We start from the raw sequence: 72,089 nt of genomic DNA, 5'->3' as shown, positions 1-72,089 counted from the left end.
TGGTTGGCCTCCTGCTGGCAGGTGGCACTTTCCAGACAGTATCAGCTATAGTTGCATAGAGAGGGACCAGCCCTAGAATTCCCAAGCTTATATGTCCTTTATCTTCTGCTACCAACCTGCGTAGGGAAGGATCATCAGGCGGGGGCAGGGCTAGGTGTGTCTAAGCTCAGACTGTCCTTGGGCAGGTCTTGCTGTGGCTGCTGTGAAGGATGGGGATGAGATTCCCAGGTCACTGGAGTTGTGTACCTAGGAGGATCATGGCTCCCTCTGCTGAGTCATGCAGGTTGTCAGGAATGTGGGGGAAAGCCGGCAGTCACAGGTCTTACCCAGCTCCCACACAAAGTGAAGGGCCAGCCTCACTCCCATCATGCCCCCTGCCCTGATATCTGGAAACAGCCCCGAGTCTGTTTCCAGGCGCAGGGCATGATGGGCTTGAAAACTTGCCCTGGGCTACCTGCCTCCCAGCTGCAAAAGAAAAAGCTTGGTTCTTCCCCCGCCTGTGGTGTCTACACACTAGTTTTGCACCCTCCCCCAAGTTCTGACCAGGCTTCTGGTCCTGTTCAAATTGTTACAAAGTTCAGCTCGGAGAGTTCCTTCTCCCTGTGGAGTTTTACCTGCTGCTCCTCTGGTCACCCTCCCAATGGATCTCTGTGATGCCAGGCAGGAATGGCCTGCTAAGGGATACAGTGAGCTCCCAGGGCCTTTCTGCTGCTTCCTCTACCCCTGTATTTCACTCAGTTCTCTAAATTGACTCAGCTGCAGGTAAAGTCAGAAACTTCTCCCACAAACAGACCTTCAGCTCCAGCGGGGGTGTGTTTGGGAGAGGAGGGTCTCCCTTTCCCACTTCCACAGTTAGAGCACTCACAGTATTTAGGGTGTCTCCTGACTCCTGCAGGAGCAGTCCACTTCCTTCAGAGGGTCTGTGGGTCCTCTCGGGATTGCTGGTTTTTTCTTGCAGTCGATCTGCAGCTAAAATTCATAGTGCAAGTTTCCGCAAGCTGCTCTGTCTGGAGCTGCAATCTAGTCCTGCTTCCTGTCCGCCATGATGATCCAATGCCAAGAATTACTCTAGACGCTCTGACTCCTAACACATAATCCAAAAACCGCCAAAACACCATTGGGCCAAATCCAAAATGCTTCTAATAGGGCTGAGTCACAGAGCACTGCATTTAACAGCAACATCACTGAACACTGTATGACAGCACATTTAAGGTCCTGAGGCATCGTCTCTACCCATACATTTTTTTTTTAAATATTTTTTCCAGATGCCCCATCTATTGTCCCAACCGTATGTACAGTTCAATAAACAGGGCAACAAAAAAAGGATTGACTTTGGAGACAAGGCTCAGGATCATACACTATTCCTAAACCTTTTTTGATCATTCCAGAACTTGCCATCTCCCCACTTCCATGGCTAAGTAAACAGTATACCTTCTGCTTCACATGATTATTTTAAATATCAACTTTTAAATTCACAGAATTGCAGAGTTCTAGCATTTCCAAAGTGGGACAGAGCCTGGGAATCAACTGGGAAATATTCTCTGTTACAACTGAAGAGACCAAAGCTCAGAGAGTTGAGTGACTTCACCAAAGCCACACAGCTAGAGACCAATCAATCAACCAGCCAAACTGAAACACAGAGACTAAGCATCCATATAAGCAAAATTTACTTTCCCTTTTCAGCTAATTTGTATGACAATAAATTATAAATAATTCCAACTTTCTTTTTAAAAATATCTGAACTCATACATTTAAAAATCTTTAAAAATATATCCCAATCATTTAATGGGGTAGTTAAATGGAGTGTTTTTATAACCACCTTTCAAAGCTAAGCATATGTTGAAACTCACTGGACCACCCAAGTCCAAAATCTAGTTATGCCATTTAATGTTTATTTAGTTTGTTTCTAAATGTGTATTTAAGTGGCAAAGTCATAAAGAGAAGAATTAATGATAATCAATACCAGATCTGCAACCATGGGACTCTTCTTGGGTTTGCAGTATTTAGTGAAGTCAACCAAGGGGAAAAAAAAATGCACTCTAAAAGGAGAAAACTCTGCATAGCACTTTAAAGCAAGTCCCCAGCCACATGCTGTATTCTGAAAGCAGAATTATCTAAAGACCAAAATATGATCCTCTGAAAGACACCCATGGAAAGGAAAACGTAGAGATCTTAGAAGTGCGGGGAGGTGGCAAATGAGATTTAATGCCAGGAAAGAATACACTTTGTGCCCTCTGATATCTTTAAAACTACATGTCACAACTCTAGACTCCAAAATGAAGTGCAGACAAACTTAAAAAGACCCAAAAACGAAGGATATGTTTACTTACCAAAACTTGCAGATGGTTCATATTCCTAAGGAGTGTTTGCAATTTATCTGGATCTCATAAGACAGCTTCACATAGAAACAATATCATAAACAGCAATTAGTTTTCCAGACCAGCCTATAGAAACATTTTTAGAGAGTCCCTATATACCTAAAGTAAAAAATCCCGTAAGATATAGAACCTCAGCAAGAAAGAGGAATTAAGGGCCTGCAGCAGAAAAGAGGAGGAAAGAGGCTTTGTAGGGGCAGAAAGGAAGCCTGTTTCCAGTTACCCTTCTCTGTGTTTAAATTAATGGGCGATCAGCACCCGTGCTCCCCTCTGCCTTCTCTCCCTCCTGTTCTCCCAGCCCTCATGGGAAGAAGGAAGAAACAAAGGCAGAGGTGTTGCAATGCCACCTGCCCAAGCCTCTCATAGGCAATAAAGTCAAATGAGCGACCAGTACCTGGGACCCAGGGAGCAGAGCAGGAAATGAGAAACTGCAGAGGTTGTGGCAGAAGGGCAAGCACAGAAAACCCTACAACACCAACACCTGAGGCTGCAACACCCCAGGCAGCCTCACTGAGTGAGCTGTTCCCAAGCAAAGGGCTTTAGGAAACCAGGCACACGTACAGAAGAACAACGAAAGTAAACTTCGGTTGGCCCCTTGAGAAGTTAGAAAATGCTTCTAGAAAACAGAACATTTCTTCTCTAAAAATGAGTCAGGGGGCCAGGTGCGGTAACTCACACCTGTAATCCCAGCACTTTGGGAAGCCAAGGTGGGCGGATCACTTGAGGACAGTAGTTCAAGACCAGCCTGGCCAACATGGTGAAACCCTGTCTCTACTAAAAATACAAAAATTAGCCGGGCATGGTGGCTGTGATCCCAGCTACTCGGGAGGCAGAGGCAGGAGAATTGCTGGAGCCCAGGAGGCAGAGGTTGCAGTGAGCCAAGATTGTGCCACTGCACTCTAGCCTGAGTGACAGAGCGAGACTCCGTCTCAAAAAAAATAAAAAAAGAGTCAGGGTACAGCCCTAGGAAGAGGTGCTAATCAGGCTAGCATGACACAGGTGATAGAGCCTAATGCGTGTCACACTAAAAGAAGTAATGTTCCATAATAGCACTGTGAACACCTAAATCAGTTAATTATCTTGATACATGTTGCATTATGTACTACAGTAAGAATATACAGAGGGTGACCCATCACAACTGAAAACTTGAAAATTTTGAGCACATAGATTGGGCAGGGCCTGGGATTTATTTGATTGGAGTCCCGGCCTAAAATAGTGAAAGTCCCCTTAAGTAATCACATTATCTAATTGCAAGATTTAAATTCAGTTCCTTACTGATAAAATCCATTGCACAAAACCTGTCAACCAATAAGGTAAGAGAGGTCATGAGTTTGAAGCATGAAGCCAATTCAAAAGAGAAGTTCTAGCTCAGAGAAGACATAAGGGAGTCCTCATCACCAGGTCCACAGTAACAAATACCCCTCCCTGCTCAGTCTCAGTGCACCTCAAACCAGCGTTGTAAAAACACAACTACGTTTGCCTTAAAACTATGCCCTGGACTGGGCACGGTGGCTCACGCTTGTAATCCGAGCACTTTGGGAGGCTGAGGCAGGAACATCACCTGAGGTCAGGCGTTCAAGACCAGCCTGGTCAACATGGTGAAACCCCAACTCTACTAAAATATAAAAATTAGCTAGGTGTGGTGGCATGTGCCTGTAATCCCAGCTACTCGGGGGGCTGAGGCAAGAGAATCGCTCACATCTCGGAGGCGGAAGTTGTAGTGAGCAGAGATCACGCCACTGCACTTCAGCCTGGGCGGCAGAGTGAGACTCTGTCTCAAAAAACAAACAAACAAACAAAAAACCTATGCCCTGAATTTTCAAAAATATAATGAGTCAAAATTAGTACTACTCAATGGGCTCAAATTAGGCTCAGCTTAGGGCTGCATGCCTTTGCACTTGCACAGCTGGGCTCCACCCCTTCTGTCCCTGCCTCAAAGAGGGAAAGACTTCAGACAAGTCAAGGCAGAGGAGATGTGTGCACCAGGCAGCAACAGAAAAAACTATCCCTGGTGATTATGATATCCTCCAGGCACCCAATTCTGAGACCACAAGGAGTGACGATTTACCACGTGTTGTGGGAACAGGCTCGGGACTGAGATTGACATGAGTTAATTCAGCTGTGGCACTCAAATCCACATATGCACAACCATTGTGCGGTCCTGTGGCTCCAGCAAATCTCAAGATAATGAGGGAAACAGTGCGACATACAGAGAAAGGCACTGGACTGAATCAGAAGACCTAGATTTTTCTTATTGACTCTGCTGGCTAATCTCAAGGGAAGAGGCAAATCACGCTCTCTCTGGGACTAAATTTCCTCATCTGTAAAATAAAGAGCAGATGCTCTTTTCTGGCACAGAATTCTCACTGACATAGAAACTGAAATTCAAAACCATTTATATGTCCCCCTACGTCTAGCACAGGGAGCCCCCAGGACTTTTTAGCCAGAGAATTCATGGGCTTCTAAGAAGACTTAATACAGTGGTATTAGCAATGGGCCTAGGTAGGAAGCACTATTCTTATGACCCTATCAAAATATCATCTAAAATTAAAAAGTGAAAAAAGAAAATTTTGTTTTAACCACTTCCCACTCAAGCACGTGCAGGGTGACGGCCATTAGCTCTCCTCCTCGGTGCCAAGAATCAAGTCTCTCTCAACATGTAGCAAAGCGAAGGCTTCCCAAAACCCTTACTATTGATGCAATGTGGTTGCATCAAATTTCAAATTTCTCATCAGACTGAACTCTCTGGCAGAGGACTCCCAGCAAGATAACTTCATTCCACCTGGTAAGCCACTTAATAGAATGACAGGAGCACCATTCTTGTGTGGTGTTGGGACCTGTGTGTGTTACGTGTCTTCCTAACTAGGCTCCCAATAGCTTTGGGGCAAGGAATAAGCCCATCTCTATATTAGGGATGGCATTTAACAAGGTGACTCAATACCTGTTAAGCAATAAAAACATTAGTCTGCACAGAGCCTGAGGTGCAGCCTACCGAGGTGGTTCAGTTCTTCCATGGCGTCCTGTAATCTACTGAGTGGGTGAAAACTGTCCTGGAATGACTTCCCTTAATAACTTTCCATCCCACTTCCACTCTTTCTCAATCTCTCCTTCCTTTATCTCATTCTGCCAATACCTAGATTTGAACCTCCCACTCAGGATGAAACACAGATGGGACAGTTGTTCTTTTCTCTCCCTCTCTACCCTCAAGCCTGATGTGTTTGCTTCTAGGTGTAATTTGAATTCTGAGTCATCCATCAAAGATGGGAACTCTCATAGTAGGAGGCAGAGAAAGAAAAAAGTTGGCTGGGCACAGTGGTTCACACCTATAATCCCAGCACTTTGGGAGGCCGAAGCAGGTGGATCACGAGGTCAAGAGATCGAGACCATCCTGGCCAACATGGTGAAACCCCATCTCTACTAAAAATACAAAAAAAAATTAGCCGAGCATAGTGGCACGCACCTGTAGTCCCAGCTATTCACAGGCTGAGGCAGGAGAATCACTTGAACCCAGGAGGCAGAGGTTGCAATGAGCTGAGATTGCACCATTGCAATCCAGCCTGGGCAAAGAGCGAGACTCCGTCTCAAAAAAAAAAAAAAAAAAAAAGTCACTCCAGATACCTTTTTTTTCCCCAAGTCCTAAATCTATACAATCAGATTTAAATTGAAATGTTCTCTCAGACCCAAAGGAAATGGGCAGTTGGCCAAGATGATAGCACAGCCCTAGCAATTGGGCACAAAGAGATAAGTCGCTCCGTAAGAGGGTACCTGGGCTTTATCACAACTCAGAAAATGCACTCAGGGGAAAATTGAGCTCGATCTGGAGAACCACTTGGTCCTGCAAAGAACTATTACAGTGAGAGTCTTCACAAGACTATCACCTCCTCACTCCTTTATTTTTCAAACCTGAAGCAACTTTTGCCTTCTTGTTCACCAACCTATTATCCTCTCTCAGCTTCAAAAGCTAACTGCCCAAAAGCTACATTTTCTCCATGAAGCCAATTCCGAATAGCATTCCCTAGGAGTGCTCTGCTTCCAAAACTTAAAAGGAGCCAAGAAATCTCAAGCCTCTGAGATTTAACAGCTTTGTGTGGTATGCCTGAATTGCCTACTCTCTTTAAGTCAAACCATAATCCCCCTTTAAAATCTTGACAGTGACAGAAAAAAGGATTATATAAATGATAAAACCTATGGTGCTGATACATGAAATCCTGGATCCACTTCTCAATTCATTCACTGACTCTCTGGAAAACATTAGGAACGATATTTCTCCCTTTGTAAAGTAGCTTTTTATTAAGCTGTGTTGACATGGTATCATAATGCTTACAGTCTTCTATTTAGAGTATGGCTCCTTCAACTCAGTAGTTTTGAGCATCTCTCAGTGTTACTTTGTCTATTATATATCTTTTAGGTGTCTCAGGAGCTGTCCCACACACCGTTGACAATGCAAACCCAATTCTTAAAATGAAGATATTTCCATTTGTGTACAGAGGCCATGCAATTATCACAAGTAATTCACTTAAGCAAACACCTACTGCCTTGAGTCATCTTTTCATCTTTACATATACTTCACACCATACATAATGTCAAGGGCTCCAGGCCTAATAACAATGCTCCTAGAAGCTAAGTACTTAATACCAACTCTTCTGGGATGAATTTGGATAGAGGATGAATATTTGATATCATAATGATGTGAAAAGGAGAATCTGAAACTGGGTTCATTTGAGTGTTATCCTCTCAGTGGGCAATTAACATGAAATGGTCTTACTTTAATCACATCAAGGCTACCAAACTTTTTCTTTTCTTGAGACAAAGTCTCACTGTGCCATCCAGGCTGGAATGCTGTGGTGTGATCTTGGCTCACTGCAACCCCCACCCCTCAGGCTCAAGCAATTCTCCTGCCTCAGCCTCCCAAGTAGCTGGGACTACAGGCATGCACCACCAAGTCCAGCTAAATTTTGTATTTTTTGTAGAGACAGGGTTTCTCTATATTGTGCAGGCTGATCTCTAACTCCTAGACTCCAGAGATCTCCCCATCTCAGCCTCCCAAAGTGCTGGGATAACAGGTGTGAGCCAGCAAGCCCCGCCCCCAAATTACTTTTTTTTTTTTTTTTTTTTTGCTCTTGTTGCACAGGCTGGAGTGCAATGGCACGATCTGCAACCTCCGTCTCTCCAGTTCAGGCGATTCTCCTGCCTCAGCCTCCCGAGTAATTGAGATTACAGGCACCTGCCCCCACACCCGGCTAATTTTTGTATTTTTAGTAGAGACAGGGTTTCACCATGTTGGCCAGGCTGGTCTCGAACTCCCAACTTCAGGTGATCCACCCACCTCGGCCTCCCAAAGTGCTGGGATTGCTGGCATGAGCCACTGTGCCTGGCCCCAAATTGCTATTTATAAACCTCTTTCTCATCTTTAATGACACCTTGGGCAGATCTCCTAATTTGGGGGTCATACTTTTGGTGATTATATTCTTGATCAGTTTACTTTTTTTTTTTTTTTTCAGATGGAGTTTCACTTTTGTCACCCAGGCTGGAGTGCAATGGCGCGATCTCAGCTCACTGCGACCTCCGCCTCCCAGGTTCAAGCGATTCTCTTGCCTCAGCCTCCTGAGTAGCTGGGATTACAGGCATCCACCACCACACCCAGCTAATTTTGTATTTTTAGTAGAGACAGGGTTTCTCCATGTTGGTCAGGCTGGTCTCAAATTCCCGAACTCAGGTGGTCCAACCACCTCAGCCTCCCAAAGTGCTGGGATTACAGGCGTGAGCCACCATGCCCAGCCTGATCAATTTACATTTCTATTCTCAAATTCAATTTTGGTTTTATGTAAGTTCCTGCCTTGGTCAGGCAAAGCTGTTACTTGGATTCTAAACAGGAAGGGCTGGGTTATAGCCTTTCACACATTTCTTTCTCGTTCCCCGGCCTCCAGCGCATCCTCCTCCCATGAGGAACTGGTAGAGAGAGAAAGGCAAATATCTCCCTGCATAAGTGGCCACGATCGTGTCTCTGGATAATGCCGGCTGGGATGTGAGTTCCTCTGAGGGTCTTATGGGAGCTCCTCACTGCACAGCTTCCCTGATATAGGTCTGGCTCAACCTTCTCCACCCACGCCTTGGCTCCCATTATCAACAGCCAGCCACTTAGGGAAAGTTCTAGCAAGATGGCTCAGGACCAACCACCATTCCCAGTGTCCATTTCACCCTTGGAGACCATGCATATCCTTGACAAACTGAAAGGGAGATATGTGGGCTGCTCCATTGGCAACCTTCTTCCTGCTGTTCTTCTCCATTCTCTCCTCCCAACCCAGATAGGCACAGGGGCAGGTTGGCAGGTCAGCCCGAGCAGTCACTCAACCAGAAAATCCAATGCTAATGCTGCCTTCCTGCAGGCATCCCAATCCTCATGGCAAGTGTCTCTGGGAATTGTCTCTCTCATGTCCTCTATAAAGCTGAAGAGACCTTCTCCTTCCCAACCCTTCCCCAAAGTTCTATGCAGACTAGAAAAGGCTGGGGGTGGGGGTAGGGGTGGTAACTGGTGGCAAAAGTTCAGTCTCATTAGACTTGAAGAAGTATTCAAAGCTTCTTGTTTTTATTTATTTATTTATTTATTTTTTGAGACAGTCTTGCTCTGTTGCCCAGGCTGGAGTGCAGTGGCGTGATCTTGGCTCACTGCAACCTCTGCCTCCCGGGTTCATGCGATTCTCTTGCCTCAGCCTCCCTAGTAGCGGGGATTACAGGTGCCCGCCACCACACCTGGCTAAATTTTGTATTTTTAGTAGAGACGGGGTTTCACCATGTTGGCCAGGCTGGTCTCTAACTCCTGACCTCAAGTGATCTGCTCATCTCGGGCTCCCAAAGTGCTGGGATTACAGGCATGAGCCACCACAGCCGGCTGTTCAAAGCCTCTTGTTTTAGCTGGAGCCCTACACGTCTATTCTAAGAAATAGAAGAGTAGAAGAGTAGAACTCAACTATTTTAAACTTAATGGTAAAGAGTCACCAATTTATCCAGACATTTAAAAATAATGGAAACAAAGATATGATGAACTCTTGGAAATATGTCTTGTGCATTTGAAAGGTTCCATTCTCAGTGGCATGCAAAATACAATGTATCTCTTAATTCTACTTATTAATTACATTGATCAAATCCTTAGCATTCTTATTTGGTATCTGTTTGATTTGTGATACACTGGCATGTCTGAGTACTCCTTAAAATTGCGTGGTTTTGGCCAGGCACGGTTGCTCACGCCTGTAATCCCAGCACCTTGGGAGGCCAAGGCAGGTGGATCACAAGGTCAGGAATTTGAGACCAGCCTGGCCAATATGGTGAAACCCTGTCTCTACTAAAAATACAAAAATTCACCGGGCATAGTGGTGTGCACCTGTAGTCCCAGCTACTAGGGAGGCTGAGTCAATAGAATCGCTTGAACCCAGGAGGTGGAGGTTGCAGTGAGCTGAGATCGCGCCACTGCCCTCCAGCCTGGGCGACGGAAGGAAACTTTGTCTCAAAAAAAAAAAAAAAAAAAAAAAAAAAAAAAAAAATTGCGTGTCTTTGTTAATGTCTCTGTTTCTGTTATTTAGAAAGATTATTTCAACTATATTTTATATTAACATTATTTTGAACTGTGAAAGTCAAGGCTACTTTAATGAAACAAACCTTTAAATTGAAATAATTTTAAATAATGAAAGAACCTAATTCATTTTAGTTTTTTAGTAATTTTAAGCCTGTCCTAAACAAAGCACTTTTGGACAAAAGCTTTATATTTGTTTCAAAATATATTGAAAAGATGGCAGTAAAACATGTTAACTTTCAGGTTTCCAAAATCTATCCTTAATTTATCTCAATTTATCTTTACGGCCATCCCACCTAGTAAGACAAATTTTTTTACCTCCCTTTTAAAAATATAAACATTAAAATACCAAAGGTTTTAAAAGTTATACCACAGTGAGCGAATTAGGTTTGCCAAATATGAGATAGAAAACTTTTCCTGTATCTCAAGATCCTGAAAAAAAAAAAAAAGATAAAATAATGCACTTAATTAATCAAGTGAACTTTATTTTATGTGGAAGATAAAGAAACTTGGCCAGGCTCCTTACATTCATGTCTAGATTTCAAAAGAGGTTGCAACGTGGATCACAAGAAATACTCCTTCATTTCCCAGGATTCTAACAGTATGGTACTTTTAAATATATCCAAAAATTAGTCTCTGTATCACTACACTAAATAATTTTGGAGAGTAACAATGAAACAGCTAACATTTGTACAACACATGGTAATTTTTGATATCTAGCAATAGCATTACATTTTACCTCACGTTATTGTCCCTATTTTAGAAATGATGAAAATAAACTTCGAAGTGATTAAGTAATTTACCAAAGTCACATAGCTAGGAAATGCCATGTTTGGGATTCAAACCAGTCTTCCCACTTTTAATCCTGCACTGTTTTCTTTTTTTTTTTAACTTTTTTTTTTTTTTTTGAGAGGTTGTTTCTCTCTTATTGCCCATGCTGGAGTGAAATGGTGCTACCTCTACTCACTGCAACCTCCAACTCCTGAGTTCAAGCAATTCCCCCACCTCAATCTCCCAAATAACTAAAATTATAGGCAGGATTACAGGCATGCACCACCCCGCCCGGCTAATTTTGTATTTTTAGTAGAGACGGGGTTTCACCATGTTGGCCAGGCTGGTCTCGAACTCCTGACCTCAAGTGATCCCCCGGCTTGGCCACCCAAAGTGCTGGGATTACAGGCGTGAGCCACCGCGCCCAGCTTCCTGCACTGTTCTCACTATTGTCCTACGGTGTTTAGCATATTGCCTGAAACAGGTTACTCACTCTTTCTAGAACTTGCAAAGCTTTTTCTTGTTTTCATTTATCTATAAATTTTTTGTTTGTTTGTTTGTTTGAGACAGGGTCTTGCTAACACCCAGGCTGGAGCGCAGTGGTGCAATCACAGCTCACTGCAGCCTCAACCTCCTGCGCTCAAGCGATCCCCCCGCCTTCACCCCCTCAAGTAGCTAGGACTACAAGCGTGCACTACCAGGCCCAGCTAATTTTTGTATTTTGTGTAGAGACGGAGTTTTGCCATGTTGTCCAGGCTGGTCTCAAACTCCTGAGGTCAGGCAATCCACCTGCCTTGGCTTCCCAAATTGTTGGGATTACAGGCTTGAGCTACCATGCCCAGCCAATTTGCAAAGTTTGTAGGTATACCTTATCCCAGTTGATTTTTTTAGTGGCCCTATAGATAAGATCAATACGATGTCTATTTTTAAAATGAGGAAATTGAAGCTCAAAAAAGGTTAACTCACTTGTCAAAGGTTTTCCAACTAGAAAATAGCAGAGAGGGCACTTGAGGCCAGGCTTCTGACTTCTACTCTAGTGGAAATTTACCCCTACTGTCCCACAGACCTTCCACATTTTACGATTTGTGTTCTTAAATTTTGATGCAAGAAAACAAGGAATTTTTTTTTTTTTTTTGAGACAGAGTCTTGCTCTGTTGCCCAGGATGGAGTGCAGTAGGACAATCTCGGCTCACTACAAAATCAAAATCAAAATCAAAATCACAATTATATGGTAGAGGGAAAGCAAGTTCTCTGCCCAAATCATTACCCTTTCTATATCCTACTGTAAATTAACTTCACTTGAAAACATCAAACAGAAATGAGAGGAGGTGGTGCCTAAACCCATGGTGCCCAACCACCATCTATGGAGTTGTGGCATTACATGGCTAAGCTGGTGAGAGTGAATTACCAGAAACTCTGCACAGAATTAAATACCAAAGCATTCTAAGATCAAACCACTTTTGCTAACCTGTGCTGCCCTCAATTTCATAAAACATAGATATGAAGAGTAAGGAAATTAAGGGAAGATATAAGTGTTCAATAACATTGCTGAATGACTGAAGTTTAATTTGTACAGTGCTTAACCACTTGCAAAGTTATCGCCCAATTAAAAGTCCAAAGGATTTTGTACAAGCGCAGAGCACTGGGCGGTTTCACTAGAACAGAATGAAAGTAATGGTTAATGCTTTTCACAGCATACATTCACTAAGACAGAATTCTCAAAAATGTGGGCAGACTCTGAAAGCCTGAGGTTTTAAACCCTGAACCAATGTCAGAAAATATGTCATTTGTATGGATGGAGAAGAATGGGCAAGGAAGTGAAAAGAGACTACTATTTCCAGAATGTCACACTGCTTTTGCACACTCTCAAATAGGCATCTGCTTGTGTGGGAGCTGTGATTCCCTCTACCCTCCCCACTGTCCTCTAGTATTGTTTAAAAATGACGGAAGAAACAATAGCTAGCTCCACAGAAGTCATCCTCACAAGCCAGATGTCAAGTGAGGGCTGGCAACATTGGGGCAAAATTAAAAGTGATGGAGGGGGAAACAGTGGTGTGCCCCTTGGGTGGATAGAAGGTTTCATTAATGTCTGTGATGGAATCATGAACCACAACAGTGAGGCATTTCCGCCTCTGGCCTTTTTTTGGTTTTTGTTTTTTTTAGAATCAGGATCTCACTCTGTCGCCCAGGCTGGAGTGCTGAGGCACAATCATAGTTCACCGCACCTCGAACTCCTAGCTTCAAGCGATCCTCCCACCTCAGCCTCCCAAAGTGTTGAAATTACAGGTGTGAGCCACTAAGTCCACCTGCCTTTTTAAGATGTGTTTGAAAATATCCAGGAGAGCAACTCAGAAGTTATAGTTTTAAAACATACCCATTCAGGCAGCTTTGTTTTCCATGCAGAAAGCCCAGGTTGGCTGATATTCCTGGAGGCTTCACGCATCCTGGGAGGCGGCTGAGGTATTCCTTTTCTCCCTTTTAAACAACTGACAGACACTTTCCAGCATCTTCCTGGTGGCTGAGTTGATGAGGGATATTTTTCCCCTCGTACAGTCCTATTTATGAAAATCAGCAGCTAGTTGGTAGCAGGTTAAGAAGCTCCAGGTGTTGGGGGAAAGCAAGCTCTCCATAATTAGCATTTTCCCATTGAAATATCATTATATCCCTGAAATATTATAACTTGAGTGTCCTTAATTTTCTACAGATTTTTATTTTGCAGTGTGAACAAGATCCTTAAGCTCAGAGAAGAATCATTTCCTAGGAAAAAGACTAGCAACACAGATGCTCCATGCAACCACTTCTTGTAAAACACCAGTACTTAGACACACAGACAGATTTTTAAACATAATTCTAAGTTCAACAGACCAGACTCAACGCACAGTGATGCACAGGAATGGGCTATGTGCCCACCCCCAAAACACTGTGGAAGCACACTAAGAATGAGTTCTGATGAGCAGGTGTTCCAGACAGAGAAATGCTTCTAGTCAGAACCACCCTGAGTTTCAAAAACAGATTTTTAAAGATCAATTTCTAGGTGCATGTTTTTTGTTTTTGAGATGCAGTTTCGCTCTTGTTGTCCAGGCTGGAATGCAGTGGCACGATCTCGGCTCGCTGCAACCTCTGCCTCCTGGGTTCAAGCAATTCTCCTGCCTCAGCCTCCCAAGTAGCTGTGATTACAGGCGCACGCCACGGCACCAGGCTAATTTTTTGTATTTTTTTTTTAGTAGAGATGGGGTTTCACCATGTTGGCCAGGCTGGTCTTGAATTCCTGACCTCAGGTAATCTGCCTGCCTCAGCCTCCCAAAGTGCTAGGATTATAGGCATGAGCCACCACGCCGGCATTTTAGTAATTTTAACGGAGACGGGGTTTCACCATGTTGGCCAGGCTGGGGTCACAAACTCCTGACCTCAAGTGATCCACCTGCCTCAGCCCCAAGTAATATATTTTGCTGTAGCTTTTTGATGCAAATATCAGATTATTGTACTGAGACAGGAATATTTTGGACTGATCCTTAAAAACCCATAAAATTTTAAGCTGCTTTTAAAAAAACTACCCAAAAATGACATCCATCAGACAACAACCCTTATCCTATACCCAGTGGGTCAGGGCTAGGCTAAATCACAGAAAGTTCTGGAAATGAGTACATCGCTTGCTAAATAAAACCAGGGGTTACATTGTGATGAGATGCATCTGGTCAACCCCTTCATTTTATAGGTGAGATACAGAGGAGTGGCCTCCCCTGGCTAGGAAGTAAGAGAGCCAAGACTTGCTCATATTTCTTCTCTCTAAATCTATGCCCTTTCCACGGTTTGATACTTCCTATGTATTGATGACATTTTAAATTCCTATTATGTGTAAGGTAGCTAGACTTTCTTTGCCCAGCTGGCTAAGCAGCATTAGCTTGGTTTTTCACAGGCAAGCCTTCTACAGTCTTCTTTGAATGTACTTGTAGACTCTTTTTCAAATGCATTTGCACACTAATATGTATATTAGTTTTTTATTGGTGCATAACAAATTACCACAAACTTAGTGGCTTAGGCAACAGGCATCTACTAGCTCACAGTTTCCTAAGTCAGAAGCCCAGCCCATCATGACTGGGTTCTCTGCTCAGTGTGTCACAAGGCTGAAATCTAGGTGTTGGACTGAGTTCTCATCTAAAGCCTCTAGAGGAAAAAGCCCCTTAAAAGCTCATTCTTGTCATTAATAGAATCCAGTTCCTTGCAGTTGTAGGACTGACATCCCCACTTCCTTGCTGGCTGTCAGCTCCTTGGGGCTGCCGGCATTCCTTGCCACACAGCCCCCTCCATCTTCAAGCTCACAAAGGTGCATTTGAATCTTCCTCATGCTAAGAATCTCCAGCTTCTCTTTCCTCAAGCAGCAAGACCAAACTCTCTGCTTTTAAAGGGCTGGTGTGATTAAGTCAGACTCACCTGGATATTCTCCTGATCTTAAGGTCAATTATACCATAGAACATAACTAGTCAAGGGAGTAAATTCATCACAGACATAGTTCCAGGGATTACTCAGGGTGTGTATGCAACACGGGTCTGGGAGTGAATCATGGGGGCCATGTTAGAATTCTTCTTCCACACAATGCTAATAAGGGCATGTTTATATTTCCCCTAACTCTGCCAAATTAGAAAGCAATTATTCTGTCTGAAGTAAGAATGATGTAGTGGAATGGACACAATTTAGAAAGACCCTTCACAGAAACAAGCATGTTCTATGGCTTAAAACTTTCCACTTCAACCGGGATAGCAAAGGGGTGGAAATCATAAAAACAGATAAAGGAGAACAATCTGGGGATGAGACTGAAATTGCCGAGTGAGACAGTGGGGGTGGGGTCTAAGGAAGCAGCTTTCACAACTGTGACATACAACAGACTGTAAGAACATGCTCCGTCAAGATTGTGTCATCTGTGTGCCCCACCCTCCTTTTTTGGGTTAAAGCATATAGCACTAGTTTCATTATAGCAGGGACCACATCTACCAACCACCAAGGATAAGCACAATGCCCAGCACATACTTAGCGCTCAATCAACATTGATTCAAATAAACTTGAGGTCAGAGGGGAATGCTGATACATGCTGCTGATTCTGCTAAATTAGTCAGTGTTCTCCCCTCCCCCAACAATGAGCACTTAGCCAGAAAAAAAGTGAAAACAGAATTGGGAACTTCCTTTTAAAAATGAGTGCCACCTCAGTTCCCTTCATTTCGCCCTATCAAAATACTCCACTAAAATAAAACTAAAGGAGTTTCTCAGAATGCAGAAATCTACAAGGACAAGAAGACTGAGATGACAGCAGCAACAATATCACGAAAGCCAGAAAACTGATTCATGGTAAGTAACCAGCGTGATTTAGCGTGGATCCTAAATTAGCAGTGATGAAAGCAGAACCATCCAAAGCCTTCCCAGGACCTCCGAAGTAGGGATTCAGGTGAAGCTTGTGAGCAAGGCAGACTCTCAGGCCCCACGCCAGACCCACTAAATCAGAACATTCAGGTAAACAAATTTCAGACATGCATACTCACTTTATTTACTTATATTTTTCTTTTTTTAGAGACAAGGTCTCACTCTGTCACCTAGACTAGAGTGCAGTGAAGAAATCATAGCTCACTGCAGCCTCAAACTCCTGGGCTCAAGCAATCCTCCCACCTCAACCTACTTAAGTAGCGGGAACTACAGGCTCATGCCACCACCCTGGCTAATTTTTATTTTTTTGGTAGAGATGGGATCTTGCTATGTTGCCCAGGCCGGTCTGGAACTCCTGGCCTCAAGCAATCCTCCAGCCTCAGCCTCCCAAAGCACTGGAATTATTGGTGTGAGCCACTGTGCTGCCCCCATATTAAGTAGCACTCAGTTTGTTCTCCTCTTTTTCTTTTAGGACATGTATCAAATTTTCCTGTGTTCCAGGAATTCCAAATTCAAAGAAACAAGAGAACAATAATAGTAATTTTATCTACCAAGTGTCAGGAATCCAAATGAGAAAATGTCTGTACAGGAGACACACAAATACCACAAATTAGCAAATCTAATTGGGTTTTTTTTGGGGGATATTTTTCTGACATTACATGCAATAGTTTTATTTGTCATAAACATTGTGTACATCTTTGATTTCTTTTAGATGTTGTGGTAGTGACATACATATTTGCAATTTATATTGCATGTGTCAGCATATTGAAAATCAGCTCAAATGTCCAATTTGTATTATATAACTTGTAAGTTCTAAAAACTTAGTATTAGTAGTACTCCCTTTCCCTGAAGATTTCTTTAAAATTTTAATTGTGTGCCGGGCGCAGTGGCTCACGCCTGTAATCCCAGCACTTTGGGAGGCCAAGGCGGGCAGATCATGAGGTCAGGAGTTCGAGACCAGCCTGACCAACATGGTGAAACCCCGTCTCTACTAAAAATACAAAAATTAGCCAGGCGTGGTGGTGGGCGCCTGTAGTCCCAGCTACTCAGGAGGCTGAGGCAGGAGAATCGCTTGAACCCGGGAGGTGGAGGTTGCAGTGAGCTGAGATCATGCCACTGCACTCCAGCCTGGTGACAGAGTGAGACTCCATCTCAAAAAAAAAAAAAAAAATTTAATTGTGGGTGTATATATATATATATATATATATATATATATATACACAACATAAAATTTACCATTTCAGCCTTTTTTTTTTTTTTTTTTTTGAGACACAGTCTCCCACTGTAGTGCGGTGGCACAATCTCGGCTCACTGCAACCTCCACCTCCCAGGTTCAAGCGATTCTCCTGCCTCAGCCTCCCTAGTAGATGGGATTACAGGCACATGCCACTACGCCATATTTTAGCCATTTTTAAGTATACAATTCAGTGGCATTAAGCACATTTGTTCACATTGTTTTTCTATCACCAGCAGCCTGCCACAGAACTCTTGAATTTGCAAAACAAACTCTGTACCCATTAAACAGTAACTCCATTCCTCCACCCCTGCTCCAGGTAAGCTCTAAGCTACTTTCCGTTTCTATGAATTTGCATATTCGAAATATTTCATATTTTTGAGATCATACCATATCTGTCCCTCTGTGTCTGGCTTATCTGAGTTAGCACAGTGCCCTCAGATCCATCCATGTTGTAGCATGTGTCATAATTTCCATCTTTTAAAGCTGAATAATCTTCCATTGTGTGTATATACAACATTTTGTTTATCCATTCATCTATGGATGGACTTCTGGGTTGGTTCTACCTTTTGGCTATTAGGTGGATTTGTTTTTAAACTTTTTTTTCCACATTTTAAAAAGCTGCCTTATTGAGATGATAGAAACTTTTATTTTGGTTTCAGGAAAAAAATATACATCCTTTCTGGAAATACGGGCCTAGGAGTTAACTGCAGGAACTAAGAGGTAGGGAATTATCATGCTTTTGAAATTACAGATCCTTTAAGACCAAAGCAATAAAAATAGCCACATTCACCTGCCAAGATAACCCATATCTTCTGTTTCCCAACATAGCTGGACTACCCTCATATTCTCAGAGGAATGAGAAAAAAAAAAAATCCTCTCATTATCTACCAGGAAAAAGAATGGAGAGAAAGCCCATCTGAATTAGTGAAAGCAATGAATTACAGATTTTTAGAGCAAGGCAATTTTATTACTTGCAACCTATGGGAAGCTAACAAATTGTCAGAGAAGCCCTAGGCTCCTATTTTAATGAACACAGGAGAATCATATATAATTACCATATCAAGTGCTACTATAAAAATGGAGACTTCTGAAGTACTTGAAGACACTTGAAAACAGTTTATACTCCAGGATTTTTAACCCACCACCAACACCATCACTAGGACAGCATTACTTAGCTCCTAATTTGCAGCACTGAGAAAGGTTTACGAAGCAAAGATAAGCCTTAGCCCAATATTCAGGATGAATGGGTTTTATACAATTTAGAATTTAAAATTCTTTACTATGAACACATTTAAATAGAAAACTGAAAATACTTGAAGGAAAAATAAAAGCAGACTTCCAACTGACTGGTATATTTAAACTAAGTCTAGATAAATACTTAGTTTATTTATTTGCAATCAACAAAATTACTGAGAAAAGAAAAAAGAGAAAGAATTCCCATGACATAAGACAAGCTCTGGGGAAAGAGAAAAGCAAGAACATGACCAAATTCTTGTCATAGGAATAAGTTGATCAAAGACAAAGGGAAACTAGAAAACAATGAAATATCAAAAACCCCAATAAAATCCCTCAAGCTTGATCATGTTTCATGTTGGAAGGCTGTCTATTATTCAGTTCCAATCCTTAACTTCAAAAGTATAGTAAGAAAGAAATGTCTGCAGCTTTGAATTAGTGAATGATAGCATACAAACAAATTCATCCTTTCTCTTGCATTTGTTTTCCCTGAACACTCTCAAATTGACAAGTGCTAGAATTCACCAAGATCATTACTTCCCACCTGGATTTGGTATCCCTAAAGGAGAAAGAAAAAAAATTCTTTTCTGATTTATGAATATTCTGCAAAGATGCAAATAAACCAGCCATAAAAACAAGCACAAAGAAAGTCCTCAGCCACAGCACTTCGAGTCTACAGATATGGACAATTCTACATCTTAGAGAGATTGTGAGGGGTCTCATGTGTTAGTTAAAGAGGAAGTGGGCAGAGATCACAGATGCTTAAAATCGAATTTCCATATCCGCGTGGCTCCATCTTGAGAGCTGTGTTCTAAACCCACTTAGGTCCGCAAGCTGTGCTAACTTTGATGTTATCAGCAGAGGACTCGGTCAAGGGAGAAAGTGAGCTATGTGAGCTATGGAAAAAAAATGAAAGAGAATCATCAAGGGAGAAAAAAAAATGAAGTGAGAGCTAACAGCCTGCCCCTAATTATTTCTTATCCCTCTAATTTTTGTTTTTATTAAAAGGAGAAAAATAAAGCACATAAGCATCTCAGAGATACTGATTATTCTGCTTAATGAGGCATATATTAAACATCTTTTAATTAACCAAAGAATGGTATTAGCGCCTACCGCATGCTGCAGAGATGAGAATAATCTTTGGAAGTTAAGTTGCCCGCCCTCAGAGGGCTTGTATTCTGTTTAGAGACAAAACCCAATGTGCCTCTCCCTGTACACAGCTCCTTTAAGCCTGAGGGCAACCCCCCCAGTTTCTTTTACACTCCAGAGTGGTAAGGCTAACATCCTAAAAGCATCTCATCTTGTCCTTCTGGGGGGAACAGGGTTGATTATACAATTGACCCTTAAACAATGTGGGGGTAGGCCAGGCACGGTGACTCACACCTATAATCCCAGCACTTCGGGAGGCGGAGGCAGGTGGATCGCCTGAGGTCAGGAGTTCCAGACCAGCCTGGCCAACATGGCAAAACTTTATCTCTACTAAAAATACAAAAATTAGCCAGGCGTGGTGGTGGGCGCCTGTAATCCCAGCTACTCAGGAGGCTGAGGCAAGAGAATCGTTTGAACCTGGGAGGCAGAGGTTGCAGTGAACCGAGACTGCGCCATTGCACTCCAGCCTGGGTGACAAGAGCTAAACTCTGTCTCAAAAACAAACAAACAAAAAACAATGTGGGGGTGAGAGGCACTGACCACCTTGCACAGTCAAAAACCCACATATAACTGTGACTCCCCAAAAACTTAACTACTGTTGACCAGAAGCCTTGCCAATAAAATAGTCGATGCACTCATATTTTGTATCTCATATGTATTATAGACTGTATTCTTAAAATAAAGCTAGAGAAAAGAAAATCATAAGGAAGAAAAAGTATATTTACTACTAAGTGAAAGGGCATCATTATAAAGGTCTTCATCCTTGGAGACTGAAACTTAGAAATCTTCACATTGAGTAGGCAGAGAAGGTGGAAGAGGAAGAAGTGGTCTTGCTTTCTCAGGGGTGGCAGGGGAGGAAGAAAATCTGCCTATAAGTGGGCCTTTGCCATTCAACCGCATGTTGTTCAAGGTCAACCATACTATGAACTCCAGATACCTTAGTCTTCCAAACGAAGGCATTGGCCACAGGCTCAGCTCTCACCTCCAATCATCCTTTGCCTTCTTCACCATTCTGCAAACACACCTTTTTCTTTCTTCCTTCCTTGTCTTTGCCCTTTTTTTTTTTTTTATCTTCCTAATCTCCCCTCTGGCCTTCGTACTCCTAGAAAAACCCTACCCACCCTTCAGAACACCAGTTTAAAGATCACCTCAAAGGCTTCTACGAACTTGTTATTCCTCCCTCCTCTACGTTCCTCTACTAATGATACTCAGAGGGCCACAATACACTGAACAAGTGGAGCTGTCATTCTGCTCAAGATAAATCTGTCTGTGGGCCTGTCAGCAGAAGTGAGTTTTGTTTTGTATACTTCCATCACAAAATGTGATACAATGTGTTATGCTCAAAAAAATGTTTGCGGAATCCATTTAAAAACAAACCCCCAAAATGGTATCTTTCCTTTGCTCTGTGCTGGCAAAGCCTGGCCACCTCCTTGGTTCATGCCCTCGACCTCCACATCCCCTTCTCATCCCCGGCATTTCTGATCTGTGGACAAAGGCTGGGCATTAAGAGATTTTGGAGTCTAGGTCAGGAAATTGATGTTGTGTTTGTTTTTATTTTTGTCTTTTGGGGTTTTTCGGTTGTTTATTTGGTTTTTAGAGTCAAGGTCTCGTTCACTGCAGCCTCAAATTTCTGGGCTCAAGTGATCCTCCCACCTCAGCCTCCCGAATAGCTAGGATTACAGGTGCACATCACCACATTTAGCTAACTTGTTTTTTAATTTTTTTGCAGAGAGGGGGTCATGCTATGTTGCCCAGGCTGGTCTTGAACGCCTGGCCTCAAGCATCCTCCTATCTTGACCTCCAGAAGTGCTGGGATTACAAGCATAAGCCACTGCACCAGCTTTTTTTTTTTTTTTTTTTTTTTTTTTGAGACAGGGTCTCGCTGTGTCACCCAGGCTGGAGTGCAGTGGCTCAATCAAAGCTCACCACAGCCTCTACATCCCTGAGCTCAAGCAATCCTCCCACCTCAGCCTCCCAAGTAGCTGGGACTACAGGTGCACACCACCATGCCTAACTAATTTTTGTATTTCACGTTGGGACAGGGTTTTGCCATGTTGCCCAGGCTGGTCTTGAACTTCTCAGCTCAAGCAATCCGCCCACCTCAGCCTCCCAGAATGCTGGGATTACAAGCATGAGCCACTGCACCCAGCCTATTTTTGTTTTTAAGAGCTCACAAGCTGACTCTGATGATCAGCCAAATTTAGAAACCACTGGACTTTCCATACTTTCCATTTTCATTAGTTCTAGGAGTCCACCCCATCGGTTCCTGCTTCCAGATCTCTGCCCATTTCATGATGGGTATTTACTTCTAGGATAAGCCTACAGCTTCCTGACTCACCATGTTACTTTCTGATTAAGTAATGAGAGATGTGAATTCTTCCTTCATTTATTTTATTTGTTCAACAACAAGTATTTATGTAGCTTCTTTCAACAGCTAGTGATACTTGGCTTCATATAAGATTACCCACTAACAATTTGATCTTGAACTCTTTCCTCAAAGGAAGATTTTTTAAAGCATAGAGCAATTATGTATGATTCCAATTCAGGACAAAGTAGGCGGTAACTTACATTTTTAGCTCTTAAGTGGGTGCTCACGGCCATATGTAGCTCCTGAGTGTGGAGATTACATCCCAAATATAGAACAAGGCTCATCTATACAGTATAATTGTGGAATTCTAAGTCTCAGTCTCCAAGCCGCAGAAACGAGGGAGCTGTTCAGAGAAGTGGATTCCTTTAAGCAAATATTCTATACTTTCCCCCAATCACCATTTTTTTTTTCAATAAATCAGGTTGCAACTGAGAAGACGCCAGGCTCATATATTCTCCCTTCAAATTTATATATTTGATACTTTCTATTCGTTTTTTTTGGAGGTTTCCTCAACCCAGAAAGGGTGGCTGCTGATCATCTCTTCCTGAACTATTGTTACACTTTCCCAAGTACCCAAGCCCTTGCGTGTGACACGCTTGTGCACCTGGAATCTCAATTAGTTCCAAGCAATATAAATAGAAAAAGTGGCCACTGGTAATGGATATAAAATGAAGTGGCAGAATGGCAGTTTTCAAGGCAGTGAAAATACAGCTTTGACAATGGATACAGGGAGTCGTAACACCCGGCAGGCTCTCATTTGGTCTGCACAGAGGAAAGCGTGGTGTGTAAACTCCAGACGTATCTAATGCAGAGCACTTGTTCAGAAGCCCTAGTGCAACATCCGGCTTTTGTTCATGTCCATAGGCGTCTCTTAGAAAAAAAGAACCCAAAGCACATAGAGAGGAAGCTGTTAAAACACTGACTTCTAATTAGATCACTAACATCACTGGAGGAAAAGGAAAATGGATCTGTCTACTGTTTCCTTAAAATCCGCTACCGCTTTATCTAAAAGCTATAAATGACAAACATCCTAAATAGTGTACTGTACTTGGGTTCAAAAGTTCAGCAGTATCTGGAGAAGTGGTAGCACCCTCCCCGAGGAAGGACCAACCTGGGGGCTACAGAAGGGTTATTGAACCTGGCTCCTCCCACTCAGACCATCTGCAAAAGCTTAGGTCTTTGCAGCCATTCTGACCTTCAGGCCTAGAGTCGTTACTCAAACTGCACCTGCCCGGGATTAGGTTTCCTGCTAGTGAATGATTGTTTCTTTCCTTTAGTCTGCAAACAGCTGTCACGTGATCAAGTGGCAGGCAGAATGGAGGGAGCTGGCCCCTTGCAAAAGGGCTGAGTGAGACACCAACTTGGGTGATTCATCTCCTTCAAAAACCTGTTCCTGAAATGCTTTTGCATGTTTATATTGCTTCTTGTTTCAGCTCATAGATAATTAAAGCCTGTCAGAGATGGGGCTCTAACCTGGAAAATATACTATCTCTATACTCATTAGGGCTCATAAGGATGAATGGGGCTCATTGTCTTTCCCTTTTCCCTTTGACCCCAATGATTCCTAAATCTATGGTTTATAACCTTGCAAAAAAATGAGGAAAACCTTGAAAAGGAATGCACCCTCACCCTGTAACAAGAGATTACAGTTGCAAGGCAGAATCAGTTACACCTGCTTGCTGGACATTTTGCTAATCCAGATAATATGTCCACAGCATGCGTAAAATAACCTTGGACATTTTGACAGTAATGGAATAAAGTCTTAGAGGCATTTTCACTCAATAAACATCTTGTGGGGGAGGGGGGATTTACATAACATTTGTACATGTTATTAGGAGATTCTACCCAAGAGTACACTGGCATGCAAGGAAGTGAATTGTTATAGTTACGCACAAGCAAAGTTAAATATTACAACAAAAGGGAAGGTTATTCTAGCCAAACTTTCTGACAATAAAGAATCACGGCTTTCCCTCAAAAGGACAGTTCTATATTTAATTTAAAGAAAACACACAGAGCTGTATCTATCCGAAATGCTTCCCAATGATTAATCGAAACAGTATTCCTTCTTGGATCAGAGTGAAGCAGTAGGAATGGAGAACTGTCAAATCTTCCAGACCTCTAGGCATCCAAAATCAATGCAGAGGTTAGAGTGTTGCTTGGCAGTGGCTTTCCTCCCGAGAATTTCACTCCTGCATATCAAGAATGCTATTGGATTTTTCACACACACACACACACACACACACACACACCTTGGACATGCCACAAGTGTATTCCTCCTGCTGAAACACAATTATAAGGCTAACAGATCAGATGAGCATGCATTAAGTGGAAATGCAGGCAGCTTTAAATTGGACTGCAGAGTTATCACAGGTAGAGAAACAAAATTAGTTTATAAGAAAATAAAAAAGAAAGCACTCCTTATTACTCACCCACATCCCTCCCCTTCCCCTGTGCCAGCGTTGGCCCTGGGCTTACTAGGATGTTTAAAGGCCGACAAGAAGAAACCCTCATCTACAGCCTTAGCACTTAATGTGGGTAAATGTCAACTGTTGGTACTCAGGTGTTGAATAGCATCTGCCTTTACTTTTAAGCAATAAGACGAGATAGGCTGAATACTTGTGGGTGACTATTGCTTTGCTCAAGTGAACACCAAAATGACTCTGAACACATGAGAAACATAATAATTCTTTCGAAATGTCCTGACTGAAGCACCTCATTTTAGATTACAAAATGGATTTCATACATTTCAGCTAGAAAGAAAGAAAGAAAGAAAGAGAGAAAGAAAGAAGGAAAACAGGCGGATCAGTTTATTTTCTGAGCACAGTATTAATGACATGATGACATCACCAACAGCCAATCAGAAAGCTCTCTGGTGTCTGGTGTTCTAACACCATTTCATATTTATGGATAAGCACCAGAAGGGTGTCAACCCTAAGCAGCATTTCCCTCCCTACTCACTTCTAAATAAAGGGCTTGCTTTCATTCAGCAGCCAAACTAACAACAACAAAAAAAAGCCCTCACAGTAGCTCTTCCTCCTCATCCCAGCCTGTTTTCTGACAATTCTGAAACAATAAGTGGAAGGAGGGGGAGACTGGCTGGAACTTTGTGTCACCGCTTCCTGCAAAGCCGCTAAAGGCATTCTGGAGCTTCTGAAAAGTCCTCATTGACAAGCCAAAGCCAAGGCTTCATCTGCAAAATCCCTAAGAGCAGACAAAAGGGAGATTATTTGCAAAAGGCAGGTTAGGGGTGTCTGTACTCAGGAAATGGATGCAATTGTTTTTCCCCTCCCAACCATTTTTTAAAATTATTATTTACTCCTAGTACTTCCTCACCCTCTAAAGCACTTTTGAAGAAGAGAGTGAGAAAGTTAACCTTGCCCAGGTTAATATGAGGCCAGCGCAGCCCGAACAGTTCATAAGTTCAGTTTCCCACTCCTAGACCAGTGGAGGTCAAGGGTCACCCATGCACCCAGGAACAGGACAATAGGGACGAAACTGTCACATCGATGATGGCACTCTGTTCTCAAGGTTGGTGCTAATTGCTGGGCTGCTGAGAGATGTAATGGCCAGAGCAGGAGTAGGGCCCACATTTATTTTTGGTTTGATATCAACGATCTGTATTGAACAGAAATTAATAATGCATTTCAAATTCGAGGCGGCACAAAGGAGGTGTCTGTAGCATCCATGAAAAGTCCCTGCCCTAGACAACCACTCCACATTTCTGGCTCTTACAATTCTCCCCAAACCTCATCTACAGATGAATATAGCCCTCTTCTTTTTCCACATCCCAAACCATCTGATGCTGTAGCAGGATCACTGGATCAAGCTCAAAAACCAGAATTATAACATGTAATAAAGATGCTTGGCCATGCTGCAAAGATGACAGAATTTGGCATGCTGGCCCGGAGCCAGAGCGACAGATCTTGAGCTGATGTTCCTTTTCTACAGATTTAACAACGTACAAGGAGAAGAAAATTAATAATCTGTTCAGAGCAAGTTCAATGTCTACGAGCTTCCTTTGATTTCCCTCTGATGAGCTCCCCACCCCACACTTTCCTGGATGCCAAAAACAGCCAAATGAAATGACTATAGCCTGTCCCTTTTCCTAATTAACTTGGTTCAAAGGTAAACTATTAAATAGATTCAAAGAGGGAAGGAGAAGAATTGGGATCCTCACTATTTGGGGGCTATATAATTAGAATCACCTAATTTCTTTCATATGCGCCATCTGAGCCAAAGCATAAAGATGCCCCCGCCGCATGTGAAAGCATACATATTTTACACACAACCCACACACACACATTCTTCTACCTGCCGAGTCCCTATACAAATCAGAAAGATCACAATATAAAGAGAAGAGACAGTTGTGTGTGAAGCAAAGAAGAAAGAAATCTGACCTCAGACCTCTAAATCCTTAGGTCATCTGGGGCTTAGGAGAGGGAGGGAAAAAATTGTGTCTTTGTTAGATGCCTTATTTTAAAAAGGCACAAGAGGGGAGGGAAAAAAAAAAGAGTTTCTTTTGTCCCTTATGCTAAGCAATGGGTGTTGTCATTTTGAAAGTTATACAAATTCACAAGACAAAATAAAAAGCCAGACATAAAAATCTGAGCACTCAACAAAAAGGAACAAATTAAAATGCAGTATGCTGGTATCATAAATCCAAAAATAAATATGTGGGCAAATGTTTCTAAAGGGCACTCTTCCCAATGCTCTTTCCTAATGCAAATGAAATCCGTTCCAAAACCTACCTATTAGAAGGCCTTCTTATTACTCTCTAATCTTGGTGCTCCATGTGAGCTGGCAGAAGGGAGAACTAATTTGGATCATCCAAAAATCATTTACATTTGGTTTTGGTTGCATTATATGAGGGTGGTAAGTTGGCTACAAATTTCCCTCCCTAATTAAGTTTACTTTAGAATAATTTTAAGTTTTATATTCCCTCCACACAAGCCAAGTAACAACTGCAGACAGTGGCTGGCTGGCAACAGCAAAAAGCCAATCATGGATTTTTTTTTTAATTGTCATAGATAAGTTATCTGCACACAGCTAATCATGGTGACAGAATTAGCTTCAGCTCAGGGTGCCAGTGTTGGGAAGCATCCAGAGACCTAGATTTGCCAATGATGTCAGGTATGTGCAAACAAAGGTGTGATGAGGTATGGCCAGGTGTGAGACCCACTGGGTGGAATACCATTCATCAAAGAGATGTCTTTTCACTCATTATAATCACACCCCTTACTCCATGTTCCATCCTCATAACCCTGAGCCTTCCTCCAGTTCTTCAAAGACAGGGCTGTTGTTTACATTTCTTAGGATCTTCAACTCCCATCCAACCTACATATTTACAACACACCCACACTCAGAAAAGTCAGAAATGGCATGGAGAATCTAGGCTCCAATTTTGATTCCACTTAGACTATATCATAAATCACAAGGCTATTTGGAGACTAACTGCCTAGTGATTGGACCCAGTAGACGTGAATCAGGGCTAAGATTCTATTATTTAGAAAAAGTACAGAAATCCCTCATTGTCTCTGTTTAGGTATCATAGGATCTGCTTCCTTTGCCATCTTTATTATGGATTCTCTTTTTCTTCAACACAGGTTGAGTATCCCTTATCTGAAATGCTTGGGACTAGAAGTGTTTCAGATTTTGGATTTTTTCAGATTTGGGGATATTTGCATTATATATTTACTAGATGAGGATCCCAAGACAGAAAATTTGAAATCCAAAATGCTCCCACGAGGCAGGGTGCAGTGGCCTCCCACCACTTTGGGAGGCCGAGGCGGGTGGATCACCTGAGGTCCGGAGTTCGAGACCAGCCTGGCCAACATGGCGAAACCCCATCTCTACTAAAAAAAACAAAAAAATTTAGCCAGGCATGGTGGCGGGCACCTGTAATCTCAGCTACTCGGGAGGCTGAGGCAGGAGAATCACTTGAACCCAGGAGACAGAGGTTGCAGTGAGCCAAGATCATGCCATTGCAACCCAGCCTGGGCGATAAGAGTAAAATTCCATCTCAAAAAAACAAACAAACAAACAAACAAAAAAAACAACGCTCCCATGAGCATTTCCTTTGAGCATCACGTTAGGGCTCAAAAAGTTTTGGATTTTGGAAGCATTTTACATTTTAGATTTTCCACTTTGGGATGCTGAACCTGTAATACCAAGGAGTTGGTATGTAAGCTATCTTGCATAGTGTCTTTTTTACTCTTTTTCATCTCACTCAGGCTTTTGTTTTTTCATTCAGATCAATCCAATGTTATGTTTTCTTTTCATGTAATCTCTTGTGAAGAATGCAGAAGCATCCTGTATACCTCTGAAATTCATGAAGGAAAATTTAGGAAAGAAAAGTATGGCCAGGCGTGGTGGCTCACACTTGTAATCTCAGCACTTTGAGAGGTTGACGCGGGCTGATCACTTGAGGTTAAGAGTTCGAGACCAACCTGGCCAAAATGGTGAAACCCCATCTCTACTAAAAATACAAAAATTAGCTGGGCATGGTGGTGCACACCTGTAATCCCAGCTACTCAGGAGGCTGAGGCAGGAGAAAAACTTGAACCTAAGAGTCGGAGATTGCAGTGAGCCGAGATTACACCACTGCATTCCAGTCTGGGCAACAGAGCAAGGTTCCATCTCAAAAAAAAAAAAAGAAAAGAAAAGAAAAGAAAAAAATAAAAGTATGCATATGGAAATATGCATATTAGAACAATATCATAAAAAACAACTGTCTTTCTTTACCTGCCCCTAGCCCAAGTAAAATTTCCTATAATCCTCACCATCAAGAAAAGAGTATGATTTGTGACAAATCAATAGTCAAATCAAATACAAGTATTAGTTTCATTGTTCAATTGAAATGTACAATGGAAACGAATAAAGCTTTGAGACTTTAGGAAAGAAAATTTGTCTTGTTTTGTTTTGTTTGAGATGGAGTCTCTCTCTTTCACCAGGCTAGAGTGCAGTGGCTCACTGAAACCTCTGCCTCCCAGGTTCAAGTGATTCTCCTGCCTCAGCCTCCTGAGTAGCTGGAACTACAGGCATGTGCCACCACGCTTGGCTACTTTTTGTATTTTTAGTGGAGACGGGGTTTCACCACGTTGGCCAGGCTGGTCTCAAACTCCTGACCTCAAGCGATCCACCCGCCTCGGCTTCCCAAAGTAATGGGATCACAGGCATAAGCCACCACACCCGGCCTGAAAAGTTTTAAATCTCATTTAAAAGACTCATTTTTGCATGCCTCCAAAATTTTGTTAGGAAGGGAATAGGGGAGATGCATAGTTACTGTGAATCATTCATCTTCTTATAGACAACATATGATCAACTGCTACTCGTCATTATAGAAAGAAGACATAGAGAAGACAAACCAAAAGGGAAAATTATAGAAACAGAGTAAAGCCAAGGCCACAGAATAAAAAGAATATATGGATTAAAACATCCCTAAAGCATGGCCTTCTGTTCTAAGAAGTTTCCTCTAGTTTGACAAGAGGGAACTTTATTCCTGTTCCTTGAATAAACAAGGGAAATTTGACCCATTTGCAAAGCTAGAAGAGTAGACATGTCTGGGCCTTACCATTTATCCAACATCCTGTCCCCCAAAACAGGAAGTGAATCACAGAGCTGAGGAACTACTTTATCATTTTCAAAGGAAAAAGACACAGAACTCGAGAGTTAACTTCTTATTCTGAAACAATATGCTTCGAGATAATCAAGTTATTCATTCTGTTTATAATGACCTAAATTGGTTCTTATAAACATTTCATCTAAGCAGTTTGCATCTCACTCAATATGATTTGGTTTCCATGTAAAAATAAGGTCTCATAATGGCAGCAGCAGATTCATATTCTCTCTCTTGTAGTCCCAGTTACCCGTATGTGTCAGCGGAGAACGTCTACAACATCAATTATGGTTGAGATTAAAGGAGGACATGGCTATGTCAGCATCATGGATTATGTTTTTGGCACACAGGAGGAAGACAGAAATAAATGAGTATGAATGGAATATTATTCAACCCTGGAAAAGAAGGATAGCCTTCCATTTGCAACAACATGGATGGACCTAGAAGACATTAAGCTGAGTGAAACGAGCCAGACACAGAAGCACAAATATTGCATGATCCCACTTTTATAAGGAATCTGAAATATTCAAAGTGGTAGAACCAAAGAGTGGAAAGGTGGTTTCCAGAATAGTTGCTGGAGAAGGGAGAAATGGGGAGGAGTGATTCAAAAGGTACAAAGTGTTTATATGCAAGATGAATAAATTCTGGACAAAAGAGGGCCTCTAGTTAACAATAATGTTTTATTATACCTAACATTTTGCTAAGAAAATAGAACTTATGTTAAATGTTCTTACCACAAAAGTAAAAAAAATTTTAGAAATTTAAAAATAATTGTAGTGAGCCAAGATCATGCCATTGCACTCCAGCCTGCGTGACACAGCAAGACTCCATCTCAAAAAGAAAAAGAAATTTAAAACTAAATCAATAAAAGCAGCAGAGGAAACTTCTGAAAGTGTTAAGTTTATAGCCTTGATTGTCAAGGCTATACACTTCTCCCCAAATTCATCAAGTTCTACATGAAATACATAAAACATTTTTTTCTCAATAAAATGGTTAAAAAAAAAAAAAGTGAGTCCTTTGACCAGCATGGTGAAGGCAGGTTAAAAAGCCCACTGATTTCCTAACATGCATACAGTGGTCCATAAATTTAATGTCCTAAAGCCAGCCTGGTTTCCCTGTTATCTGGGCTCTTTGGTTCTCACATTTTCTCTAATTATAGTTAAGCCACTAAATTTGGAGAAAAGACTAGGATATGAATTTCTTTCTTTTTTTTTTTGGAGATAGAGTTTCACTCTTGTCACCCAGGCTGGAGTGCAATGGTATGATCTTGCTCACTGCAACCTCCGCCTCCCGGGTTCAAGCGATTCTCCTCTCTCAGCCTCCCAAGTAGCTGGGATTACAAGTGCATGCCACCACACCTGGCTAATTTTTGTGTTTTTAGTAGAGAAGGGGTTTCAGCATGTTGGCCAGGCTGGTCTCAAACTCCTAACCTCAGGTGATCCACTCACCTCGGCCTCCCAAAGTGCTGGGATTACAAGCCTGAGCCACAGCACCCAGCCTAGGATGTGAATTTCATAAAAACATAAAATAATTACTAAAATACTTATTTATCCACGCATATAATCCCAACTAACAACCATCAAACTGTAGGAATCTAAAAGACCTAGTCATGGCATTCATACAACTTAATTGTTCAGTACCAAAAAGATATCTGTGTTTGAAAGTTATCTTCCGAATTACTGAGGGGGAGAAAAATAATCCTAGGTCACACTCAGAGGCCTGGCTAATGTTTGCCCACAAATCATCACACTGTAATACGAACAGCCAGTTGTCTGCACAAACAATTCCTCTAACCATTTGCCTCTTCTAATAGTCTAAAAATTCAAATATTAATACATTCTCAAATATAAAGTGAAAGAAGCTAGGTGCTTTGGTTTATGCCTGTAATTCCAGCACTTTGGGAGGCCAAGGTAGGAGGATCGCTTAAGGCCAAGAGCTCCAGATCCGCCTGGGCAACATAGCAAGACCCTGTCTCTATAAAAAACTAAAAATAAATAAATAAATAATTAGCTAGGCATGGTGATGCACACCTGTAGTCCCATCTACTCAGGAGGCTGAGGCAGGAGGAACACTTGAGCCCAGGAGTTGGAGGTTGCAGTGAGCTATGATGGCACCACTACATTCCAGCCTGGACAACAGAGACCTTGTCTCAAAAATAAAGTAAATTAAGATAAAATAAAAGAAGCTTACATTATATTAACAATACTTCATTATCCATTAAGTATTTGTGACGGTTTTGAATAACAAAAGAAAAACTGATACATTGAAAGAAATATTAATGCCAATCAATGACATTCTCAGGGCTGCTCATAAGGCTGTACAAGATGTCCCCTACACAATCATGCCCAACTTAGGGCGGGAGTAGGGACACACAGCCAGCCCTCACCTGCTTGCCAAACCACACACCCTGAGGCCAAAAGGAACACCTTTTTCTAACTCATTACAGTTTTTTGCAACTCTGTAACCTAAACAGCATAACTGTTTGTTACTGAGTTGCTGAGGGTGTCTGCAGTCAGATTATAAATGTATATACATACAGGCATATATATTATGTATGTCTATGTATGCACACACATATGTATATACAAATTATATATTACTTCATTATCTATCAATCCGCACCCATCCGCTCAAATGTTGTAGTGCATGTATGTGAAAGCTGAGCTTTTCACTTAGTACCTAGCAGACTCTCTACAAACAGTTCCTCAGTCTGGACTATTTGGAGTAAGGAAGAAGAGAAAGAAGAAAATACACCCAGAAGGCTAGGCGTGGTGGCACACACCTGTAATCCCAGCACTTTGGGAGGCCGAGGTGGGCAGATCACTTGAGCTCAGGAGTTCAAGACCAGTGTGGGCAACATGGTAAAACCCTCTCTACCAAAATACAAAAAATTAGCCGGCAGTGGTGGCGCTCACCTGTGGTGGTCTCAGCTAGTCGGGACGCTGAAGTGGGAGGATTACTTGAGTCCTGGAGGCGTAGGCTGCCGTGAACTGATATCACACCACTGCACTCCAGCCTGGGTGACAGAGTGAGACCCCATCTCAAAAAAAAGAAAAAAAAAAAAAGAAAGAAAAAGAAAATACACCCAGAAGAGGTGATGAAAATGGAGAGAATATGGCGAAAAGAGCCAATATGAGGTAAAAAGAGGAAGAACAATAGAATGAATATCTCTGAACACTGTAAAGGGAAGACAAGGCTGGCCGACTTGACCCTCACAAGGTTATCTTTAGCTTTCATTCCATTAACCTGCGGGCTAAGTCATTTGGGTGATTTAAGTATGGAGCACTAAAGAGGCCAGAGCTATGGGTTCATCCATATGTGAATCATGCTGTTTCTGTTGCAAGGCCATAGATTTTGTGCTTAACTCAAATTAGCATCTTGCATATGCTTCCTGCCAGTCACAAGGGAGGTCGGAGCCAGAGAATGGGGAGGTATCTGCAGAAATCAATCATCATTACCGCAAGGAAAAAAAAATTCTCTAGGTATCTGCTCTCCCTACAGTGGTCCTTAAGGATCAACATTTCATGGGAATGAAAGAACATTTTTAAATGAAGATTGTAGCAGCTCGATGGCCAGTCCCATGCTGTACTGCACCCTCATCGATATGCCTATCATTTCTCTTGCTCTGAGGTTGGAGGAAAGGGACCTGCTTGAGGTTTTAAGCATTTGCATATTTATATTGAGTTCATTATCATGGGCCCCAAACATTTTTGCTTCCCCACAGGACATTTAGATAAACAAGGCTACAAAATTATCCTAAAATTGAGAAGAAAATGTTTTCTAATGTTCAGACACCCTCCGAAATTAAATATCACTCACATTCATACTCTGTTTTTTCTGCAGACTCCTGGAGTGATTGCCTTACATTACAGTCTAATGTCCCTGAAGTATTAAGTAAACCAAGCAGTTTGGGTAGTGTAACAACAATAATCACTAGCTTTGCTTCTTTATTAGTGGCTTTATAGACAAACTACATTTTTTTTAAAATGAAAAAGTTTGCTTCAGGCTCAATTCTTGCATACCAAGCTTCATTTTGTGGTGAAATTTAACAGTCTCGTTATAAACCCTCGAATGTTGGGAATTACGATGATGGAAATGCTGACACAACATTAGCCACAGCTGGCACTGCAAAAATGCTTTTAAATACGTAGACTCTCCCCTATGAAGTCAGTCCCCAGAGCCTAGAACTTTGTGATTTTAAACCATTAAAGTGAAATCGCCAAGAGTGAAAACCATAGGGAAGACTGGAATCATAGACTTCTAACTAAAGGCATTCAGTATTGACGACGGAAAGTTCTAAAAAGCACTTGCCAAACTTGTTTCTAAATTATCAGAGGAAGGAGAGAAATAGGAAGCGTTCATGTAAGGAAAAACTTGATAGTGCCACTTGTCATAATGAAAGAAAGAGAAAGACAAAAACAGAAAGAACCTGTGATATTTGACACTCAGAGGTCAATGGCTAAACAAAGACATCAGTCTATTTGTGTTAAATTTTACATGTTTTTGTCAATTTAAATGTGAATGCATGGAAAGGAAGGAACTGCATGGAAAATGACTATCAGACAACGAAGCTAGAATCTCCTTAGAGAAGATACCCCAACCCAAATAAATTATACACTTCAAAGACTAGGGTATGTGTATTCTTTAAGGAAAAAAATGCAGAGGCAAGTAAAAACCAATTGGTTTGGGGTCTTAATAATTAATAGATCTCTAAGATGCAAGTTCTATAAACCACACTAATTTTGTAGACTGGCAGCTGTTTTCACTATAACCTTTTTTTTTTTTTTACCGTATCATAAACTATATCATTAGTCTTTTCCAGGCACATCCTTTGTCCCAAGGCTGGACTAAACAACAAGAGGGATGTTGGCCAGGCGCCATGGCTCACAACTGTAATTCCAGCACCTTGAGAGGTCAAGGTGGGCAGATCACCTGAGGTCAGGAGTTCAAGACCAGCCTGGCCAACATGGTGAAACCCCGTCTCTACTAAAAAAATACAAAAATTAGCCGGGTGGTGGTGGACGCCTGTAATCCCAGCTACTCAGGAGGCTGAGACAGGGAGAATAGCTTGAACCCTGGAGGTGGAGGCTGCAGTGAGCCAAGATCACGCCACTGCACTCCAGCCTGAGCGACTGAGCAAGACTCTGTCTCCAAACAAAAAAAAACAAGCGGCATGCTATATGTCTGAAAGTGTATGGGTTTCCCACACCACATCCCAATTAAGCTTATTCAGCAAAGATATGGAGCTACAACGGAACTACATTATCTTCAATAATTAAAACTATCATATCTAAAAGGAGTCCTGAATATTATGGGAGTAAAATTCACTTAGAAACAAGGAGAAGAAGCCCACATATATATCATCCTGTATGTGGACATTCTGTGTACTCCCTGGGCAAAATCTCTACCATTTGAATGGCTTCAACTACCATCCATATGTGAATGATTCCCTAATGCTTATCTCTAGGAGATGGTTCTCCTAAACTAAATCATATCTGTATATACCCAATCTCCACTGACAGGTATGACAGGAAACTAAATGTCAGCATGCCCAAACCAGAAACCACAGACTAGCCACCCACCCCAATGAAATCCCCAACTTGATAAATGATAACACCGTTTACCTAGCAAAAACCATCCTTTGTTATCTTTAATCTAGCTTTATTCTCTTTTATTCTGCCAATGCTATCACTACATTGTATCATTTTACTTCATAATAACTTCTCTCACCCATGTCTACCACATACCATGCTGTATTTCATCAAAATTTTTCAACTAGAACATTACAATAGAAACTTCACCAGTTCTCAGCTGTGAGTCTGAAGCTCCTTCCATCTGCCATTGAAGTCCTATTAGAGTTTTGTTTTTGGGGGTTTGTTTGTTTTTTTGATACAGGGTCTCACTATGTCACCTAGGCTGGAGTGCAGTGGAGCGATCTGGGCTCACTGCAATTTCTGCCTCCCAGGTTCCAGCAATTCTCCTGCCTCAGCCTCCCAAGTAGCTGGGATTATGGACGCGCACCACCACACCCGGCTAATCTTTGTATTTTTAGTAGAGACGGGGTTTCACTATGTTGGCCAGGCTGGTCTTGAACTCCTGACTTCAGGTGATCTACCTGTCCTGGCCTCCCAAAGTGCTGGGATTACAAGTGTAAGTCACCACGCCCAACCCAGAGTATTATTTTTAACCTTAAAACCTGTTTATATCCCTCCATTTCTCTAAATTCTCAAATTTAGAGAAATTCTATAGCAGTGCATTCTCAAGTGTTAGAGGGATAAGAGTCCTGTGTAGGTTGGGGGCCAGGCATGGTGGCTCACACCTGTAATCCCAGCACTTTGGGAGGCCGAGGCGGGCAGATCACCTGAGGTCATGAGTTTGAGACCTGCCTAGCCAACATGGCGAAACCCCCTCTCTACTAAAAATACAAAAAATTAGCTGGGCGTAGTGGCGGGCACCTGTAATCCCAGCTACTTGGGAGGCTGAGGCAGGAGAACTGCTTGACCCGGGAGGCAGAGGCTGTAGTGAGCCGAGATCATGCAACTGCACTCCAGTCTGGGCAACAGAGCAAGACTCCGTCTCAAAAAAAAAAAAAAAAGAAAGAAAGAAAGAAAAAAAAAAAGTCACGTGTAGGTTGGGGAGAGGGTGACATAAGATAGATTCAAGTCTCCCACAAGGAATTCAGTAGTTCTAAAATGGGCCCAGGACCCTGAAGTTTGAAAATGCTCTCCAGGTGACTCTTATGTAGATAGTTTGAAGGGTATACTTCAAGGACTATAAAATACATAGCTCCTTTTAATAGTATACAAGGTACTTCGAGATCTAGGTGGGGTTTTCAAGCCTATCAATCCCAAGTCCCTTTTTATAACACACTTTTCTGTCTTGAAATAAAAATCGTAAGTAGTATATAACCTACCTGCGTAATCATTTTTAAAAGTAAATCAGTATAATATCTTAAGTATAGAAGAAAAAGGGGGGAATGGAATTGATAATAACATAACTTTCGTTTTTACATATTGGCACAAAACTGCCAACAGAAGACACCATGAAGTAGCTGTGTGCATGGAATCACCGTGAATACAGCTCCAAACACAGATCTACACAGTATGTTTTATCGATCATTCAAATTTCCAAAGTGGTGCGGCCATGGCTGACACAATTTCTCTAAATTGGGAACAGTATTTAGTAAAGGTCCACATAAAACGATGTGCAATCTCTCCCCAACTGACAAAGTAGTTTTATTCCTGGAAAATTCAGTGTGCATTAAGCCTGGCAACAAATACTTTGTACCTATATGTAAAACAAAGTTAGGTTCTAGCTCAAACTCTTATAGACAGGTTCTGTAATTAACTTTACATAAATATCTGTTGAGACGCTTGAGAATAATCGTGTTAAACACAGGACAATTCTTCATGTGCAGAACTATCTTGTACATTGCATCGTACCTGCTGCCTGGGCTTTGCTCATTCAATGCCGGAAGCGCCTTCCAATCACTGTGACCAAAGAAAGTATTGCATGAGTTTCCAAAACACCCCCAGAGCGTATAACTTCATCTCCCAAACAATCTAGCATCCAGCCCAATCATATGAACAATTTTAGTTTTTTTTTTTTTTTTTTTTTTTTTTTAAGACAGAGTCTCGCTCTGTCGCCCAGGCAGTGGTGCAATCTTGGCTCACTGCAACCTCCACCTCCTGGGTCCAAGTGATTCTCCTGCCTCAGCCTACTGAGTAGCTGGGATTACAGATGCGTGCCACCACGTCCGGCTAATTTTTGTATTTTTAGTAGAGACAGGGTTTCACTATGTTGGCCAGGCTGGTCTCGAACTCCTGACCTCAGGTGATCCGCCTGCCTCGGCCTCAAAAATTGCTGGGACTACAAGCGTGAGCCACCATGCCTGGCCACCATTTTCACTTTAAAATCTTGCAAATGTGTATTGACTCTATAGTTCTTAGCCAAAATGGCATTCCCTGAATCCAGTTTCCCTTGACCCTCCCAGGCCACACACTGGGCTCCTTCCTCTTGCTCTCATGGTCTTGTATACACAGCACCATAGCAATACCATCACTGCCATCCCATGACTTGGCATGATGACATTCTTTCCTCCTTTGGGTCTTAGCATACGGCAAACAGTAGATAGGTTTAACAAGTATTTTTGAATAATTTATTTAATAAATTCCATCCCCATACATCTTATCCTACCTCTTCTATCCTAGCAGGGGAGGGCAAGGCAAAAGACAATTAAGAGAAAGAGTAATGATCAATCCTGGTGTGTTCTTGTGGCTCCATGGACCCAGACAACACTGTCTTTTCCCATTCTTCTATGAGTAACGATGGCTGTGTTCCTTCCACTCCCAAAATATGGTGAAATCTGTTGGGGGAGGCCAGGGGGCAAGAGGGAGAGTCGTGTACACAAGTTAGCCACTTCCTGTGAGATGGCAGCCAAAGACTTCCAGGTAATGATTGACACTGAAGACGAAGGTTTTCCTGACTGTGGGAAAACTTGTTAGCAAAAGGCTACATACACAAAGCTATTCAACCACAAGGCTGGAAGAGAATCAAAACAAGCCAAGCTTAATTAGAGCTGAAGATTTCCCAGCTGGGATCCATGTTAGGGGTTGAGCTCCAAAAGCCATCACTGAGGAGGCAATTCCTTCTCAAGCAGGACAGGCTCCGAGGCCACCAGAGACAGAGCAGGGGATTTTTTTAAATCTTTCATATAATCCAGCATTCTCAGCTTTTGTACTTTTTTGGTTTCTTTTTTGACTTAAACTCTAGGCACTGGTGAAACCGCATGCTTCCCGCTCCCTGCTCCTGAACTCCCCTCCCCTTCCATAAATTAAATTAATGAGGAGTTTTCTAAAAGAGTATATTCTCTTAAAGCCTCTGTTATTCTGAAGTTAATGGCTCTGACATGTAGCCAGGCCAAATAGTCACAGGCAGCAATAACTCTTGCAACAGCTCCCAAACTTACCCTCAAATGTCACCGAGTCCTACCCTGATCTTTCTTCCCCTTTGATTATCACTGGTTGCCTTTCTTCCTCCCCTCACATTTTATAGCAAACTCGAATACATCAAAGAAACTAGTTAAGGATGCGAAGATTGAGAAACACATTCAATCTTAATGTTATGATCTTGTCTTTTCCTTCCCACAACTTGTCTTTAAAAGAAAAGGACAAGTATAAATTTGATGCCACACAGAACAACAAAATACATTTAAAGGAACAAGGGGGAGGAACCTTTCTGAATGCCAGCATGCTAATCTCTTACTTAGCATGCACTTATGGCAAGGATTGTGTCGTTATATATGATAGGTAAATAATTTTTACATGATAAGTACGTGGATGTGTCTGCAAGGAAGATCATCAAGTAAACTCAACAGAAGCAATTGCTTCAAATCACCGTCCTAAACTAACTCGCAGTGTGGTGATGATCAAAAAGGTGTAAAAATGAAAATAAAACTGCAGGAGGACCTGATTCCAACAAACATAATGGGTGCAAGGTCAGAATAAGCATAGTGATATTTATTCAACTTCTTAAGCTTCAAAGGCCAAAAAAAAAAAAAAAAAATAGGTTAGATACATGTTTATAAACCAGCTCATCTATCTTGAAAATAAGATGTAAAATATCATTTTTTGGATAAAATGGATCCAAATTCTTGTACCCACAATTTGATCTCAAAATCTGGGCTGATATGCAAAATTTTAGTATATATGCTCAAAAAAGTGGGGGAAGAGGAAAACAGAAAAAAACATAAAAGAAAAAAGGGAGTGGGCACAGTGGCTCATACCTATAATCCCACCACTTTGAGAGGCCAAGGCAGGAGGACTGCTTAAGCCCAGGAGTTTGAGACCAGTCTGAGCAACACGGCAAGATCCTGTCTCTACAAATAATTTTAAAAAATTAGTTGGGCATGGTGGTATGCACCTGTGGGCCCAGCTACTCAGGAGGCTGAGGTGGGATGATCACTTGAGCCTGGGAGGTCAAGGCTGCAGTGAGCAGAGATCACATCCCTGCACTACAGCCTGGGTAACAGAGCAAGACCCTGTCTCAATAAAAAAGAAGGAAGAGGAGAGGGAAAGGAGAGAGAAAGGAGAGGGGAAGGAGAGGGAAGGAAAGAGAAAGGAGAGGGGAGGGGAAGGGAGGGGAAGGGAGGAGAGGGGAGTTCTATTTGCTTCTACTAACTGACCCAGTCTTATTTGAGCCCACAATAATTTTCCTTTTCTTTTCTTTTTCTTTTGGAGACAGAGTCTTGCTCTGTTGTCCAGGTTGGAGTGCAGTGGCACGATCTTGGATCACCACAACCTCCACTTTCTGGGCTCAAGCAATTCTCCTGGCTCAGCCCCACAAGTAGCTGGGATTACAGGCGCCCGCCACCACACCCAGCTAATTTTTGTATTTTTAGTAGAGATGGGGTTTCACCACATTGTCCAGGCTGGTCTCAAACTCCTGACCTCAAGTGATCCACCCGCCTCAGCCTCCCAAAGTGCTGGGATGACAGGCGTGAGCCACCATGCTCAGCCGATAATTTTCAAACAGTTCTTCAGTATGCTCCATAAAACAGTGTCTGTCACCTAATGTCCTAAGGTTCCAAAATAATAGAAGCAGTGATAAGATGAGTAAAGGAAGACTGATATGAGGGGTGCATGCCTGGAAGAGGAAACATTCCTTTGCAAGTACCTATTTGGGGGGTAAGTGGTTAGACTTTGAAAAGGCAGCAGATATGTTCTTCACTTACTCTAGACTGCCCTTTCATTCTCTGTGCATAACAGAATTCTATTTATAAAGAACTTCCGAGTGTCAAAGGCATTTCCACATACATTTATCTCATTTGATCCCATAGCAATTTACCAAGTAGGCATATCCCCTTTACAGATGAGAAAAACTGAGGTTCAGGAAATTTAAATGACTTACCCAGAGGACACAAAGAGCAAGTGAGTAGAAAGGCACAATACATAACTTTTGATTTCTTAGTAATAGGCCATATTTTTATATCATCTCCAAATTTATAGAAATAAAGAGATTAGAAGGAAGTAACAATAATATGAAAACCTGGTAAATTTCCAACTATTCCCCAAGTCAGGAATATCACATGCAAAAAACTACACACAGATAAGGAGGTAGTGAGTTTGCTTCAAGACTGATATAAGTTCATTTTCACTTACTAATTATCTTATGAGTCCATCTGCATACTCTACTCCATTTCCTAACATCACAAATACTTGTCTAGTCTGTGATAGTTTATTCTGACCCTGAATTTGTGATGTTACTAGCTGTTACTGAAAACATACTTAGCAGAGTACAGACTGTTCCTTACCAATCCATCTTTCCACGAGGTGAAAATGCCCTGGCCCTCGACAAAAAGAATAATCTGGTAACATTGAATATAAACACAGACATTTCTCTTCCAGTGTAATTCATTGAGCACACATCATTAAGGATCAAAACGCAAGCGAACCAATCAAAGAATGGAAAAGGAATTCTAAAACGTCAGAGTTAATTATATCTGGTTGTCCCAATAGCTGTTACTCGTTCAATTAAGATGCTGCTTTGGCTAATCTTAGTCAAGCTGTGCCTCTCTAAAAGTCTGAAACCCCAGCAATAAGATCTAAAGTCAAAACATCTAAAGCTAAAGCATTTTCCCCCTAAGGAGAGCTCTGTATTTACTAGAGCGTCCACAGCTCCTATCAACATGCAACCAACCGTCTGTTCACTCTTCCCACCAACAGGCTGTGCAGCGTTAGCTCTCCAACACCCAGCATCCAGGGAGATCCTCACACAGGTGTTCCAGGAAACCTCTATAACCTGTTTCTTTACCCATCCTAGAAACAAAAACCAAAAAACAACAGAGCAAAGGGGTGAAAACACCATGGGCCTGTTCTCTTAAAATGTCTCAGCTTATAAGATGACTTTTTGTTTCTTGGTTTACAAGGAATAAAAAGATTCTTGTCACATGTTGATCCTGTGTGTTGTTACACTGTCATGGGAACAACAGGTAAAGGTTCTATTCCTTAGTGACAACAGGCTGCTTCATTATCTCTCCTTTTTATGTTCTAAGGGCAAAAATATTCAGGGTCTGCAGGGTAAAAACTATGGAAGCATAAACAAGGAAAACCTGACTCTCCCTCACAACTGCATGTCCTACTAAAAGGTAAAGGACACTTTGGGGTTGTCTCAGGTGAAAACTGCTGGAAGGAAAAAGCCTGAGAAAGCCGCTGACAGCACCAGTGCTTTGCATCTCTGGACAAATTCCTTTCCCTCTATCAATACGTTTTATTTTTTCACGGAGGGGAGGGGACTCATTTTGCCAAGAATTTATTGCGCATCGGTAAGTGGATGGGAACTTTATAAATATTGTCTGGTTTAATCCTTCCCACAAGCCTACAAAATAGGTAGAGAATACAAATTTTGAACGGGAATGCGAAGAGGTGTATATTCCAAAAGCAGCTATAGGAATTTAAGTCAGGATTGGGCCCAAGAAAAACTGTGAATCTCTTCTAAAATTGTGAGACGTCCCCGCATCCACATGTCGTGGGTGGGTTCTGAGATGAGGACTGAGCACAGCCCCCAGCTCCTACAAGCATAATGTATAAGCACAGCTGTGTCTGCCCTGCTAGTCTGCAAACAGCTGAGCCATGCTCTGGGTTTGCTACTGTTTTAAGTTCAATGTGTTCATATGTCTTCTCACATCAGTGATAAAAGCATACCTTGTAAGTCACTGGGTCTCTTCAAATCCCCCCCCCCTTTTTTTTTTTTTAGACTATTTGATCTAATGTAGCAGCTTAGTAAAGTATGTCAACAAATTTTCATGACCCGTCCATCTGTCTATATCAAAATAAATTAATTCTCCATAAAACGCATCAACTTCTTAATCTCCCACAAACCGGCAATGGTTAACGGGAAGAACACAGAGAAAGTTCAGTATCTTAGTCACTCTCTCCATCACTTCATACAGGGAAACTGACTTGCAAAGTTCCCACACAAACTCTCTTTTTGAATGATGCAATGGAAGCTGTGCACAGCAGCCTTCTCTGCTGACTTAAGTAAACCAATGAAACTGCCTTTTCCCCTCTCATCACAGGTGCTCAATGTACAACAAAACTCAATTTTTCCATGACTAGTTGAAAGCTCCAGAATTCCTAACTGTTTGAAAGGGTTTGAAAGCATCCTCCCTGAGCCCACCCCTGAAAAACTCAGGCAGACTATACCCTTACATTAGTAGAGCTGCATTTCACACATCAGGAAACTCCAACCCTTACAGTCTTCAGAAACAAGTATCACAGAGGTTTGACCACATATGTTCCATTTTGAACCTTTAGCACACTATTTTTACCCAACTCTCTCGTAAGACCCACCATATACTGTGTGGGAGAAGATTCCACATCAGTCAATCACATTAACAAGTCCTCAATGACACTCAGTACTGAAATGTTAGCCCCAACCCACCCTGCATATTAAACGCATCTGGCTTGGTCAGCCAGATAACATCCTCACCCAGCGGTGACGCGCATCAGTGGTGTGCTCTTGCTAAGCTCACAGATTTTCTCAATGGTCTGTCGAAGTGTTCCTTGCTTATGTAAATCAGTATGTTAAAATCTAGTAGATATAGGATATCCCGCTAAGGAGCAGGCACATTGAAGAAATGAGTGTATAGGCTCTCTGTTCCTCCTATGAACTTTATTAAGGAACTGGAGCTGGAGGAGAACAAAGATCTTTCTCCATATTTCAGTTTTCTCCCCTCCACTCATAGCATGGCACAATCCAGAAAAAGATATAAAATCAAGTGCCAGCTGGGTGCAGCGGCTCACACCTGTAATCCCAGCATTTTGGGAGGCCAAGGCAGGCAGATCACCTGAGGTCAGTAGTTTGAGACAAGCTTGGCCAATATGGCGAAACCCTGTCTCTCTAAATATACAAAAATTAGCCAGGCATGGTGGCGCATGCCTGTAGTTCGAGCTACTCAAGGAGCTGAGGCAGGAGAATCGCCTCAGGATGCAGTGAGCCGAGATTGCACCACTGCACTCCAGCCTTGGAGACAGAGTATGACTCGGTCTCAAATAAATAAATAAATAAATAAATAAATAAATAAATAAATAAATAAAAGTTAAAAAATAAAAGTAAAATAAAGTGCCACCTTAAGAGATGTGACAGTACTAATCTGGGAATATATCACAGGCTCTCCAATTTTAATGTGCCTAAGAATCACCTGATAGGTGCTTGTTAAAAATGAACATTTCAAGACTCTTCCCCAACAGTTTCTGATTCAGCAGGTCTACAGTCGAAACCAGGAATTAGCAGCTTTAACAAGTGCCACAAGTGATCGGATACCGGTGGTCCCAGGACCACACCTCGAGAAAGCCCCGCAGAGAGATGAGTGCATGGAAAGAGCCAACTGAGAGGTGGGGCTGAGTCAGGCCTCTGGAATTCTGAAGTGGTTTTAGCCCTTGTTTATAGTCTATTCCATTGCTCCAATTGTAAAGCCTGTTCAGTTAAAAATTCACCCAGCACAGTACAGACAGAAGTTTGACATAAAAGCCCTGATAACACTAATGGTGGTAAAGGGACCTCTTTCAATAGGCACCTGGTTTGTGCCTAGTTGCTTGCTTTCAAGATTTATCCAGGTCCAGCCTCTGTGCTTGGGAGAACAAAGCTCTCATCTTTGGTTACTTTCATTGGAAACAACATTCCCCTTTCCCCATCAAAATTCATCTAGTTCGGTTCTTTATAAATTACGTTTACTACATGAGGTACAGTTATACTATATTTTAAGTACGACATTACTTTGTTTTTTCAGGTGAAGCTTAAACAAATGTGAGGCAGAAAAATCTATTAATGAGGCACTAATGAGAAGATGGAATCAAACTCCCTGCAAATACACACACACACACGTGGGAAACTTCTGGCTTTTTTTTTTTTTTAAAGAAAACCCTGAGGAGCAAGCTAACAAAATATCAATAAAGTTGGAGAAACTGGGGCCGGGCGAGGTGGCTCATGCCTGTAATCCCAGCACTTTGGGAGGCCAAGGCGGGTGGATCATTTGAGGTCAGGGGTTTGAGACCAGCCTGGCCAACATGGTGAAATCCCGTCTCTACTAAAAATACAAAAGTTAGCCAGGCGTGGTGACATGCACCTGCAATCCCAGCTACTCAGGAAGCTAAGGCAAGAGAATTGCTTGAACCCGGGAGGTAGAGCTTGCAGTAAGCCAAGATCCTGCCACTGCACTCCAGCCTGGGTTGACAGAGTGAGACTCTATCTCAAAAAAAAAAAAAAAAAAAAAAAGCTGGAGAAATTGGAGCACAAAAAAAGTCTAAGCGATACAAAGATATTATTTTTAAAAGGATTAATACTGTCCTATTAAACATTTATTAAACATAGACATTTTGTGAAGTGCTGCCAAAAGCAGGAATGGAACTAGAACTCAGGACTCCAAATTCCCAGCTCTATCAATAAATCAGGCAATTTCCCTCCACAATCCAAAATAGCTGCAAATGCTCTGGTTATTTTTTAACATATGGCTTAAATATTTATATTTTAAGTGCTTTCAGTTTATAGTCCACATCATAAACATTCATTAACATTTAGGCAACTTCCTAAGTAACTCTAACTGCAAGGTCAGACCAAATACACATTTAAGCAAAATAAACATTCCCCATCATAGGCTATAAATTGTTCCAATATTTACTTGATAACCTGACACCCATATTCATTTGCCTCTCTTCCTCCCAAAATAATGTTCTTCGGGAGTTTTTTTTTCTCATGCAACAAAAGATAGTGTTACTGAGGCCGGAGAGAAAGGAGCAAGGTTTCAAAGATACCAAACTTAGAATTTGGAATAAGCTTAACCTTAGGGGGATCTATCTCCTTGATTGGTGTGTTTCATGGCATTAAATTTAATTAATTAATTAATCCAACAAATACTTGTGTATTTGCCAGGCCGAGTGCTCTTCTGAATGAACAGAGTCAAAGTTGTTGCCTACAATGTTTACATTCTAGGAGACCGGCCAACAGTAAATCAGTCAGCAAACAAATATTTAGTATAACATCAGATACGTTTAAGCGCTCCGAAGAAAAATAAGGCAGGGTAAAAGGGACAGAGAATGACAAAGTATTAGAGGGACAATATTGCTATTTTAAATAGGGTGGACAAAGAAATCTACTCCGAAGACTTAGTCAAATTATAGACTAAATCAAAAAATGAGAATAATATTAACTTCCCTCTCAAAGTGGCCACCACGCATGGGTCAGTAGAAAAAGCTGCAGGCTGCTTAAACACATCGGAATTAATGAACATCCACGAATTTTAGAGCAAGAACAAAAGAAACTTGTGAGGCTAACCTGCTCCAGAAGCCGCCAAGCACGCAGAGGGAAAGAAAGAGGAATGTACCCTTCACCTGGCCCCACTCACAAGAGCTGGCCAAGATCACTCCCAAGCCTGACTTCCAGGTAAAGGGCTACATGAAATCAGCCAGAAAAGGCGCAATGTGGAAATCAAGGAAAAAGCACCATTTAATAAATTCCTTAGAGTTATTTTTCAGGGCAATGACTGAATGTAGTAATTGACATATCATTGGATGCAAGTAAGATAAACATAAGTAATAAGGTTTTACAAAGGTTATGCATTGTAATTGTAATCAGATACAATGTTTAAATTCTTAATAAAAGAGTGACAAGCTTCAGACATCAAATTTCTAATGTAAGTCTCTTTAAAACAGGCACACTCTTTAGAAAGTCAATATCCTATATTAAACGGCAGGAAGCAACCCCTTTAGAAGTTTGCAAAGAGGGTGAAGTAAGCCGTTGGTATTTTAAAGGAAATAAACATTTGAACAGTCCAAAGCTACAGAAAAGCCATAATCTATTTCAGATTAAAAGACATTAAAAAGTCATCGGTTTCTAGTATCTAGGATTAGAGTTTGGTTAGAGCTTCAATCATTCATGCTTTTAATCTAAAATTGGTCCTTGAAAGCTGTAATGAATTAAACAACATACTACCCACAGAATCAACTGTAAAAATATACTGTAAGTAAAAGCATAATGACTCAACTCACTTCCTTCCTCATTTTCCCCTAATCCATTTGACCCCCTTCCTGTCACCTAATCTAATCATTGGCTGGGTTTCCATTAAGATTCTCCCCATTGTGCTATCTGAAGTCATTGCATTGGCTCTCCCAGATTTAAGGGACAATTTTGTAAATGTCACCATATAAAACTGAATTGCTAAAATGTAAAGTAGACAGTGATTCAATTCATGGCTGTGTGTTCCAAGAGTGGAGTAGTGTGAGATCCATGCAGTCTAGAAGGAATTTTTTTTTTTTTTTAATTTTTTTTGAGAAGGAGTCTCGCTCTGTCACCCAGGCTGGAGTGCGATGGAGCGATCTCGGCCCACCGCAACCTCTGCCTCCTGCGTTCAAGAGATTCTCCTGACTCAGCCTCCCGAATAGCTGGGATTACAGGCATGCACCATCACGCCTGGCTAATTTTTTTATATTTTTTTGTAGAGATGGGGTTTCATGGTGTTAGCCAGGATGATCTCGATCTCCTAACCTGGTGATCCGCCCACCTCGGCCTCCCAAAGTGCTGGGATTACAGGTGTGAGCCACTGCACCCCGCTAAAAGGAAATTTTTAAGAAATTTTTTTTACAAGCACTGTCCAGGTACTAGCTGAAAATATTCCTAAACACAAGTTTTCAAGCTTGACAAACACATCCTTTCCTTTCTACTACCACCACCTCCTCCACTGTGGTCTATACAACTGACAACAAAGTTTGCACAGAACATTACAATTTCCAAAGCATTTTCTCATACAGTTAGTATCATCTGATCCTCACAGTAGCCTTGAGACCTTATAATTATCCTAAGTCACAAAAGTACATTGCCCAAACTAAGACCTGGGGTATAGAACTGCACACATGCGAACTGGCTTTTGGTTTCATCCAAACCTAAACTGCTTGCTACCAATGATATATTTTAGAACAAAACAATTTCGCCCCTGATCAGACCTTCATCAACCCTTTCTGTGAACTTCTCAATTTACAGACAAGGATACCAACTCTCTTGTGTGTACTATATATTGTAACATTACTACTTAAAGGCAGATATCCAAATAATTTGACAGTGTAGGTGGTAAATTAACAATTTCACTTGAATTCATATTACTGATAAAGAGAGGGATCTAATCTTTGGTCCAAGGTCACACACAGTTAATAGCACTCCTTCTATAAACCTAGGTCTCTCTGGCTTCTATACTCAACCAGAAGACTAATCTAGCTGATGATTAAAGATGAAAGTGCAGAGAAATACGACCCCAAGCAAGGCTTTGACTGGCAAGCCAACTCATAACCCATCTTTAAAACTACAATTCAAATGGGTAAGAATGGTATACACCTAAAGCAACTCAATTTTAAGTCTCTTAGATGCTCTGCTCAGTGGTCATATTAGAGCCTAACTGAAGAGCAATTATTGCTGGTTAATTATTTCACCAGTTTATTGCCTAGCAAACAAAATTAAAATCACATCTAAGAAAACAATAATGTGCCGGGTGCGGTGGCTCAGGCTTGTAATCCCAGCACTTTGGGAGGCCAACGCAGGTGGATCACGAGGTCAGGAGTTCGAGACCAGCGCAGCCAACATAGTGAAACCCCGTCTCTACTAAAAAAAAAAAAATACAAAAATTAGCCAAGTGTGGTGGCAGACGCCTGTAGTCCCAGCTACTAGGGAGGCTGAGGTGGGAGAACCACTTGAACCCAGGAGGCAGAGGTTGCAGTGAGGTGAGACTATGCCATTGCACTCCAGCTTGGGTGACAGAGTGAGACTCTACCTCAAAAAAAAAAAAAAGAAAAGAAAAAAAGAAAACAATAATGCTTCGGGGTTTTCCTCTCCTTCAAGAAACTTATAGTGATCATTTGACCTCATTCTATGAAAATGCCTGTTTCTCTTCCAGGTTGTGTTTGCTTTTGTGGAGAGGAGGAATATAATTATTACAAACATACTCTCTACATTTGTATAGAGCTTTATCACTGACAAGTGCATTACATTATCCCATTTGATCTTTGCAGTAACCCACTGTGGTGGGTAGTATGGGAAGTATCACTACATTTTCACAAATAATTAAGTGGAGGCTCAGAGAGGTTAGGTAATCTGCCCAGTGTCACTAAGTAAGGGCAGAACAAGGACACAAATTCAGGTTATTTTGTCTTTAAGCCTTGGGCTCCTGTGCACCCTATTACTTGGACAGAAATGCATCATCTAAGGAAATGCCCTGATGTCCCCTATATGTCAGTCTGCAGTAAACTCATTACCAAGTACACTAGAAAGGTTTTCTGCTCTGTCTCCAAACTATTTCTCTCTTATCCCTCCATCAAGATAACTCTGACATATTGTCTTACTCTTGAGTGATGGAAGCAAACACTACAAAACTGTGCAGATAGATTATCTCAAATCGCCAGGCTCTACAGAAAAATAGAATAATTTGGTCCACAATATCTGTTTGAGGAATCCATCAATAAGCTTCAGAATTAAACTAGTCAAGGGAGTGGACCTATCACCACGCAGGTTTGTCGCAGAGAAAAGGAATGGAGCCGGGTGCAGCGGCTCATGCCTGTAATCCCAGCACTTTGGGAGGCTGGGGCAGGTGGATCACCTGAGATCAGGAGTTCAAGACCAGCCTGACCAACATGGTGAAAACCCGTCTCTATTAAAGATGTAAAAATTAGCTGGGTATGGCGGTGCACGCCTGTAATCCCAGCTACTCGTGAGGCTGAAGAAGGAGAATCGCCTGAACCCAGGAGGCGGAGGTTGCAGTGAGCCAAGATCGCACCACTGTACTTCATGCCGGGCAACAAAAGTGAAACTCCGTCTTGGAAAATAAAAAAAGAAAAAGAAAAGGAATGGAAAGAATCGAAGGTCTAGGGCAGAAGAGAGGAAGAGCACAGGACCTGGGTAAGTGGGAACAACTGGAAGCCCAAGCTATTGACAAGACAACTGTGGGATCGACAAAAAGTTGACAGTTCCTCTTTTTACCCATTTGTTGCAGAGCATCTACCTACACCCATCAATTGGCTCAATTTATTTATCTAATAGTATCTCTCAAGTCTAGTGAGATCTTTTTTGAGATACTCTTCTCAAATGTTATTGATACCTACTGGGGTTGTGCTTTGCATAATCTTTCTTTTAAACATAGATTTTTTTTTTTTTTTTTTTTTGAGATGGAGTTTTGCTCTTGTCACCCAGGCTGGAGTGCAATGGCACGATCTCGGCTCACTGCAACCTCCGCCTCCCAGGTTCAAGCAATTCTCCTACCTCAGCCTCCCAAGTAGCTGGGATTACAGGCATGTGCCACCATACCCGGCTAAATTTTTTTTGTATTTTTAGTAGAGACAGGGTTTCTCCATGTTGGTCAGGCTGGTCTCAAACTCCCAACCTCAGGTGATCCACCCGCCTCAGCCTCCCAAAGTGCTGGGATTACAGGCGTGAGCCACCGCGCCCGGCTTTAAACATAGATTTTTAAAACTTCAATTAGAAAATGGGGAAAAGACATGAACAGCCACTTCACCAAAGATGATATATGGATGGCCAAGAGAAGATGTTCGACATCATTAGCTCTCAGGGAAACACAAATTAAAGCTACAATAAGATACTCCTTCACATCTATCAGAATGGTTAAAATAAAAAATAGGCTGGGTGGGGTGGCTCACGCCTGTAATCCTAACATTTTGGAAGGCCGAGGTGGGTGAATCATCTGAGGTCAGGAGTTTGAAACCAGCCTGGCCATCATGGCAAAACCCCATCTTTACTAGAAATACAAAAAAAAATTAGCCAGGTGTGGTGATGGGTGCCCATAGTCCCAGCTACTCAGGAAGCTGAGGCAGGAGAAAGGCTTGAGCCTGGGGCAGGGCCGAAGTTGCAGTGAGCTGAGAAAGCGCCACTGAACACCAGCCTGGGTGATAGAGCGAGATCCCATCGAAAAAAAAAAAAGAAAGAAAAAAGCCAATTCCAAAAGATTATGAACTATATGATTCTATTTACATATATGAAGTTTATTAGAAATGGAGACCCAATAAGTAGTTTCCAAGGGATAAGGATAGGAGACTGGTGAGAAGAAACTGGGTACAGCTACAAAAAAACAATAGGAGGGATCCATGCTGTAACAGTTCAGCATCTTTACTGTAGTGGTAGATATACAAACCTATATATGTGATAAAACTGCACACAACTGAATATACACACACACACACACACGCAAATGAGTACAGGTAAAACTATGGAAATCTGAGTAAGATTGGTAGATTACATCAATATCAATCCTAGTTATGATATTGTACTACAGTTTTGCTAAATGTTATCACTAGGGGAGACCAGGTAAAGCTACATTGTTTCTTCAACTGATGTAAATCTACAATTATCACAATTAAAATTCTAACTAGCAAATAGATCAATAGAAAACATTTTCAACTTTAGCCATTTCAAAATAACAATGAATGTTACCTTCTTTCTTCTTTGAAACAGGACCACTCTTTTTTCTACACCACTTCTTATGATATAGCTTCCATTAAATACATTGTGAAAAACTATTAAATTTAAGCTTACGCATGAAAGAAGCCTTACAAAAGAGCAGAGATTATGAGACTTCATTTACATGAAGCCCTAGAACAGGCAAATCGAATGGACAATGGGGAAGAAAAACAAAACAAAACAACACAAAACAGGTTGCCCTTGGAAGTGGTAAGGCAGTGGTTGATGGGATGGAGCAAGAAAAAACTAGCTAGGTGATGGCAATGTTCCATATTATGATAGGAGTCCCAGGGACACAAGGATATGCATGTGTCAAAACTCAAGGAATGCACTGGCTGGGGCGGTGGCTCACGCCCGTAATCCCAGCACTTTGGGAGGCCAAGGCAGGTGGATCACCTGAGGTCAGGGGTTCGAGACCAGCCTGGCCAACATCGTGAAACCCCACTGTACTAAAAATACAAAAAATTAGCCAGGTGTAGTGATGGGTGCCTGTAATCCCAGCTACTCCGGAGACTGAGGCAGGAGAATCGCTTGAGCCCAGGAGGCAGAAGTTGCAGTGAGCCAAGATCGCGCCATTGTACTCCAGCCTGGGCAACAAGAGCAAAACTCCATCTCAAAAAACAAACAAACAAAAACAAAACACACACACACACACAAATACACCAATAAGATATTTGTACTTCATTGTATGTAAATCTCATATTTTAAAAACTAAACAAAATTTTAATTCATCTTAAATTACTGACTTTATATCTGGTACATTCTTCCACTTGAAGATGCTATGCCGTAAGATACAATGCTTTGGCTGTATCCAAAGTCACCAAACTAAATCATTTGGGGGAAAAAAATCTCTTATGGGTTCTTCTCAGGGAAAGGAAATTCAACAGAGTAACCATGAAGCAAATTCATATAAAAAGTATCATTAAATCAAACTAAATTAAATTAAAACAGATGTAATTAGGGCTCTCTGAAAGTAATTTTGGCTAATACTTTGTTTACATGCAATATAGATGTAGCAACTACTGACCTCAGGCACTTTTAGCTGCTGTTACATTAATTATTACATGTGCTTTTTATATTCCAGCTCAAAATATCCTTTAGAGTCTGACTAACTAAGGTCTTTCTGCCAAGGTTACTTCAAATGAGTCTCAGGTCCCACAGAAGAAGGAAAAAAATCCTATGAAATCCACATACTGATACAGATGTAACATTTTTCTTTTCTTAACCATGATTTTATTCTACTTAGAATATGCATTTATTTTCGTAAAATTAAAAGAGAGATGATGGGCTGTTCTTAATTACAATTATACCCAGTAGGCCCAACCTTTTCCACTTAACAGGCTTACACTGCAGAGACACGTTTGCTTAATTGGCCAGACAAGTCAAGACGCTGATGAAAATTATTTCTTGACCCCACCAACGATTCATAGAGAAGATAACATCAATGTTACAAATTTCTAGGGCCTACTGTTCATTTTGATCCTAAACTGCTCGTGCCAGGCTCTATCTCTGTTTTTGTTTTAAAGTATTCTCAGATTGGTGGCTACAGCCTTCCCATCAATAGTCACATCCTTCCCTTCGTGAAATAATTTTCTCCTAGTTTGCTTCTAGATGTTACTACCAGTTTGAATCTTCACCCTTATTCATTCCTTCTCCTGATACTCCAGTACCACAAGCCATCTTCCATAAAATCCAGCACTCCTTGTTGCTACACAACAGGCCAAAGACTGACTTTATTCATGAATAAGTTCCAAACTCTTCTTGTATAAACATTGGTTTAAAAAACAAAAACTGGCCGGGCACAGTGGCTCACACCTGTAATCTCAGCACTTTGGGAGGCCGAGGCAGGCAGACCACGAAGTTAGGAGTTTGAGACCAGCCTGGCCAATATGGTGAAACCCCGTCTCTGCTAAAAATACAAAAATCAGCCAGGCATGGTGGCACGTGCATATAATCCCAGCTACTCGGGAGGCTGAGGCAGGAGAATCGCTTGAACCCAGGAGACGAGGTTGCAGTGAGCTGAGATTGCACCACTGCACTCCAGCCTGGGCAACAGGGCAAGACTCTGTCTCAAAACAACAACAACAAAAAACTGGCCGGGTGCAGTGGTTCACACCTGTAATCCTAGCATTTTGAGAGGCTGAGGCAGGGGGATCACCTGAGGTCAGGAGTTCGAAACCAGCCTGCCCAACATGGTAAAACCACATCTCTACTAAAAATACAAAAAATTAGCCAAGCATGGTGGCGGTCGCCTGTAATCCCAGCTACTCGGAGGCTGGGGCAGGAGAATCGCTTGAACCCGGGAGGCAGAGGTTGCAGTGAGCCGAGATCGCGCCATTGCACTCCAGCCTGGGCGACGAGAGTGAAACGCCATCTCAAAAAAAAACAAAAACAAAAAACCCTGTGTAAATCTTGAAGCAATTTGAGCCATTCCTTCCCAACACAAAGTTTATATATGATAAGAATTGGAGTATTCAAATCACACTGTGTCATGGCCACAAACTAGGAGGAGAAACAAAAGAATCTTTTTTTCCCTCTTTCTTTCTCTCTCTCCCCCTCCTCTTTACAAACACCTCTAAACGCCCTTGACTGTAACTACATTTTTGAAAAGCATATGCCCGTTCGCAGGAGGTAAAAGAGTACATTACACCATGAATGTTTATTTTTAAAACTCAGCATTTTTTCAGGGCTGAAAATCTATTCAGAAATCCCTTCCTCCTTAGGCTACCAAGCTTTATTCAGCAAGGGGGCCAACAACTGCTGATATTTCAAGAAATCTAATCTCTTAATGACTAGTGTCAGAGAAAGGAGAAGGCCTGTGAAAGAGTCATCCTTGAAAGACGCTTAATCTCAGGTACATGTGAACCCATCAATGCAGGCACAGTGTCGGGACTGCCACCAGCACCGCCCCAGCTTTCCGGGATCTGTCTGCCCCGGGTGTTCTGTCCCAGAAGATGAACTGTCCCTTCCACCACACACTCAAATTTTACACTCCCAAATCCTCCATCACAGTAAAGATCCTCCGTTTCCAAGGATAAAACCTCAGCTTCTGGGTGCTCCAAACACAGCAAGTCAGTCTAGTGTCTGCTGATGACTAAGGTGAAAATGGAGAGCTGCCGAGTGAGTAGGAGCTCGAGGTGGACAGGGCCACAAGCTGAGGACTACAAGAAGGTTTGAGTATGGGGTTAGATTTTGTCAATGATTACAAATGGGAAACACTAAATGGGGGAAGGAGGGCAACCTGGAGAGAGAGAATACTTTGTGCAAAGTAAAAACTGAAAACTAATACATTGTGTGCAAGAGATCACAAACCAAGTCACTTGGCTTTAGCAGAGATTCTCAAGAACAATGGCACTGGCCAAGAGTATAATAAAATAGAGGGGGAGACAAGGTTTAGGGAGATGTTCATTTATCCATTAACCCATTAATTATGTCTTGAGCATCAACTCTGCACATGCTGCAGTTCTAAGATGCTACAGAAAAAAAATGAGAAAAAAACAGAATCTTCTTTTTCAAAGGGAATCTAGCACTCAGATAAAGAACTGATTCAAGGCCGGGTGTGGTGGCTCACACCTGTAATCCCAGCACTTTGGGAGGTTGAGGCGGGTGGGTCACTTGAGGTCAGGAGTTCCAGACCTGCCTGGCCAACATGGAGAAACCTTGTCTCTACTAAAAATACAAAGATTGGCCAGGCATGATGGTGGGTGCTTGTAATCCCAGTTACTCAGAAGGCTTAGGCGGGAGACTCACTTGAACCCAGGAGGTGGAGGCTGCAGTGAGCCGAGATAGCGCCGTTGTACTCCAGCCTGGGTGACAGAGCAAGACTCTGTCTCAAAAAAAAAAAAAAAAAAGAATTGATTCAAAAAATATTCTGAACATAAATTATATCATCGTAATTTCTTCTGAAAAACCACAATAGAGTTTTTCAATTCTTTAAATTAGAAAATCTGATCAAATGTAGGTGGATTGAGGAAATCTCCTCCCTCCCCACTGAAGCTCTTTATCTCATTACTGGCAAGTTAAGGTATTGCATGAGAAAGATGTGAATGGAAACATCAGGACCCATTTGGTAGAAAAGAAATAGATTTTTTTGCTCTTTTCTGTGTGTTTATGAACAATTACTTTCCTTAAAAATTAAGTATAGCAGCCAGGCATGGTGGCTCATGCCTGTAATCCCAGGATTTGGGGAGGCCAAGACAGGTGAACCACCTGAAGTCAGGAATTGGAGACCAGCCTGCCCAACATGGTGAAACCCCGTCTCTACGAAAAATACAAAAATTAGCCGGGCGCCTGTAATCCCAGCTACTCAGGAGGCTGAGGCAGGAGAATCACTTGAACCAGGCAGGCCAAGGTTGCAGTGAGCCGAGAACGCACCATTGCACTCCAGCCTGGGTGACAAGAGCTAAACTCTGTCACACACACACACACACACACACACACACAAATTAAGTATAGCTCAACAAACAGCTCAGACACAAGGTGCACTACTAGAGGGTTGCCCTTCAGCCTCAGGAAGCCAGGACAGATTGAGCATTGTTCTCTGCCTTACCGGAGTACGCAGACCCAACCAAAACCATGCCAACACTGGAGTCCATCATTAAGTCCAACCTGGGGAAAGGTCTTAAGGAAAGAAAAGGTTCAAGGACTGGAGAGAGAATGAGCAGGGAAGGCAGCGAGGTTTTCCTGCTGGAAAACAAGCACAAATAGCCCTCTTGGGTGTTGTTTTTATTTTTATGTTACAATGGATTTTTTTTTTGAGACGGAGTCTCGCTCTGTCGCCCAGGCTGGAGTGCAGTGGCGCGATCTCGACTCGCGCCCAGCCACAATGGATTATTTTTCTTCCAGAAATGTCCTCTGCTTTTGGCAAGTAAATCACTTAGATAGGATATAAGAAGGATGAAGGTGACTGGAATCAAAGAAGTCAGTGTATTGCCCATCCCTGTCTAGTTGGTAGCAGTGCGAAAGCCAATGAGGTAACACCCCACACAGTGCAGATGCCCAATGTGTCCCTGTTCCTCACTCTCACTCGTTCAACAGGGCTATTCATGTAGAAAGCAGGACTTACGGCCAGGCACAGTGTCTCACACCTATAATCCCAGCACTTTGGGAGGCCAAGGCAGTGGATCACGAGGTCAGGAGTTCGAGACCAGCCTGACCAACATGGTGAAACTTGTCTCTACTAAAGATACAAAAAAAATTAGCCAGGCGTGGTGGCGGGCGCCTGTAATCCCAGCTACTTAGGAGGTTGCAGTGAGCCGAGATCAGGCCACTGCACTCCAGCCTGGGCAACAGGACAAGACTCCGTCTCAAAAAAAAAAAAAAAAAAGCAGGACTTATGCCTGGACCTATTGTTTGGCTTGAGGTTTAAGGGAAAAGATCACATAGCACCATCATCTCATTTCACAAGAAGTCACTGAAGTCAGAGAGGTTAAAACGACTTGCCCAAGACAGACGATGGCAAGGCCAAATTTTGTATGGGGAATGGTCTCCGAGGTCTTCCTCCAGTGGGACAGGTCAGCTCTAAGATTGACAAGTTCAGTCAGGTGGGACTTACCCGGATGGCATTCAGAGTAGAGAATTTACAATTGCCCTATGCAGCATTCCCATTGTACAGACGAGGCAACGAAGGTACAGAAAGGTTAAGTGATTCACAAGGACAAGGGCTGAACTTTGGAAGTTTGACTTTAGAGTGTGAACTTGGGTCACAGTGTTTTCATCATAGATTCTCTAAGCTCTATTTCTACATGAGAATCAGTAGTGATAAAGGAAGCTCCTTATTGGTCTTAAAAGGTCTCCTGCTCATTTTACATTGTCATTTCAAATAGATAGTATTACACCTACACACACACACACACACACACACACACACACACAATGTATACTACATCATGTTTATTTGCCACAATCTACAGAACAGAGGCAGAGTGACTCTCCAAAACTCACTCCCCAAATGAGCTACTTTTGTTAGGTTTCAGCGGATGGTTTGCTATGCTATTCATCTAGTTAGTAATTCAGTGTTCCTACAATTCACTTTTAGGTATAAAGTACTGCATATTCTACCCAGAATATCTTCATTCAGCCCCAGACATTCACTGACTAACCACTAACAAAGAATACTTTGGAAATAACTGATATGTTCAAGAGTAACAAGTGATGGTCACTGTTACAGAATTTTGAACTTATAAAGCATGACACAAAATGAAAGACATCAGAAATAGGCAATAATTTCAGATATTTATTGACATGCACCCTGGAAAGGATTTAGGGATAGAGTAGGAGATGGAGGGAAATACCAAGACAGAACAGGAAGAAAATAAGAAATGCAAATATAGGCAAGAAACAGAAATATATAAATAACATATTATATGCTATCCCACCACATGTTACAAATTGAGAAAGCATAAAAACTCTGGAGACTGTTTTCCCCCTAACCTTTGAAAACTGGGAAAACAGGAAAAAGGGGAGAGATGTCTATCCAGCATAAGATTCTAATTTCTAATATGTGTGCCTTTAGAATCAAAAAAAAAAAAAAAAAAAAAAGGCCAGGTGCGGTGGCTCACACCTGTAATCTCAGCACTGTGGGAGGCCAAGGCAGGTGGATCACAAGGTCAGGAGTTCAAGACCAGCCTGGCCAAAATGGTGAAACCTCGCCTCTACTAAATATACAAAAATTAGCCGGGCGTGGTGGCGGGCACCTGTAATCCCAGCTACTCGGGAGGCTGAGGCAGGAGAATCGCTTGAACCTGGGAGGTGGAGGTTACGGTGAGCTGATATCGTGCCACTGCACTCCAGCCTGGGTTACAGAGTGAGATTCCATCAAAAAAAAAAAAAAAAAAAAAAGCCGGGGAGGAGGATTGTCTGAGCCAGGCAGTTGAGGCTGCAATGAGCTGTGATTGTGCCACCGTACTCCAGCCTGGGTCACAAGAGTGAGACTCTGTCTCAAAAACAAACAAACAAAAAAAAGTGGAGGCAGCAAGGGAAAGTTAAATAGTTTTCATTTCATTTCTATTATGTAGCACATAAAAGGTGGATCCAGGGCTAAAAATGCACCAGTACCTAAAGGATCTACTCAATTCACCAACCTGGGTAGTGCCACTTCTAGTTCAAAGGTTCTCCCAATCAAGATATGGAAGAAACATGTCCCTCCGTACTATGTGTCAAGCACAGTTTCATCATTTCAGACTGCAAATGTTTGAGCCAACAACTGAGCATCACTGCTGAAAAGTTCTTTCTAGGCAGCACCTTTTTTGGTAAGAAAAATCTCAGCAGTTCGTAAGTGACTTTAATTTGCCATACTGTATTTTAAAGACGTATCTGAACAATTAAAAACACTGTATTGCAAATTGAAATTTCTCTTGCCTAGTTGCAAATTTTATTGCCACAAATGGGGTCCCTAAGAAGCACTGTCAACTTTATTGGCGACTTGTTGCTCCCTGATTGTGAGTCATCCTCAATAAAGTAATTCAGGGATCATCTCCTCAGTGGTGGAAAAAGGAACACGGGCAGAAACAACACAATGGGGTGAGAGGAAAATCCCAGAAGGAAAAAAACCAGAAACATAATATGAGCAGGGTAAAAGAGTATGTCCTTTAAGTCAAAGAAAAAGAGTCACTGAGCAATGCAGTGAGAGATTTACTTATTTATTTATTTAATTTTTATTTATGTATTTACTTATTTATTTTTTAAGACAGGGTCTCTCTGGCACCCAGGCTGGAGTGCAATAGTGTGAGCATGGCTCGCTGCAGCCTCAACCTCCTGGACTCAAGCAATGTTCCCACCTCAACCTCCTGAGTAGGTGGAACTAGAGGCACGTGCCACCAGGCTCAACTAATTTTAATGTTTTTTTCTTTTATTTTCTTTTTTGAGATGGAGTTTCACTCTTGTTGCCCAGGCTAGAGTGCAATGGCATGATCTCAGCTCACTGCAACCTCTGCCTCCTGGGTTCAAGCAATTCTCCTGCCTCAGCCTCCCGAGTAGCTGGGATGACAGGCATATACCACCATGCCATGCTAATTTTGTATTTTTAGTAGAGACGGGGTTTCTCCATGTTGGTCAGGCTGGTCTTGAACTCCTGACCTCAGGTCATCTTCCCGCCTTGGCCTCCCAAAGTGCTGGCTGGAATTACAGGCGTGAGCCACTGTGCCTGGCCATTTTAAAAGTTTTAATAGAGACAAGGTCTCACTATGTTGCCCAGGCTGGTCCAGAACTCCTGGGCTCAAGCCATCCTCCTACCTCAGCCTCTAAAGTGCTGAAACTACAAGTGTGAGCCCCTGCACCCAGCAAAATAATTATTTAAAAAGGAGAAGATGAAGGAGCCTACCACGGTAGGCAAGAAATGCCCTGTTCTCTAAGTAGAGCTCTCCGGGAGGAAACCCACAGCTCCCAGGCTGGCCCCAAGTGGGGTGAGGTATACATAAAATTGAAAGCCTTCCAAATATGAACAGACCTAAAACAAGAATAACTTTTTGAAGTTTTGTAATTCCTATATTAATATGAACCACGTCACAAAAATAGGTAGAACAGAGAGGAAGATATCCTTACTAAAGTATTTTAATAAAGGTTAGATGTTCTAATTATAAAAGATTTGCTTGCTCATTGTGGAAAACTGAGGAAAGAGAATGTAAAAAGAAAACAATTTTAAATGCTCATAATCTGGCGTGGCAGCTCACGCCTGTAGTCCCAGCACTTTGGGAGGCCAAGGCGGGTGGATCACTTGAGGTCAGGAGTTTGAGACCAGCCTGGCCAATATGGTGAAATCCTGTCTCTACTAAAAATACAAAAATTAGCCGGGTGTGGTGGTGGGCACTTGTAATCCCAGCTACTCAGGAGGCTGAGGCAGGAGAATCACTTGAACCCAGGAGGCAGAGGCTGCAGTGAGCTGAGATCGCACCACTGCACTCCAGCCTGGGTGACAGAGCAAGATTCCGTCCCCCAAAAAATTAAAAATAAAAGTAACTGTTCATAATCCATATTCAACTACTATAAACTCTCTGGCATGGTTCCTTCTAAACACTCGACAGTGTACTTTTGCATAGATAATATTGCACATGCAGTCTTGTATTTTCCTTTTACATTTTCAAGTGTAAATTAAATTTAAATTTAAATGTAAAACACTGCCTAAACAGTTGTAATGTTGAATATTATTTTCTCATGCACTTTCATGTATATAATTATTTCTCCATTAGATGATAGGAATGTTGCCTCCCCCCATTTAAAAATCTTTTTGTATATAGATTTCATGTGTCAATGATAAAAGAACAGAAATAGGTATATCTTTTGTGATATACAAGATGTACATTACTAAAAAAGAAATGTGAAATATAAAAATGGGACCCAATCATTTCAGTAAGTTTTATTACTAATATTAATCATGTTAATAGATAATTAACGTTAACTTTGACCCTTTAAATTCTGTGTTTTATATTCTCATGGATCCCAGACTGCATCATGCCTTTAATAGTGCTCTTTAGAGGGAATGATTTTTCTTTCTAAAACACATCTAAGTATGCTTTGTTGAGTAGTTTCACTGTAAAAGCAAATACAAGTGGGAGGATAAAAAGAAAAGCAATTTCAAAGGAAGGAAGGAGAGAAGGAAGAGAAAAGAAAGGAGGAGGAAATTTCGTTAACCATATTCTAAGGCCTATACCACCATTAGTAAACTGTAGATACATTTTAATTCATTTCTCATACTTCTCCTTGAAAAGCATATCTTCCCATGTTAAGCGGAACAAGAAATCGAGTTCAGATTTAATAGAGTGCAGAGGGGAAGGCTGAGAGTGGGTGCAAGAGTTCACGAAAAAAGCTGGAGAGAGGATGGAGGGCCAAGAATCCAGTTTATGAGAGAGGAAAGGGGCTGCAGGATCATGCTCCTTTTGTAACATCCCCCTGCGTTTCTGGTCCTCAACTCCAAGTCTGCAGGGTGCGACCAGCCCCAGAGCCAGCAGAGCTGAGACAGACCCTCCCTCCTGGTTTAGCTCTGCTGCGCACACCCTCCCAAGACCTGTGGGGTCAGGCCATGCGGGCAGCTCAGCAGCCACAAGGTCATAGCTGGGGTTGGCATGAAATGCTCACACTCGGAGTGAAAATAGGCCTCTGAAGAAGGATGAAGCAACAGCCAAGAAAGAACCACTTTGCAAACAAGACTTCCGAGGAGAATGAGCCTCTTGAAATCCTCTGTGCAAAAGTTCACACCATAAAACAGCTGCTGCTTAATGTCTCCGGCTTCTAATGAGCCCCAAGCTCCCGGTTTGCACAGAACTTCTGGCCAATGGTGTCCAAGGTCCTTTGCTCTTCCCCGCGCCGTTCAATCCCATAAGTGCTCTTGGTCAAAAACTAGGTCATAAACTTATCCACTGAGAAGCGTTTACTGTTGTTTCAAATGGCGTATTCTGTTCAAGAGGTTATGATAACAAAAGAAGAGCAGCAAACAGGCTTTCAAGTTGGGGCATGTGGTTGCCAGGTTAAAAAACTGTCTCCTCACCTTATCTTAGTTCAGCTCTTTTAGATTCAAACTACTGGACTCTGGCCATTTTCTGGACTGATACAAATCATTTCTAGAATGACTAGATCAAATTTTATTTACTCTGTTTCCAGCTTTGAACAGTTCCAAGCCAAAAAAAAAAAAAAAAAAGTTGCTGTTTCAGAAAGTATTGGCAAGATTCTCCCACTTCCAAAGTTTACAGCATGGTTATATCCTGCCCCAGCAAGAAGGATGTGGCGGGATGGGGGTAAGGGAGGGAGAGAAATGGAGGAGGGCAGCTGTTTGTTCAATAAACTGCAGCAGAAAACCGCCCACATCCCACACTGTTTCTTCCACACCCCCAGCAGAGAAGCAGGAGGTGGCAGCATGAGAAGTCATTCCTCCAAGGCGAATGTGCTGGCTGGCTGGCTTTCTGCACTCCCACATAACTGACCACGGTCCTTTCTGATTCACCCATGGAGCACAAGGACAGAAGCCAAAGGGTTTGTCTCTGCTTCCTGGGATGTTGATTCCTGCCCTGATGGAGCCCAGGAGATTTACACCTCCTCCCCACCCATCCTCACCCTCACGTCCAACTACCCCATCCTCCTTCCCCAGTGTTTCTGAGCTCTAAGGCACACAGGGCTACATTACAAAAGTACTCAACCAAAAGGTGTATATTTTGCATCCCACACCTTCCAAGAATATGCTGAAACTCCTCTCCACAAAAAGACACAGCTGTGGTCAACAGTCCCTAGGCTCCCCAAAACAGCATGTCCTCCACACTCAGCAACCAGGCCTCTGCTTTCTCTTCTGGAGTGGGAAGGAAGGAAAGGAATATGAGAAGGCAGGGTAGAAGAGCTCTAGCCCACCCCTACTCAGCCGGCTGGAAAGCTCCAATTTGTTAACCTAGAAAACCCTGGGGCATTGCAATCAAAGAGTGGCTCCACCCAAGCAAATACCTCTGATTATTTTTTTCCCTACTAGTGGGCAAGAAGAGAAAAGGGAAAATAAGGACAAATGTGTTCAAAACAGAAATACTGCATAACACTAACTTGGCTTTGGGCAAGGACCAGATTATAGGCCCAACACCTCCATTTCTGTCCAAGTGGAAAGAGAAACTACAGGGTGCAACCTTAATCCAGCTGCATGAACTCTGTTGCCCAGAGACTCTGCCAGCCCAAGAAGATCAACATAACCCCAAATTGCTCCTCAGTCCCCAGCTGGCCTTTTTTTTTTTTTTTTAGACAGAGTTTCGCTCTTGTTGCCCAGGCTGGTGTGCAATGGCATGATCTTGGCTTACTGCAACCTCCACCTCCCAGAATCCCAGATTCAAGCTGTTCTCCAGCCTCAGCCTCCCAAATAGCTGGGATTACAGGCATGCACCACCATGCCCAGATAATTTTGTATTTTTAGTAGAGATGGGGTTCCACCATATTGGTCAGGCTGGTCTCGAACTCCTGACCTCAGGTGATCCGCCTGCCTTGGCCTCCCAAAGTGCTGGGATTACAGGTGTGAACTAGGCACCTGGCCTAGTTCTTCAGGGTTTTTAAAGTTCTTTTTGGTAAACTGATTCTTTGTAATATACTGGTCTTAATTATAATTACCGTGGAAAGATCATTTAGCTTCAAAACTCAATGTGAGGTGGTTCTGTGTTAGAGTAGACTCTGCATGTGCATGAATTTTTCTCCTAAAAAGCCTCTCAACCCTTTCTCAAATGACTAAACTGTGACCAAAGAATGGGACCTGATATTGATGTCACAGTTCGGTTAATTGTTAAAAATAAATAAATCCAGGTTTTAGGTAATAAAACCTAAGACCAATAATTCATCTAAGACCAATGCTATAACATGTTGTCCTTTGCCAACTCTAAACGGGAAATACAAGCTGGCACAAGATGGGCACTAATCAAAGTCCTTACGTATCTCTAAACACAGGTTCAATATGACCTAACTCACATTAACTGCCTTGAAGGCTCATCTGAATTCCATGATTTAAATTAAAAAAAAAAAAAAAAAAAGTTGAATTGTTTTGAAAGGCGTAGAATACCAAAAGTTGTTTACAGTTTTCGGCAGGTAAAAAGATATAACTGGCCAGGCGTGGTGGCTCACGCCTGTAATCCCACCACTTTGGGAGGCTGAGGCAGGTGGATCATCTGAGGTCAGGAGTTCAAGACCAGCCTGTCCAATATGATGAAACCCCATCTCTACTAAAAATACAAAAATTAGCTGGACGTGGTGGCATGCTCCTATCATCCCAGCTACTCAGGAGGCTGAAACAGGAGAATCACTTGAACCCAGGAGACGGAGGTTGCAGTGAGCCGAGATTGCGCCACTGCACTCCAGGTGCAACTCCTGAGCAACAAGAGTGAAACTCCATCTTAAAAAAAGTTTTTTTAAAAAGGCCGGGCACAATGGCTCACGCCTGTAATCCCAGCACTCTGGGAGGCCAAGGCGGGCGGATCACCCAAGGTTGAGAGTTCGCGACCAGCCTGACCAACATGTAGAAACCCCGTCTCTACTAAAAAATACAAAATTAGCCGGGCGTGGTGGTGTATGCCTGTAATCCCAGCTACTCGGGAGGCTGAGGCAGGAGAATCGCTTGAACCCGGGAGGCAGAGGTTGCAGTGAGCTGAGAACGTGCCATTACACTCCAGCCTGGGCAATAAGAGCGAAACTCCGTCTAAAAAAATTATATAAATAAATAAATATATATATATATATATAATTAACATAGCCATCGTTAGTATAAAAATTGTACTTTTTATTTTATTTTTTTTCAGACTGAGTTTCACTCTTATTGCCCAGGCTGGAGTGCAATGGCACGATCTCGGCTCACTGCAACCTCGTCCTCCCGGGTTATAGCAATTCTCCTGCCTCAGCCTCCCGAGTAGCTGGGATTACAGGTATGTGCCACTACGCCAGGCTAATTTTGTATTTTTAGTAGAGACAGGGTTTCTCCATGTTGGTCAGGCTGGTCTTGAACTCCCGACCTCGGGTGATCTGCCCGTCTCGGCCTCCCAAAGTGCTGGGATTACAGGCGTGAGCCACCGCGCCTGGCCAAAAATTGTACTTTTTTTGTTGGGGGACAGAGTCTCACTCTGTCTCCCGGGCTAGAGGACAGTAGCGCCATCTCAGGTCACTGCAAGCTCCACCTCCTTGGTTCAAACCCGCCTCTGCCTCCCAAAGTGTTGGGATTACAGGCATAAGCCACCATGCCCAGCCAAAAATTGTACTTCTAAAACACATCTAGTCTCAAATAGGTGTCACATATCCTTGTTACAATGTAGGTCCCACTGTTCTTTTTTGTTTACAACTCCCATACCCAACCCTGTTTCTCTTGAAATTAAGAGAAAAGAAGGTAAGATCCCATTAAACCAATTCCTAATTCTGAATCCAGGAAATCTAAGTTGGAAATCTGATTTTCTTCCTTCTGACTTTTCCTTCCCCATTTCCAGGGCTATTTAAGCATAAAAGGAGGGTACAGCAGGCAAGAATCAAATAAGAGTCGCAAACACCCATTGATACGGACTTTAATTTCCCAATCTAAGGCCTAGACAGTGGGATTTAATAGCTGAGGTAAAGGCTTGTCAGCCAAATGGTCCACTCCAGGAAGAAAACCAATTAATTTGTTTTTAGGTTTGATGCTAGAACTTAACCAAGTTGTGGGAAACAGGAAATGTATTGACATTAATTGCCTTGTAGGCCCATCTGAATTCTTCGAGATTCCTCTCTTCCCCTCCCTGCTCTTGGCTTGCTCAGTGTTCTTTTACCTCCATCGTCACTGTGTAAGGAATTATTGGCAACTAGGCAAGAATGTCTATGAGCCTAATTTGAACTCTGCTGTCTTTCGGCAAAGAAACCAGAATCTAAAACTCTTACATCTCAGTGAGCCCCCAGAACAACCAGGAAAAATGAACTCCCAAAGGGGGAAAAATACCCATAGATTCAAAAAGAGATGAGTATACGGTGTGTTTCCAGGTCTAGCTCCACATGGCCTTTATATGCCAAGTACCACGGGATTAATGCTTGGAATGCTCAACATTGCTTATGCATAGGATTAGATTTATAAATATAAATGAGTAATACTTTCAGCTTATCTTTTCTAAAAAGTACTGACATAGCTGTAACAGCCTTAGCCACCAATCAGAAACCGCCTGTTAAAGTGAATATTCTTGCTAGTTTAAAATAGTAGCTCACTCTGCCTATCTGACAACAAAACCATTTACAACATCTATAATATCTACATATTCAAACTGCCACGATCATATAATTCATCAACTGAGCAATACCACATATTCTACCAGCATGCGGAGAACCTTTTAAGTATCTGGAAGGACCTAATGAAATGTACATCCTAACCCCAGAAAAGATGTAACTTCTTCTATGAACAATGTTCCACTCAAAATACTTTGGGAGGGGCTGGGCACAGTGGCTCACGCCTGTAATCCCAGCACTTTGGGAGGCTGAGGCAGGGGGGATCAACTGAGGTTAGGAGTTCGAGACCAGGCTGGCCAACACAGTGAAACTCCATCTTTATTAAAAATACAAACATATTAGCCAGGCGTGGTGGCACGTATCTGTAATCCCAGCTACTTGGGACGCTGAGGCAGGAGAATCACTTGAACCTGGGAAGTGGAGGCTGCAGTGAGCTGAGGTTGTACCACTGCACTCCAGCCTGGATGACAAGAGCAAAACTCTGTCTCAAAAAAAACAAAACAAACAAACAAACAAAAAACAACTTTGGAAGGGAAAAATAAAATGAAACACAAGTTCTACAGACACAAAGTTAAATGTGATCATTCAAGGTCCACCCGGCACATGTTCCTTGTATGTGCCATGCTTTTGGTTGGCCATGGCTCACAGTTATCTAAGAATTTACTATATTCAAATGTAGTTTTATGTTTGCCAAAAAAGTACAGCTACGTGTTTTCACTTTCCAGATATACAGCTGTCCTCCACTCCCTCGGGCTTCTCACATGACGAACTTGAAAATAAGTTTCTATGAGACCAACTTGTCCACATCTCTGGGCCTGTTCAGTCAGAGACAGATGTGTAGTGCTCTACAAGAATGGCTACCAAGGCTGGGCGCGGTGGCTCACGCCTGTAATCCCAGCACTTTAGGAGGCTGAGGTGAGCAGATCACCTGAGGTCAGGAGTTCAAGACCAGCCTGGCCAATATAGTGAAACCCCATCTCTACTAAAAATACAAAAAAAAAATTAGCTGGGCATGGTAGCAGGCGCCTATAGTCCCAGCTACTTGGGAGACTGAGGCAGGAGAATCACTTGAACCCAGGAGGTTGCAGTGGGCCAAGACCACACCACTGCACTCCAGCCTGGGCAACACAGTGAGACTCTGTCTCAAAAAAAAAAAAAAAATAGCTACCAAAAAAATTTAAAGATTGCTGAGCATGGTAGCACACACTGGTAATCCCAGCTACTCAGGAGGCTGAGGAGGGAAGATCACTTGAGGCCAGAAGGTCAAGGTTGTAGAGTGCCATAATCACACCCGTGAATAGGCACTGCACTCCAGCCTGGGCAACCTAGTGAGACTCCATCTCACACACACACACACACACACACACACACACACACACACACACACACAGCTAACAGTCTCTAAATTTAAGAAGACACAGAAACAGGGCTGGGCACAGTGGCTCACACCTGTAATCCCAGCACTCTGGGAAGCCGAGGCGGGTGGATCACAAGGTTAGGAGATCGAGACCATCCTGGCTAACACGGTGAAACCCCGTCTCTACTAAAATACAAAAAAAAATTAGCCACACATGGTGGCAGGAGCCTGTAGTCCCAGCTACTCGGGAGGCTGAGGCAGGAGAATGGCGTGAACCCAGGAGGCGGAGCTTGCAGTGAGCAGAGATCGCGCCACTGCACTCCAGCCTGGACAACAGAGCGAGACTCCATCTCAAAAAAAAAAAAAAAAAAAGAAGACACAGAAACAAACATGATTGGAGGAATCTAGGGGGAGAGGCAGAAATGAATGAATATTGGCTTACTAGATCTCCTTTTAACCAAACTCATTAGATTCTCAGGCATAAATGTTGCTTTTGAAAAACCATGTCAAGGTACATCATGGAACAGCATGTCTCCTATTCCTACCATTTCAGATAAAGTCTGGTCACTCTTTAACTTCTCTACTTGACCAGAATATGTGCTTAGCTCTTAACATTAAAATTAGGAAATCTTAATATTGGCCTATGATATCTCCTCATGTTAAAAAATAAAATAAAAGGAGAATAATCATACATGAACGAAAAATGCTTACGCTGTAAGAAATACTACCAGGAAATGACAAATTTTAAATCCTTTATAATGTGATTATGGCTACTAGCATGAAAAGGGATTATTCGTAACTGAAATAGAAAATTAAGGAGCAAAACTCTTAGTAAGACAAAATACAAACCAGGCTGGCAGCATTTCCCTACCTGAAGAGCACTCATCAATCATTCTGTCTTGTGATAATGCTTCAGCAAACCCACCAGTGAAATGAGCTTGTTGCCAATTCCTATGAATTTAAAACAGGACAGATATGTCACACTATGCAAAACATGGCATCATGTGATCAGAAAGACATTTAATAATCTGAAGCAGAACAATAAATGTCAGCAAATCCTTTGGAACTCAGTGCTTCTGAGATAGACCCTTTAGGATGTTCCTGAAATAGATTTTATGCACTCAATCAATTTTTGTTTCTTCTGTAGTTTCCATTTGCAAAGGGACCTGGGATGTGCAGATGACATGTGAGTGACATCATGCTTGGACACGACACTAAGGGGAGAAAAGACACATGCAACAGAGAAAAATGCAGCAATGCCTTTTCCAGGGCTTTCCTAGAGAGACAGCCACTGACTGCATCACGTCAAAATGAAAGCTTTTCCCAATGGGAACTTTTATTACTGTTCCTATTAAGAGAACAGAAGGAAAAAAAAAAGCAACTTTCTGGTTTTCACAGGAAAAGAATGATTTCCAAATTATGATTTTTGAGAGGGAAAGACTTATTCATGGTAAACATGAAACACATGGTGTTCTCAGAGGGTTTTTGTCCACCCTACACAGTAATATCTCTCATATGAAAGGAACAATTATTAATAGTTAAACACAATACCCCTTAGAATGCACTATATATTTCTGTTTAAAGCCTGAGGTCCCAGAGAGCCTTTAAATAATGATTCCAAAGTGAACTTCCTGCTTCTCACTCTGGAGCAAGCAGAATAGCCACATCCCACATGCTACAAAATGCAGTTGGGTGGACTCAGCTATCAACAGGATATTTGCCCACTGGGCCCATTTTCAGAATGTGAAAAGAGAAATTTCAGCCAACTGGGAAGGCCAGTGGCCTCATTAGGAAATACGGGACCTATTCAACCATTGTGGGTTGTTTCCAGTTTTTTATTTGCCCTTGTTGGTGTTTTGCTTTGCTGTTTCATCAGGGTGTGGATCTCAGTGGCTCTTAATCCCAGATGTACAGGAGAATCATCTGGGAGGTTAAAGACAACACCCTTCAATGGGCCACTAGGTTATAATTTGCATCTAGAGTTGAGAACCACTATCCTACCCCCATCTGACTCCAGCCTCACCAATCCAGCCTCCAACTTTCAGCATTACACTGTATCATTTAGGCTTCTGATGAGAACTGTCAAGCAAAGCTGTCTTTCTTCCTCTTTCTTCACTTACTTTGAGATTTCCAAGAGGCCCTCAAGAGAGTATCAGTCCATTTTCCATGCAGTGCCAAGGATGCTCTATATTGCTATGTGCAGGCTGTTCCTAAGAATACAGGACGTTCCAGGCCGTATGGGATACGCAGCTCACTCCCACAGGGTCCCTGACTCTCCACCCCACCCCCACCGCTATTCTCATGTATGTCACAGGCTTGTCTTGAGGGAAGGCATGGGATAGAATATCTCAGGAGGTCCTATCCAATTTCCTAGCAATCTGTAACACAGGAAAGAGCGCCCTGCAGTCTGTCACTATGATACAAATGCTTCTCACAAATACCTCAACCATTAGTCTCGCCCTAAACAAACAAACATCGTGCTAGGCAGAGCCGAGCGCCATTCCCTGGACGACAGGAGAATGTGACTGCAATTGCAATGCCTGTTGAGTGTACGCAATTATCTTTTAATATTAGCAAAAGCTGTATGCAGCGAGCACCCCCACTCCCACCACACACACAAAAATCCGTATCAGCTGCCTCTCCACCTGACCATTTCTCAGGAAATGAATATGTCAGGTAAATGAAAGAGAGATGGGGTCACCAGCACCTTAGTAAGATCTAATTCAAATCCTTCATTTTTGGAAAATCCACTCATTTAAAACCAAAATCAGGAATTTTGAAAAAAAAAAAATTGGCAGCCTTTCAATTTGAAAATAGAGTAACTTAACTGATGAATTAAAAAAATTTATAGACAAGATGGCATTCTAAATTTCAACAAGTATTTTTAAGTCCAAAAAAATAAATCACTGTGTCCCTCCATTAATTCCAACAATAGTATGTGGCTTTGCACATAACACAATCTAAGTATTTATTTGCCTGTATTTTGATCTCAGCAGTGGAAAGTCCATAAAATGAAAGATTCATATACACTAACGGCTGCTGTTTATTGAATGACTGGTACGTACCAGGCACTCTGCTAAGTGCTTTCCAAGTTTCATTCCATTGAATTCCCTCAACCTGATGGAGAACAACCAGGTTCTCTATTTTATAGATGAGTCCAGGAGGCTTCAATAAATAAAACAACACATCCATAGTCCACAAAGCTAGAGGATGGCTGAGCTGGTACTTGGAGAGAAGTCTGGCTAACTTCAAAGCCCTCAACCACTTTTATGAACTATTATAGTATATTATCCTTTATAAGCAGGTAATGTACTAAAACACCACTACCACTGACACTTTTTTAAAAACAGGGGGCAGAGACAAGCAACCTGAATTCTTACGTAACTTACTTATTTAAAGACCCTGTCTTTATTTTTGAAGACAGGGTCTCTCTCTGTTACCTGAGCTGAAGTGCAGTGGCGTGTGATCACAGCTCACTGTGGCCTCTACCTCCCAGGCTCAATCAATCCTCCTGTGTCCGGAGTAGCTGGGACTACAGGCGTGTGCCACCACACCCAACTAATTTGTCTTATTTTTTGTGGAGACAAGATCTCACTCTATTGCTCAGGCTGGTCTCAAACTCCTGGGCTCAAGAAATCCTGCCTCAGCCTTCCAAAGTACTGGGATTACAGACATAAGCCACTATGCCTGGCCTGAATTATTTGACTTTTATTCTTGAGGAAAACATTCATTGTGGAGTGAGGGTGAGAATGTGGGATCTGGAATCTTGTCTCTGATATAAACTGACCACAGGCAAGTTATTGAACCTCAGAGAGTCCACATTCTCTTCTTTGAAATGGAAATAACAACGTCCACCTCACATGGCTGTTAGAAGAACCTACTGAAATAGCCATCTTTGGTACTCACTGTTAGCTTTCTTTCTTCTCTTTATTATTTTTTCTTATTTTATTATTATTTTTTTAGACAGAGTCTCACTCTGTCACCCAGGCTGGAGCGCAGTGGTGCGACCTCGGCTCACTGCAACCTCCACCTCCTGGGTTCAAGCGATTCTCCAGCATCACCCTCCCAAGTAGCTGGGATTATAGGCACCTGCCACCATGCCCAGTTAATTTTTGTACTTTTTTTTTTTTTTTTTTTTTTTTTTAGTAGAGATGGGGATTTCACCATGTTGGCCAGGCTGGTCTCGAACTCCTGACCTCAGGTGATCCACCCGCCTCGGCCTCCCAAAGTACTGGGATTACAGGTGTGAGCCACCACGCCTGGCCTTTCTTTCCTCTCTTAGTCTCAGTGTCCTACTCTGTCAGCTAGGGATAACAAACTTCATCATACCAACATCACAGAGGTCATTAAAGGAAAAGATATTATAAATAGTAGAATTGCTTTGAAAAAAAGTTATGTTTTAGAGAAGCTTTATTTCAGATCATTAGCACTTTTAGGTGTACTGACTCCCTGAAAAGAAATTATAAATCATCACTTAGTCACCCTGAAGAGCTCATATTTAAGAAAGTAGTCTTAACTTTTTTATTGTTTTGTAAATTATCTTGATTCATCTGTTTTTCAGCTGAGTTCTATTTTTTTTTTTTTACTTAGTGTTTCAACGAGTCATTATTAAGCACCCATTAAGTACTCAGGCCCATAGGGAATTTTAAAAGTTGGAAATAGGATTCTTGCACCTAGGAAGGTATGATGTTTGGCTGGGTTTTCAAAAAGTAGGCACACATAAAATGTGTGGATTAATCAGTAGTTGTCAGTGATTAGGATTAGGAAAAGCGTGTAACTATTAACCAGCAGCAGAAGAGGATCAGGTGTGGTGGCTCACACCTGT

Source organism: Pan paniscus, chromosome 5 (genome assembly GCF_029289425.2).
Source record: "Pan paniscus chromosome 5, NHGRI_mPanPan1-v2.0_pri, whole genome shotgun sequence".
Classification (NCBI taxonomy): Eukaryota; Metazoa; Chordata; class Mammalia; order Primates; family Hominidae; genus Pan; species Pan paniscus.
The sequence above is the reverse complement of the archived record's forward strand: the minus strand, read 5'-3'. Positions refer to the sequence as shown.